Below are 72089 nucleotides of genomic sequence, written 5' to 3'. Positions count from 1 at the left end.
AATTATTTTAATGTCCTCTATCGCAACAATTAATGTCTAATTTAAGATTTGAGAAAACATGAGATAGAATGTATTTTTAAATGTTTTTGGAAAATTATTCCCTCTATAGTAATATGGAAAATATGGAAAGGAAAAAATTGTATAATTTTTCAAGACAAAGAGATGCCAAAATAGATTCTATGCCTGAAGATAAAGGAACAAATTGTGGAACTAACAAATGTAGCAGCAAAATATTGAATGGATAAGAAAAATATGTTCATCAAATGGGATAAGATAATATCTAAAAATTTCACTGGTCCAATAATTTTGACAACTTCACTAGGTGATAAGATTAACAAGTCATTTATTTCAAGGGATGAGGTCAAATGGAGGCCTTCTTATAAAGGTTCGACTAAAATTAGCTTTGATGGAGTGGACAAAGGGAACCAAGGCTTGGGTGTAAAGGGATGTCTTTCCTATGATTAAGATGACAAAATCATCATGGAGGAGTCAATAACATAAGGTGAAACAACTAGTAACATGGGAGAAATTATAGCAGCTCTACTTGGATTGCATATTGGAATTAAAATTGGAGCTAGAAAAATTTACCTTGCAGGTGATTCTATGATAATCATCAATGCCATTAGGAATAATAAGTTGCCTAATTGGAATCTTTCATGCTATCTTTATCTAATATAGGAATTGATTAATAATTTGGAAGACTTTTGAATTGGCCATAATTATCTAGAGAAGGGAATGACTTGGTAGATAGTTTAACAAATAATTCTACTAAATAGAAGATAACAAAATATCCATCAAAGGGGGTGCGTCTTTTCAAGTAGAACTAAATAGAATATCATTTAGAAGAGTCTGAAGTCAAGCTGGGCAATTTGTCAAGGAATTATTTTTGAGTTAGTGAAACCCATAATTTGAGGTGATAAAACTTCTAGTTTCAAATTTAGAAGTAAAATGATGAGTAGCATTAAAAAATATTTGACAAAAATGGTTGTTTTCAATAGGATTATATATCAAGATATAGCCAAGGTGGTCTTAATATTTTTAAAATAGTACTTTTTCAATCTCATTGATTGCATCTCCTCATGTCCTCGGGATGTAATTGGTAGAAATATTGATGGAGATAAACTATCCTAAAACTCAATAAATAAATGCAAGTATAGGAGGTAAAGGTGGCCGAGATATATTAAGTAAAGAAAGTGGCCACAATAAGTTTTCTAGTTAAGCATCTAAGGAATATGATTAGAGGGATTGCTAAATGTTGGATGAAAGGTTAGCATATAGGGATTTCAAATGAATTTACTTAGACCAAATGATCACATGACCTAGTCAATTCATCATGAGACAAATCTTGAGGTTTGCATTTTGATAAGAAAGAAGAAATGTCATTGTGTGGTTAATACTAATTTTACTCACCCTTAACCAACTCAAGACCCCTCTAAGAGTTGTTGGACATTAGCAGCTTCAAAATACGACTAAAATGGTGTCAAACTAAGCTCTAGAGACACTATAAACCATAAATAATTGAAATTAAGTACTAAGGCACCAAACTAGACACATGCACCTAGAAATGATACCTATATGCCTAGATGACACTAGAATGACATGCAAATTTTCTAGAATTGTACTAGCATCTAAAGACTACACTCTAGTACTAAGATTGTGCTTTTGTCCTCTGAAACTAGCAACCTCAAACTATCATCCTCTAAATACACATTTATCTAAATAGTGAGATTTTTCGTTAGATAAATTAGACCCAAGGACACCCAAAACAACATCCTTTAGTGAATATAAAATATCTCTAGAATGAGTCTAGAATGACGCCTTTTGGATTATCTTGAATGGGTTAAGAATGGCTCCAAACTCGACTAAATAACACTAAAAACAAAAAATTAATTCACATTGGGATTGGAGTAGATCACTCTAAAAGGATACTCAAGACACATATAGATTCATTTTAGAGAACCAATAGAATTTTCTCTACAATATATCCATAAAGAAATAATAATTGATAAGAATACAATATCACCACTTATGCTAGATTACAACATTAATGCAAGTAAATCTACTCTAATCAATTTCGATATATTTTAGCTACATAAATCTTTTCTTGGCATATTAAATATACATATAATCAATATTTGGAATTCTTATTTCAATATAAAAAATATTACAACTTGCAAGAAATGAAGGAATGAGAATGTACAAGTGTTGAGGAAGGTGGAACAACTCTTGAAGCTAATCATGAACCAAGTTCATTGGTCCCCAACAATGGTTTGTAATGCCACCCAACCATGTGGAACTCTTAGGTCAACCCCTTCATACTCATGCAAATAGTCACACAACCGAGATAGTCATATAAAACATACAAGAGAAATAGTACACTTACACACATGCTATACATAGTGCATATACAACATACAAAATACATAATATCATAGAGAAATATTAATGTTGAAGGTATTACCAAGTCATCACTCCATATCAGGTCAATAATTAGAACTACACAAGGCAATAGATGATAGAGTGATATTAAATGGAGTGTCATCGTGTGTGCTCAAGAGGACACACCACATGAAACCAACAATTCTCTCATATGATTAAGCATGATGATCATGCAAGTTAAAGTCCTACATGAGTGGGAATGTCTCTCTAGACAAGTTGTAATTCTTCATGTACACACATGTCCTTCCAAGATACTCTTGGCCTTTTGATAGTACTCAAGGTATGACTGAGAAACCAATTATCTTATTAGTGTTTTACCCCATTTCTTCATTATTTTTTCACTTTATTAGAATACTCCATATAACTTGATTGAAATAATATAAGACACTTTGGGTTGGGGACACATTGCGAGACACTCCCTAGACCCACTATAGTATCTAATCCTAGGATAATTCAATTCCCATTGAATCAAGTAATGAAATGCAAATAAATAATAATTCATAATTGATGCAAGACAACAATTTTGACACTACTCACATAATGCCCAATTGTACTCAATCTCATAGAATTAGATATAATTTAATATCACTTGAAAATTTTCATATATAAATATATTATTCCACATTCAAATATCATTTCAAATCATCAAAATCCACCTTAAACAAAAATCACAAATTTGGAAAAAAAATAGTCACATGGCTATTCATTAGTAGAGGACCTCCTAAAAACTCAAATAATCAAAATGCACAAACTAAAAATGTAAGAATACCCTTTTATCCCCATAATCCTAGCACCATAAAAACACACTCAAATTTACAATCCATTCATTTTACACAAAATTGGTAGCACAATATTTCATAAAAGCATGTTTTTAAATTTTGTTTAAAATTTATTGCGAAATCAATAAAATGAAAGGGAAATACCTAATAAAATTCTTTAAATCATCTTAAAAAAAATTTACAATTCAAATTTTAAAAATGATGATAAATCAAATCACTATCTTAAATTCAGATTGAAACTTGAATATGGATCTATTTTTCACATAGAATGAATGAGAACAATTCCTTTGGATAACCAAATGAATTTAATAACATATATCAAAGAATATTTGATGTAGAGAGGATGCTCAATCCTTCAGGGTTTGCTAGTTCTTGATGTCTCCTTAGGTTGTCTCTTGAACCATCCAATGGTTCCACTCTTTCCATCCTTCCAAAGGTTGAAGGGCCCACCCTTACTGACCTGCCTAAGGTCCTTACACTAAGGTGACCTCCTCTTGTTTAGTGAGTGTCAAACACTCTTTATTAGACACCTCCCCACTCAACACTTTAACCAAGAGCCAACCCTCTCTACGATAGGATCCTCATTACACATGACTAACACATTTAGAGATGATTTTCCTTAGTTTTCCAACCCTAACCCTTCATTTATGGACTTTGGTGTTTATCGATTTTAAGCTTTAGGACCAATTTGCTCTTTTAGGCCTACTAGGAGACCTAGTCCAATTAGCCCTACCGGTGAGGTATTTTGCACTTATTAGGCCGAAGTCCTGAACACCGGTATGAAATTTTTATCTTTTCAAATACCCTTTTGGAAGCTTCATACAATATCCCAAAATTGGACATGGTTTGGTCGCTAACCATCCTAACCCTTTTTTAGGCCTAATTCCTCCTTTTAGGCCTACAAAATAGGGTTTTACTCAAATGTCTTCAACAATCCAGAAGGCCAAGGATTTTGATGATTGTCTTAGGTCTGTACACCCATGATTATGTCCAATCCAACTTGGAATCAAATCCATCCAATCGATTTACCCATCTAGGGCCTATTGTCCATGATCCCCATTACTTGCCAACTCAACGTGCCAAGCCTAGGGTATGGTGGCAAATCTGGATTTTAGCCTCCCTTGTCTTAAAAATAAATTGAAAGAATACTTTACAAGGCCTCCTACAATTCCATGAGTTTTCAGTATGGATTTCCACCGTGAAATGCTAGGTATGAGCCGTAGGGTCTTCAAAACCCTTGTTTTAAGGTCTTTAGGACCTGCCTACAAAAATGACAAAACTTACAAAATATAACACTTCAAAACCTCAAATAGCCATGAAATGAAAGATATGTCTCTGATCTAACAATTCATTCCTTGTTCTCAGCTTAGAAGCCCATACAGATAGTACAATATCAATGAAACTCAACTCAACTTGCTGAAAACACACAATTTTGAAAGGCTAAACTTGCTTTTCTTCATTCAAATCTCCAACAAATATTCTCATTATTTTTCCCAAGCCTTATATCATCCTTGGGTTTGCTACAAATTTATTTAATTGAGAAAGACAACCAACTAGCCATTGGTGTTTGGAAAATGCAAAAAGTTGCAAAGTTGCTATGAGCAACTTTTTGCAACTTTTACATAGTTGAGCAACTTTTGCCCAAATCAGACCTAGATCACTTCTAAAGGTTAAAATGACTTTAAAAACTCCTAAAAATATCAATCAACCTATTCTAATATAAAATCAACTTATTCTACTAAGTACTCTTCCTGGCACCCTTAAGAGCCCATATGCCAACGTTGGCCAACCAGTGACTCCTAAGGTCCTTACAAACATCTGAGTACTTATTCACAAACCTAATGACCTTATTATAAACCAAGATCACATGATTCCAAAATCTTGGAACCTACACAACAAAATTGTTCAAGTGCGTCTGCACTAGTATTATACCCAAAAATATTCTCCAAGTACATCTCTCATAATTATCTACCCAAAATCGAAGAGTACTAGGGCTTGAGAGCACAAAAATAAGAAAATAAGACTAAGTGTTTTTATTGGTGGGAAAAATATGAGTGATAGATCAAGAAGACAACTAACCCTTTCCCTCAAAGAGAGATGAGAGCTTCACTATTGATTATCCTTCAAGCACTTTTCACCATTATATTAGGAAGATAATAGGTAATTCACTAGATCAAATCTCCACACAAAGATGATAGATTCAATTCTGAATGAATTAAGGATATTACATGATGATCCCCTTATTCCTTTGTTTGAAATAGAAAGGAAATTGATTTAATTATGTAGTGAAAAAATGACAAAGAAATGATTATAACTTGAGATCTGCATATGGGACAAAGCTATGCACCAGGATTTGGTAGTGAAATGTTGAGATGAAGTCGCTTTGCAAATCTTACAAAAATTTATCTAGACCGTGGCCGGAATGTACATAGTCCTCTGAAAAATCCATGAAATAAAAAAGAGTTTTCCAGTCTCTACAAATCAAGCCCGAATCTGAAAGTACAGTTGCCCACCTATAACCTACTCATAGAAAAGAGAGAGAAATGAGTTGGGATTGGGGGTTTGCCTTTAGGTCAAACCCTAGTTTTGGAATTAACCAAGTAATGAAAGAAAGTACTTGCAAGTAGATGTAAATGAAAGACTAAATTGTAAATCACCTCAAGGGAGCTTGTAGTAGCAATGTTGATAGAAATATTTCTATCAAATTGTATGTTAGAATCAATCTCCTCTTCAATGGTTGAATCAATGACTTGAATGCAACACCTAGCCTTGAAGGGAGACTTAAGAATGCTCAATGCTATAAAAAAATTCTTTAATACTCTTGAATAGTTGATCTCTTGTGAATTTCCCACTTATCCAACTTATCTAGCTTTTACTTATCTAACTTATGGAAATGAGAGGATGAATTCCCCTTAAATACATGTTTGAAGGATTTGAATTTCATCATAGACTCACATGAGGGAGATTTCCCACTCACTACACAACCCACAACCCAAAAATAGGGAAGGGATAGGGGCGCCACATCCTTTTCCAAGGGGGAAAAGGGCACCATGCCCCTATCAAAGGGGGGACAGGGGCACCACATCCCTATCCTACCCTTGTCTAATATCGCTAATCTATCATGACATCCACCTCTCGATCTTTCTGATCACTATTTTAGAAAGGCGAGCAACACACCAGAGGAGTGGTATCAATCACAACTAATGCAGCTATCACAAGATCCAAACAGGGACTATGTTCATGTGGTAAGTCACTTTGTTCAATTATAGGAGCTAGGATTAGGGTTTGTGAAAACTCATCCAATAAATGTTTGTCCACATCAACATACTCATACTCACTGTTAGAATGATTAGGAATTGTATTACCATTATGAATAACATTTTCACCCAACTCTTTGTCAAAGTTTAGAGAAAGAGGAGAAAGAATACGAATAGGAGTAAAACCATCACATGTTTTATGCACCTTATGATTTGGAGATGTGGGTTGAACATATTTCTTAGGAGAAAAGGGAATCATGTCAAGTATTGGAGTTTGAGGAGACTGAGTATTTTGAGGGATAACTTCACGAGCTCGAACACGACGTTTCCATCGATATTCTCTCGCACAACATTTTTGTCGATTTTTAGTGGAAGGATGAGAAGGAGGAAAATTTGAAGGAGGAATGGCTTTCTATTTTATAGTGGAAGGTTGAGGTTGAGGTCTTTTTGGTTGAACAATAGGAGGAACGGGCCTCTTCTCCCGATCAGAGGAAGGAGGTGGAATTGCACCATAGAAAGGGGGAATATTAGGTGTAGGAAGGAGACCAAGTACATCATGAGGAGGAGGTATAGGTCTAACCTTGGGAAGAATATTGGTGTTCTCCTTAAGAGAAGGTAAAGTCACATCCATAGGAGTAGGTGGACAATTTTCCTTAGGAGGAAGATTAGTTCTATCCAAGAGGGGAAATACCTCATCTTGAAGAATAATAGGAATGTCAAGTGTTGCCGATATAGATTGACTTAAGGATAAGATCACATAGTTCTTCAATTTTTGATAAGTTTGAAACAAAGCATCACTCCTCGATGGAAGAGATTGGAATTGTTTAGGCCAAAAGAGATCAATAGGAACATCGGGGCTTCTTCCGGATGGGCAAAATAAGCTATGGTTCATGGTTATGATTTCTCCATTGTGAGTAAATTTACGACACTTGTGGATTGGAGAGGAAATAGCCTTCATGGAAGATAGCCAAGGATAGTCCAACTTCACATAGAATTTCTCAGAGGAAGGTATGACAACAAAGTCAACATCCATGGATTTATCATTAAGCTCAATAGGAAGGGTGATAGAACTAATGGTAGGACAAGAGAAACCATGAAATAACTTCACCACTACATTATAAGCATCATATAATGGTTCATGCAATCATAAAGTGAAAAGATACTCTTTAGTTATGACATTAACCATGCAAGAGGGATCAATTAGGGCACCATGGCAAGGGATATCCTTAACCTTTGTAGCTATGCATAAAGGGCCATCAGGTGCTCTAATGGTCTCACTAGGGTCAAATGTAATACAAGGATCCTTAGGGAAACCTTGTGTTTCTACCATATTAAACAAATTTGAAGCCAAATAGATGAGTGTTTCAGAAGAGAGAGAACTAGGCACAATATCAATAACATTAGAGGTATGAGATGGGAAGGGATCAATAAAAATATTAAGATTTTAATTAAGAGGAGAAACTAATTTGTCCCCTTTATCATTCACACCTACAAGAGATATAACATTATTATCAATCAAGTCTTGGACCTTATATTTCAATGCAAAACATTTATTAGTATCATAAGTAGGTTGATGATGAAATTGGCAAAAGGAATTGTTATCAAAATGAGGAGATGCAAGTTTGGATGGATCGACTTTTTTTATAGGAGGAAGTTAGATAAATTTTATATGCAACAACTGAGACATAATACTATGAAAAGATTCATTCAACTGAGTAAACTTCCTTTCTCTTTGAAAAAAAATAGAAATAGGAGGCATACCTATTGTAGCATTAACATGGTTCTTGTTGATTGGATAATTGAACTTGATGAAGCTTTTTGTTGGTTTGAACTTTGCAAATGGTTGTTGAACACTCTCTCCCTTATCACTTGGATCCATAGGGGTGGATTGCTTCATTTGACTCATAGTCAGGTGATATTTGTGGAGTGTTGTGCACAATTGTGGAAAGGAAGTAAACTTAGACAAAAGAAATTTTTCTCTGATATCTTTTTCTAAATTAGAAATGAAAATTATTTGAATATAATTATCAAGCACATGAAAATAAATTTGAGCACATAGATGCCTATATATACCAATGAAATTAGTCACATTTTCTTTAACACTTTGTTTACAATGCATTAAATTAGTCAAAGTGATTTTAGGACCAATGTTGTTTTGAAATTATTGGATGAAAGCATTTGCTAGTTGGTGAAAGGAAGTGATAAAATAAGAATGCAGAGAGCAATACCATTGTAAGGCCTTATCTCTTAGTGTTCTTTTAAACAATTTTTCAAGCAATTGTTGATCATAAGAAAAATCAATACACAAGGTTTGAAATGTTTTTACATGCATAAGAGGATCACCTTTTCCATTATAGAGTTCCAATTGAGGTATCTCAACATGTTTAGGTGGCATGAATTTAACAATATCAAGAGAAAGTGGGCTCACAACATCAAAGGTGGGCACACTAAACTTGTATTAGCTCATGGAAACAATTTGTTGTTGTAACAAAGACATAGTTTGGGCAAGATTGTTGATTATTTTTTCGGTGGAATAATTCATGTTAGACATGGGTGATTCAGACAGTGGTGTGATGTTGTTGAAAGAAGGCATGGAGTGAGAATAACATGGTGGGATACTATGATAAGTAGGCATTGGTGATGACTGGGTAGAAAAAGTGACACTTAAAGGAGGAATAAAGTCGTTGAAGGAATTACCCTCTTGTGTCACACAGACTAGTTGAGGAATAGCTGGAATACTTATTGAGGACATAGGCAATGATGGAGGATTAAATGAAGAGGAAGGATTTCCCCCATGACCATGGTTGTGGGAATGACATTTTGAGGTGAAGTAGCTATGATGTTGGATGTGAAAGTAGGAATACTAGTCATAGGATTGGTCAAAGGAATAGAAGAATTGACTTGTGTTGAAGGTTGTGAGTGACCTATTATTTCAGAACAACTCTTGATAGGAATGACATTAGAATCAACAATATGTGGGTAAAACTACAAAGTTGTGTCACACTTTTATAAAGCAAATGGCCAATGCTGATTCAAATTTTTTAATTAAATCAATAGAAAGTAAAATATATGTTTTCAATCTTGAAATGATGTAAAGTAATCAAATTTATATTCTTATGTCTATTTTGAGTTTGTAATTTTAACAAAAATTTAAAAAATTATTTGAATATAACTTTTTATAAAGTAAACACTATAATTTAGTTGCTGAAAAAATGCTGAAATTGAAGTTATACAAGCCACCGCACTTTATTTAGTAAAATTTACTTTTTTTACTTGAATTTTTTTTTGTATATTGATAACTTGAAACTTTAGTGCATGGATATATTGTTTACTATTTTATATAAATATATATTTTTCATTAAATTTGAAAAGTTGTGTGTGCTAAAATATAACTGTTTCCAATTCCCACCACCTTTTTTCTTAATTATTTATCTAAATCATAAAATAATTATATCATCTTGACATAGATTCTTTTCTCCACTACATCATATTTTTTTCAATTTTTTGTAATAAATTTTAGTATTTTTCCTTGAGAAGATAATCAACCTTATATTTTAGTGCTGATGACCTACTTTTAATAAAAATAAAATATAAAACATAAAAATTAATTAAAATATTAAAAGATATATATTTTGGAAAATTCACTTATAGATCTATAAAATGGTATTTTTACATTTCAAAAAAAAAAAAATTTATAAGAGGAGTTGTTGAAACATTGAGTTATTATTTTTTTTGTAATTAGATGAAAAGTAGTATAAAATATACATTTAGTAGACACTTCCAATTGGAAAAGTTGTGGCCCATATATAACTTAGCTATAATGAATCTATATAGACCATATGTTTGACTAAAATTAATTTTTAGTTAGAATTACTTAAATTCACTTGTGTTGATAAGTTAGCCTAAAATGTGACACAACTTTGTGCTTTTACCCATGTGCAATGCAACACAATATATCAATTACATTCTTATCACTTTGAAGAATGCACTTAAGAAATTTAATTAATGGTTCAAGAGCTTCACTATTAGGGTATTCTTGGGACATCCATTGTTGAAAGCTATCATATTGATTGTCCAATGTAGAAAGTTGATCTAAAGAAATCCTAGCTAAAGCTTCTTCTTCATAATGAGATTGATCAAATTGGTCAATATGCACATGATTAGGATGGGAAGAATTAGCATGATCCTCATTAAAGAAGTCACTCAAATTAGGCTCCATCTCCTTGGTAATTAAACCTTGGGAAGCCTTAATTGTAATTCTTTGTCTAACGTGGATAGGATAGGTAGGACTTTAATAGTGGTAAAACTCATGCACTAGAGAGAAAAATTGAATTTTGAATTGTAGAACAAAGCTTACAAAATTGACTAATGCAAAATTTAAGAAGATATTGATTACACAAGTCAAACTTTGTTGGGGGAAAAGGATGACAAAATTTCCAAAAATGAAAGGAAATTGGAATTTCAAAATTAGGGCCAAGTGAGGACCACTTAATTTTAAAATTAGAATTTTTAAAATCAGACTAGATTATAATTAACCTCTTGAGTTTTAAAATTTTCTTGAAAGTTGCAATGTTGAATTTTGGAGGTACTTCTAATTCTAGAGGGTTCAAAAATTGATAAAATCAGCCAATATTATGGATTTAGGCTAATAAATATAGTCCTAATAGTCTCCCAAAATTTTGGGGAAAAAGCCGAGGACCGCGGTGAGAATGCACATGGTCCAACCAACTTTTTTTGAAATTTTCAGGGATGAATATTATGATGATTTTAAAGCTAACCCACCAAAATTAGCGAATTTTACAATTTCTAGATGGGCAAAATGAAGACACCAAGGTGAAAATAGGACCCTATTAGGGTTTTGAAGAAAAAAAGGAATTAAAGTGAAATTTTGAAAAGGGTCCAACCTAATGGATATGGACACCTTGGAAAATGTTTAGAAATCTGAATATAACTGAAATTGATTTGAAATCCACACAAAATCCAATGAATTTTAAAAATTAGGGCTTTATGTCCTAACTACTTAATTTTTAATTTTTAATTTTTAATTTTGGGAAATAGGGGGGAAATTGAAAATTTGAATTGTAGAACTGAACAAATCTGAGAACAATCAAAAATCTAAAAATTAAATGGAAATCAATTTTTTTGCACAAGTTCAATATGATTTTTTAAAATTAGGGTTTTAACAAGTAACCTCTCAATTTTGTAAATTTTAATTACAAATTGAACAAGACAATGAGGAAATTGAATATGATAAAGAAAGCAATTTTCAGATCTAAGACAACTACAAGAAATTTTTACAAATCACAAGTTTAATTTTAAATTTAAAAAGTAGGGTTTTTAATGATTTAACCACTAAGTTTGTAGAAATTTGAAACTTGTAAATGAAAAATATGTGATGTTGTCCAAATGATAACATGTAAGATGTCGGGTTCACCAAAATTTATTGGTGGAAAAATGATGAGGGATAGATGAAGAGGAAAACTAATCGTTTCCCTCAAAGATAGATGAGAGTTTCACTATTAATTATCCTTCAGGCAATTTCACCATTACATTAGGAAGATAAGGGGTAATTCACTAGATCCAATCTCCACACAAAGATGATAGATTGAATTCTGAATGAATTAAGGATGTTATGATGATCCCCTTATTCCTTTGTTTGAAATAGAAAGGAAATTGATTGAATTATGTTGTGCAAAAGTGACAAAAAAATGATTATAATTTGAGATCTGAATATGGGATGAAGCTATCAACCTATATTTGGTAGTGAAATGTTGAGACGAAGTTGCCCTACAAATTTGATAAAGAAATGTCTAGACGATGGCGAGAATGTACATGGTCCTCCGAAAAATCTAGAAAAAGAAAAGGGTTTTTCTGCCTCTAAAAATGAAGCCCGAATTGGAAAGTACAGTTGCGCACCTACAACCTACACACAGAAAAGAGAGGGAAATATGTTGGGACTGGGGGTTTTCCTTTAGGTCAAACTCTAGTTTTTTAATTAACCAAGTAATGAAATAAAGTACTTGCAAGTAGATGTAAATGAAAGACTGAACTGTAAATCACCTGAAGGGAGGTTGTAGTAGCAATGTTGATAGAAATGTTTGTATGGAATTATATGTTGGATTCAATCTCCTCTTCAATGGTTGAATCCTTTACTTTAATGCAACACCTAGCCTTGAAGGGAGACTTGAGAATGCACAATGCTGGAAAACAATTCTTGAATGCTTGAATGCTTGAATACTTGAATACTCTTGAATGCTTGATTGCTTGTGAATTTCCCACTTATCCAGCTTATCCAACTTATCTAGCTTATGCAAATGAGAGGAAAAATGCCTCTTAAATACATGTTTGAAGGATTTGAATTTCATCACGAGCCGACATTGGGGATATTTCCCACTCACTACACAACCCACAAGACATGCTCTAAAAATATCCCACCCCAAAATAGGGCAGGGCCATGGTCGCCATGCCCCTGTCCAAGGGGGACAAGGGTGCCATGCTCCTATCCAAGGGGGAACAAGGATGCCACAACCCTATCCTACCCTTGTCTCCAGGGCAGAGTGGATAGAGTGATGCAGAGGCTAAGGAAGAAGGTGTTTTCGCAAGTCGGGAATGCTCCAGCCTCTGATCAGGCTAGAGGATTCAAGTTCGCATGCATGAGGACCCTAATGCAGTAAAAAAATTGTAGGGTCACAATTTTACAACACTAAAGTGTTAAAATAATCTCCAATTCAACAATATAAACTCATTTTTCAAGTGAAAATAAAATAATATTAATTTAAAATGGAAATTAAACCGATAATAAAATCTCAAAAGTAACCCCACAAGCTAAATCATGAATTTCACAAACTTTAAAATATATATAAGATATATAATGCATTAAATATTAAATATTTATAAGAATATAAAAATATATTTAACACTATGATGATAAATTTTGAGTGACCTAATATGCATAGATAGGAAATTTAGATGTTTAAAAAATATATGAGAAAGTGTACTAGACTTTACTAAAGTGGTAACTAGATGTGTAAATATGCATACCAAGGAAATTATTCAATTTGGTAATAATGCATATTGTTGGGTCACAGTAATACCATGTGTGATATCTCCTATAACCACTATCAAGTAAATGTGCATGGTTAGAGATATAGAGCTAGGTGGAGTCGATGACCTATACTTGCATCACTCAATAAACCACAACAACTACTTGTACACATGTATAACATGTTCGAATCCCATATATAATAATTCCCCAATCAGGGTCGCATAATGATATGGTTAATAACATGATACATCATCAAATGCAAATTACATGGCCAATGCATTATAATGTGGACATATCATCATAAGGATAATCCAAATGTCATCATATAAACATCATATATATAGTCATCACTAAATATCCATCTATAACCATCTATCAATATCATCAATGATATCTACATAATCAAAATAATACCTGAATGTAATTAGACTGCACCACACAAAAGAATAATCATACGCACAATCAAAATATGTCATATAAAGTATTGATATTAGATAAAAATTAAGAAATGACAAAATTCAAACATGTCAAATATAACGTAGTGAGTCATCTTGGATATTTCAAAACATATAATAAAATTAGGGAGAGACTAAAATGTATGGAACACAAAAATGACATCGTTAGACATGTTAAGTGAATGTGGAATTTATCAACAAAATAGAGAAAGAATTCATAGCCAAAATTATATAGCCTTCACTAATTCTTAAGAAAGAATAGGATATCATCTTAATGAATTTTATTATGAGAATTCAAAAACACCAAGGTTAATAATGTATATATGTAGTGATAGGTATAGCCACAAAATAAGCACACTTCTTTGTTATATGTTCAAAGGTAAGGAAATTCAAGCTATTAATCTTTTCTTCAATCAAAGAAGTATACAAAGTTAAATAATTTTCTTAAATGACATAAAATTCTTGATTTGTTTTGAAAAGAAATATTTTAGTTAGTAGGGACTAAAGTTACACTAAACAATATGTAGCACTCTAAAATCAAAGGATAAATTGATGCCTAGTTTTAAAAATAGTATTAGTTTAAAATTTCACATTCTACATGGTAGCTACCTTAGTGAACCTTCTTCTTGATCTTTTTAAACCTATTTGCATCCTAATCTATCCTATAATTAAATTACTAAACCATTAACTTAATCATCATGAAATATTAATATTATTGATACTATGTCCTATGTTTTGGACCTCAACACATGATTATCCCTTTTCATACTTCTTTTTTAAGTCGTCTTGAGCACCCAAAACCCTACTACCTCCAAAAGGGGCCCAAATTTAAATATTTGTGAATGTTGCCCTTTCATCATTTATGATCCAATTCTGATCTTTGTATTTAGTTTTTTATTGTTGGGTGGCTGCAAGAAGTTGAGTCCCACTTTTGGGCAAAAAGGGGAAATGTTTTCCCTATTTTTCAAAATTTTTATCGACTGATATAAAAATTTGAGGGACTTAGAGATTAAATCTGAAAAAAAATCAGTAATAGAAAATGTAGTGCTCAAAGTCTAATATTCAAATATGTAATTTATTTCAATACCCATATGGTAGAAATTATTTTTTAGTAGGCATGTTTAAAAACCATTTTTTCAAAATGCTTGTTTTGGACCATACCACATGTGTACGACCACCATATTTTGACATAAATAAATGATTTTTTGCAAATCCTTCTGAGAAAAGATACCTAAGACACCAAATATTGATGAGAATTTTTTTATTTATTTTTTTGAATATATATTTTTTACTAATTTTTAATTGACTATAAACTACTTTTTAAAAACATCTAGTGTACGGCCACCATAATTTGATGAAAATTTCAAATTTTTTAATTTCTTTTTTTAATCTTCAAAATAATTGTGTGTATAATGATGTCATATAATTTACTTTTCAAAAAACCTAAAAATAAAAAAGTTATTAAATTTTTACTAAACCTCACTATTTTACATTTAGGTACCACTTTTGATTAATAAATAATTAAAAAATAGTAAAAAGTATCATATCACTATGAAATTTACATTTTTCAAATCAAGATATTGATAAATATAATGAGTTTTTGTTTCATCAAAAAATACGATTAGGAAGACCTTCAAAAAATTATGGCAAGGCAAAAATATGGTATTCTAGTGTCTTAGCCATTTTTTTGGAGGTCCAATCATAGGCTTGGTCCCACCAAGCCTAATCTAAATAAAAAACTGACGCATAGGTTTTTTTCCTACTCCATCTTTTATAAAACGAGCATCCACTATTTAAAATTCAAAAAATGGGTTCCCGTTTTGAAATTTGTAGCATTTTATGAAATCTGTGCCCATTTTTAGAAACATGTCCTTGTTTTTAGAAATGGGTACCTATTTTTAGAATAGTATGCCCATTTATAAATATCATTCATCCATTTCTCTATGGTGGTTGGATCCTAAATAGGTAGCCTTTTTTCAAAATGTGCACTCATTTTTTTTTATAGGTCGGGGTCTCGAAGATAAACGAGTGTTCGTTTCTTAAAAATTGGGTGCTCATTTCTAGTGACAAACGTTTTTGCTTGCAGACTTCTGTGGGATTGGGACTCAACTTCATACATCCACCCTCTTTTCCTACATTAAAAAATACCTCATGATCCCTATTTAAAGCATAAATTTTATCATCCATAAAGGATAACAAAGGATTCATTTGATCTAATATTATAAAGAAAGAAATACAAATTCTAAGTTGTTAATATTTTAAGTAGAAAACTACAAGAAATCAACATTCAAGTATGATTTCATGTTCCTCATATTTGTCATTATCCTTTTTTTGCATTAATGGTTATAGGATTTCCAAAAAAGAACATTGAAACACCATTTTCTATGTGAGACTCCATGAGATGGTCTCATATTGAAGGTAATATCATTTTAGTTAAGCACATAATTATTATTTACCCTCTCCTCCCTAGAAAATGTACTCTTTCACATTATGATATCTATTATAGAGGTGGGAACACTAACATGAAGGTTTGAATTAGGAAAGTCCTATATAGAAAAATCATTCTTGCCAATTTTTTGTGTGTAGGATTATTTATCCAACAAAAAACTTGTACAAGAGAATAGAGTGTACTACTATAGGTTGTGATAAATTTTCAACAATAAAATGCACTAAAGTATATTGTTTGGTGCCCCTATCCTATTGCGCTAGTTTAAACTTTTCATAAACAAATTTTTTGAACCTCTTGACTACAATAAATCTCACCTTTGTTATCTTTATATACCTTCAAACTAATATGTGTTGAACATGTGTCTAGCACTTTTGACTGTATTTTTCAAATTTTCAATTCCTCTCTATATCTCTTTTTGAGATCTATCTTATTGTGTCTATTCTAAATATATAAATTGGGAGACCGCATAAAACCTTACATAATATCCAAACAATAGAAAAAATTGGTCTTGCGAGATATTATAAATCATAGAATTAAGGATTACAAACCACGACAAAAACAAAAGCACAAAACAAAACCAGACTAGAACCCAAAAGAATAGAAAGACAACCCCTAGGAGACATAAATAGATGGTCTACAAATTGTGGGTTTTAACAACATGATACTATAGCTAAGTTCCTTTAGATTATCTCAAAAGGAGTGTCTCTTAATTTTTTCCTTTGTAGGAGTAATGGTAGGGGGATTATTTTTAACACTAATAGTTTTACTAGATAGCTCCAATGTATCACTAGCAATAGAAACCTTCCAAGACATATTTTGCTTGGAATCTCTACATTCAAGCTCTTTCTAAAGGACATGCATGAAGTGCAATATCTTATTCACCCTGTATTCTTGCTGAAATGCACAATGTATTCCAAAATTCTTTTCAGCATATCTTGATTTCCCTGTATTTTTTTTTCAAATAACTAGTTTTCATCATTTTCTATGTTTTTTTTAACTTCTCTTAGCTAACCATTAAACTATCTCCTCATTAGATCAGTTATCATATATTTGGAAATATGCTATCAAATTTGATCAAGTCTTGATAATTTTAAAAATAATAATAGAATATAATATAAAATATACACAAATATAACCATATTCGGATTTTTTTCAAACAAATCTTGTTTATGTTTATATGCATTGTTGTTGTCCTTATCATGGCAAAAGAGGGAGAAAAATGTCTCATTCCAACAATTTTCATAATGCACTTAGAACTGTCATAGAAATAATGGCAAATGTCCTTCCTTTGAGCTACTGGTTCAAGATTTCACAAATAGGTTGGTGAGTTTTATGCTTCTATTTTTGCAACCATCTTCACTTTAAAGAATGTGTTTTTGTAGTGTTGCTCCTAGACTCACATTTTGATTTATGCTTTGATAGACCTATTTAGGCTTATGGATGATGTTTTTATGGTTACTTATGATACTATTCCTATTCAGATGGTACTAATGATGCTAGATACCTTATACGGACTTATGCTATTTGATGATTCATGAGAGTGATGATACATTTTGGATTACTTGATGGATGGATTTACATTGGATGGACTATGTGCACTTGATATTCCTATTTGGACTATATGATTTATGATGCATGATGGTTCTAACCCCTATTTGGTAATTATGGTTTCATGCAATGTATTGATGTTCTTATTGTGTGACTTTTTCTTTGTGAAAGGGATGATTTCTTATCACTCATTGCGAGCATGATAAGTTGTTGCGATTCTCTTTTCACTTGCATGTTTGTCATGATGGATATATGTTCTATATGCATCATATTGTGGTTGTAGGATTATAGGTATTGGATATCAACTCCACCTGGTCTCATAGGTCTGAGCATGTCCAATACCAATGGAAATTTGTTGGAAGATGACATGGATTTCTTTCACTCACTCTAGGCTTAGTTATTCGCCTTGTCAAATTGTGCGACGATGCAAGTTAATAGTTACAGTCTTGTGTCGATGTTGATCTTTTTGTCAGGTTGCTTGAGGTGATGTGAGTGTGTGATGTTATTTAATTAATAATTGGATTAATTTAATTTATTATTGTTTAAACTAATTGATCCTTTAGTACGACTATCATTTATTTATTCTATTAATTAATTATTTATTGTTGAGGTTTGTATTTATTTAATTGAGATTAAAATAAATATTTATATGATCTATGGGATTTATTGATTAATGAAATATTTATTATTTATTTATTTATTATTTTGATTTACTTGGCAATTAATTTATTGTTGAGATTAATTTATTAATTTATTTGATTTAATGTTTAGTTGAATTGTGTTATTTATTTATTGTTTTATTAGGTATTGATTTATTAATTATTTAATGTTTATGTTTTATTATTGATATGATTTTTATGTTTAATCAGTAGTTTCTATCTATAAAATCCTTTTATTTATTATTATCCCATCTACATTTGTATTGTTATAGTAATATTATTTGCATAGCTAGATACAATATATAGTTTACCTACCCTCTTCTCTAGTTGGTTATTTCAAAAAGGTAAGTGAATAATATTCCTAAATAATGTTTAGCATGGTAGCTAGGATATATTGTTTCTCCAAATTTTCTTATTGGTTGATATTTTTCTATAGTTTCAAGTTTGATTTTCTATTTATTTGAGTTTCTAGAATGTTATCGAGTTACTGTCTGATAGAATTTTTATATGCATTTGGAAATTGTTTTGGAGCTTGGATTGAATATTAGAGATCTTGGTTGCTAGATTGTTTTTTCTCTTCTTAAAATATTCCATTGGGTTGGATTTCATTTTCCAGGTTAGAGCTCTTGTCTCTTTTTTTGCAAATTGAATTTTGGAAAATCTTGTATGCATAGTACTTGCTAAAAGATTGTTTTGGGATTATGATTGAAGTTTCAAGAATTAAATTTGTTTTGAAGGAGAGATCCCTCCAGACATAAATTAGAGACCACATCACACACTCCAGATATTGTTTGTTTGTATTGCATACTCTCTATACATGTATTTAGGTCACCCTTCAATAATTTCCTCATTTTTTCTCTAATCTCTCTCTTTTGGGCAGCTCATGAACTTGTTTCTACGTCATTCAAGATAATGCAAACCTGATTGCTTTCTTTTATGAAATTTACTTGCACCCCAAGTACGACCTATTAGGACCACATAAGACCAAATTAGGACCTATTAATTAATTTGTACATATGAAAAACTATGAATTAATTGTAAATTAATTTTACTTAATTATAAAATAGTTTTACTTAATTATAAATTAATTTGACTTAACTTGGGGCCTTAATTTGATTTAATTTGACTAATTTTTAAATTAATTATTGTATATGCAAATATATGTAATTGTAAATAAGACATATATTGAAATTTAAAATTAAATTTATAGTTGTTTACATTTCTTTTGTGCATAGATCTCTAGAAATTTATCTTAAATTTGCCATTATATCTAGAAAATTTTAACTCTTGAGGATGCATTTATGATGTTTAAATTTCTTTAAAATGTATATATCTAATTTCTTTAATTTACATGTTTTTAAATATGTTTAAAATAATTTAAATGTACATGTATATGTTTTTAATTATTGTTTATTGTGTACTACATACATCCACATGCACAGATATATATATATATATATATACATTATCCACTAAACATCATGTCTGACGTGCCTCGATCACATAACACAAGTACTTTTGAGCCTAGTGTTCATCCTCGTGGGAGTTAGCAGACGTCACATAGGTCTGCAACAACTCCACAAGAGAGATAGCAGCTCTACAATCAGACTGCTGAGGCACTCCAACGTGCCTTAGATCATTTAAATATCACTTTGGGAAACATGCGTGATCACACAAATAAAAAAAAGGGGTGAGACTATTAGACATGAGCTAGTTCATATGATTGACCTCCATTTCATCCATTTAGATCATTTGACTTTAAGTCCAATTTTTATAATTTAGAAAATGAAAAAATAAGGCTTAAGAAATTTAGGAGCATTGATAAAAAGTAAGAAGTAAAGTATACTTCAATTAGATACATTTGACTAAATACAATGTACATATGAATGTGATCTAATAACATTAATTGCTTGAAATCAGTTAGCCAATATATATAGAGAATTTGAGTCAAGTATTAGGAAATAAAATAAAATATAATATAATTCAATACTAAATAGTGTTGGATATATGGCCAAGAAATGGTTATCGTCCTATCGCAATGACTAAAGAATATGGTTAATCTAAAAAATATTTAATTTCCAAAAAAACATCTAATATTGTAAATTAAGCATGATTGAAAAATTAATTTCAAATAACATACTTGGAAAGGGTAGACGCCTTCCGAAAAAAAATTCAAAATATTCGCCCCTTTACAAAATTAGAAATATTCGCCCATTTATAATCTTCCTACTTGCTCCACAATGCCACTTTATTTGAAAAAAAAAAAAGGATGTTTGCAAAAATAACTCTTATTATTTTTGCACTTCATTGATTTGGTTTTTTTAATGGAAAAAATATTTCCTTTTTATATGTGGTTCAAGCGACCAGTCGCTTGTATGACCAGTCACGTCAGGCCGTCGACCCTCACAGTTCCAACCAGAAGGGTTCTGGTCAGAACTATTTTTGAATTGTTCCGGTCATAACAACTTATGTGGAATGCCAAGTGGTAGCCACATCAACAAAAATAATTATTTTCTCAAACTTGTCACTTGTGCAAAAAAATTCAATAGCTAAATTAAACTTATTGAAAAAAATAAAAATAGCCTTTTTTAGAGATCGAAGTCGGGATTTTACTCATATAATTTTTTTAATGTTTTGATTACATTTAATATATAAAAAATAAAAATTATTACAACTAGGTATTCTTTTATTCGATATGAGTCTTCTTTGAAAAATAAAAACAAATAATAAATCACTTCAAAAAAAATTGAAATAAATATGGTTCACTAGAAGAGAGAGTCTTCTCCAAAAGGGTATTTTTAGTTTTTGGATTATCATAAATTGAATAGAGAAATTGTGGTGGGTGACAAAAACGGTCAAATTCTGGTGTATTCGACTTCCAAATGCTATTACAAAGAAAATATACATCAATTTATTTTTTATTTTTTTCATGCACTATATAAATATGTGATGTATAATTGATATCAAAATAAGAAAAAAAAATTGATTTACATTTACTTTTGAGATGGGAACCAAACCCCCTATTTTTCAGCGTTTTTCAACAATAAAAAAATAGACTTTAAAGCTAAAAAAACATATAAATTATTGACAAAATAATTTCAAAAAATAGTAGACTTAAACTTCAAAAAAATTTACACATTTCATCAATTTACATCATCTTCAAATTCAAAATTCAAATGACACTTTTATGGTGACAAAATTGAATAGTTATTGTTGTGTTAGCCTTTTCCTTTGTAAAAGTGTGACATAGGTTTGTACTTTTACCCAAGTCCCATCATGTATTTGAAGCAATTGATAATGATCAAGCTGAGCACCACGCTACAGTTGTTAAGACTACAAGTGAGATAGGTGGTATCTCTTGCTCAGTACTATTTGATTAAGGCGGTTTTGATTATTTTATTCTCCTTCAATAGTAGAACAATGCAGGCTTGCTATTAAAAATCAAGGGGATGTGTGGCAGGTTCAGTTGGCCACGAGATCTTAGATGGAATTTAATTCCATTTTGCATTATTGTGTGTTAGATTTGGGAGTTTGTACCACCTTAGTGGATCTTCGTGTTCTCTCTTTGGGTTCTTACGATGTTCTGCTAGGCATGGATTGGCTTGAGTCTCACCAAGATAGTTTTGACCATCGTGAAAAGAGGATGTAGTTTATATATGATAGTGGGAAGAGTGTGGAGATAGTTGGGTTCAATGGCCTATCTCTCTTTGCATGATCTCTGCTGTGCAATTGAAGCACTATGCATGGTAGGGTTGTTAGTTGTTTGTAGTGAGAGTGGATGATTTGGATGAAGGAGGGAATCATAATAATCTGTTTCATTGTCATCCCATTCTCTAAGAGTTTTTTTATTTTTTCCCTAGTGATATTCTAGGTATGCCTCCAAAGTGCAACATTAATTTTCATATAGATTTGGTTCCTAGTGCAAAGCCTATATCTAAGGCTCCTTATCAAATAAACACTGAAGAGTTGAGTGAGTTGATATTGCAGTTCAAGGAGATATTAGCTAAGGGATTCATTCCCTCTAGTGTCTCTTCATTGAGTGCGTCAGTATTGTTTGTGAAGAAGAAGGATGGATCTTTTAGGTTGTGTATCGATTACAGACATCTCAATAAGGTGACAATGAAGAGATGATATCCTTAACCAATGATTGATCACTTGTTTGATCAGATTAAGGATGTGAAGGTCTTCTCTAAGATGGACCTTAAGTCGGGGTATTACCAATTATAGATTCATGAGGAAGATATTTAGCAAATTGTATTCCATACTAGATATGGACCCTATGAGTTCACAGTTGTATCTTTTGGTCTCACTAATGGTCCATTAGTTTTCATGAGCTTGATGAATGGTGTTTACAAGACATGTCTGGATAGGTTTGTGCTTGTGTTCTTGGATGATATATCAGTTTTGTTGAGGACAGTGGAGGAGCAAGTGCAACACATGAGCCAAGTTTTGTAGTATCTTTGAGACAGTTAATTGTAGCAAGTGCAACACATGAGCCAAGTTTTGCAATATCTTTGAGATAGTTAATTGTATGCCAATATGGTGAAGAGCGAGTTCTTCCAGATAGAGGTGAGATATCTTTGTTGTGTTATATCAAAAGAGGGTATCACCGTGGATCTCTCTAATATTTAGGCTATAGTGGATTGGCCAGCACACACTAATATGGGCAAGGTTCATACCTTCATGGCTCTTTCAGGTTATTATCATAAATTTATTAAGGATTTCTTGAGGATTTCTCATCCTATAACTTCTCTTCAATGGAAAGGGAAGAAGTTGATGTGGTCAAAATAGTGTGAGATGGCTTTCTGGATCCTTAAGGAGCATTTGACTAGTTTACTTATTCTAATAGTATTAGATCCTTTGTGAGATTTTGTGGTGTGCACAGATGCATCTTTGGAGGGTCTTGGAGAAGTTTTGATGCAAGGTGGTAGAGAGATAGCATATGAGTCATGTAAGCTTAAAGATCATGAGTTAAATTATCCAACTCATTATTTAGAGCGAGCAGTAGTGGTTCGTGCTTTGGTTACTTGGAGACATTTTCTTCTTGGGCATTGATTAGAGATGCACAGTTATTACTGTAGTTTGCAATACATCTTCATACAACTAAAATTGAATGGTAGGCAGTGGTCTTGGATGGAGTTCTTATGTGATTATGATTTTGAGGTGAGCTACATTCAAGGTAAGGAGAATGTGGTAGAAGATACCTTGAGTCTTAGGAGGCATGACACTTTAGTGATAACTATCACTGTAGATTTGAGGAGAAGGATTATTAGTGCCCTTCCTTTAGACAGTTAGTATTAGGAGGTCAATGCAAAGATTCCATTAGGGAGAGATTTGGATGGCACAAGTATAGGTTAACCTTTGGAGTTTGATGGTCTTCTTCAATATTTGAGACATATATATGTTCTACCTTTAAATGGTTTACGAGTAATGATCTTATCAGAGGCCCATCATGCACCTTACTCAACACATCTAGGTATCAAGAAGATGCACACATCTTTGCGACAACTATATCATTGTGCAGGCATGAGGAGAGATATAGAATATTATGTGTCAAGTTTCTTAGAGTGTCAGTGTTTGAAGGCAGAGCACCAACATCCAACAGGTTTTTTGTAGTCAAATGTGGTTCCAAAATGGAAATGAGACATTATATCTATGAATTTTATTATTGGTTTACAAATGTCTTCATGTAGTCACGATGTTATCATGGTCACCATTGATAGGTTGACAAACATGGCACACTTCTCTCCAATCATATCTTCATACACAACAGTGATGATGGCTCATATTTTCTTGGAGCAGATAGTGTGGTTGAATGGTATTCCTTGATGAATTATATCATATCATGATCTAGTGGTCACTTCAACATGGTTTAGGAGAAAAAATGAACATCATTTCAGCATATCATCATGAGATAGACTATTATATGAAGAGGGTTAATCAAGTGTTCGAGGATATGTTACATATGTACATGATAGATCAATAGTCTAGATGGTGAGATTATATTTATTTAATCAAGTTTTATTATAACAATGGCTATCATAGTTCGATTGGCATGTCTCCTTTGTAGGCATTATATGGTCAACCATGTCGTACACCCTTAATCTGGGATAGATTAGAGGATAGAGTGCTTCTTGGTTAAGAGATGATGTAGGACATGGAGTGGTAGGGCATATGTTAGAGAGAACTTGATAGGAGCACATTATAGATAGAAGAAATATATAGATTCTCATCATGTGGACAAGAAGCTTGCAATTGGAAATAAGGTATTTTTGAGAGTGTGTTTATGAAAGAGTCCTATCTATTATGGAAAAGGCTTTGAGTTAGTGCCTCGATTTGTTGGTCCATTTGATATATTGGAGTGGATTGGTCATATAGCATATCACATTGCCTTACTAGCCAACTTGTTTTGTATCCATGATGTGTGTCATGTTTATCTGTTGTGACGTTATCATCCTGACATATTGCATGTTTTAGATTGGTATTAGTTGTAGGTCGAGGACGAGTAGCTTTCTTTGGAGCCCATACACATTCTTTAGTGTAGAGTGTTGGCCCTCAAGAGTCACAAAATATGGTAGGTAAGGGTCCAAAGAGACCCCAATGATGATTCTTCAGCAAAATGGAATAATGTTGTGTGGATGAGAGATTTGTACCCCTATTTATCCTTAGGCTTCCAAGAGTAAGCCTAGGCAAAGGGGGTGAAGATGTAGTGTCCCTCCTAGAATCACATTTGGTTATTCTTTGATAGACCTATTTAGACAAATGGATGATGTTTTGATGGTTATTTATGATATTATTCCTATTTAGATGACACTAATAATGCTAGATACCTTATATGGACATGTTATTTGATGATTCATTAGAGTGATGATATATTTTGGATTACTTGATGGATGGATTTACATTGGATGGATAATATGCACTTGATATTTATATATGGACTATATGATTTATGGTGTTAGGGTAAGTGCAAGAGGTTGTGTCCACTTTTTGGCCAAAAAGTGGAAGTTTTTTCCGTTTTTTTTCGATTTCATCCCGTTTGACCTAAATATTTGAGGCACTTAAAGAATGAATCTTAAAAAAATTTAATAATAGAAAATGTAGTGCTCGAAGTGTACTTTCCAAATATGTAATTTATTTTAATACCCAAATCTTAAAAATGAAGTTTGAATAGGCATTACTAAAACCTATAGTTTAAAAGTCACTTTTCAGGACCATACCATGCCTGTGTACAGAAGCATAATTTGACCTAAATGAATTTTTTTTTATAAATCCTTTTGGGAAAAGATCTATAACTCACTCACCTTTGATGAGAATTTTTTTTGTAATTTTTTCTGCATATTTTTTTTTTGTTAATTTTTCATTGCGCATAATCATTGTTTTGAAAAACTCTTGTGTACGGCAAGCATAATTTGACCTAAACCTAACATTTTTGGGTTTTTTTTTTAAACTGTATAGAATTGTCTCTAGTTTGATGCCATATAATTTATTTTTCAAAAAACTTACAAACAAAAAAGTTATTAAAAAATAAAAAACCATGTTATTTCGAGTTTATAGACCTCTTTCATTAGTAATTATTTTAAAAATAAAAATATTGATCAATTTTTTTTAAAAATTACATATTTAGAATCTAGATAGTCTCTACTATAATGGGTTTTCATTATTTAAAAAAATTCTAAAAATTTGGTGTTTAGATATATTTTTGAAGTCATTATTTTATATGAAGATTGATTTGGCCTTCACATTGTAGGTCAAACTAGATCCAAGCCTAAGGCTCAGCTCTCCAAGCCATTTCCCAAGCAAAAACTGAAGCTACAACCGAACCAAAGTTGAAATTTTTAGAAACGGGATCCTGTTTACAAAACGGGATCCCGTTTCCTTTTTTAAAATAATTTAAAAAATGTTTAGCACACGGGATCTCATTTCAAAAACAAAACGGGATCCCGTTTTGTTTTAAAAAATATAATAATAATTTTTATTTTTTTAATTTTTTTAAAAAAATTTAAAAACAAAAAACCAATTATATATAAATGAAATATTAAATTTAAGTTTAATTCATATTTCCCTTTGTCTTTTTCCTTTCTTATACTTTAAGTTATATTTTATGTATATATTAGCAGGATGTTTGAGAATGGTTTCATATTTCTAAGAGTTATAATATACAGATCCTAGATTTTAGAAGATCTTATAAATTGTGACGTAATAGGACCTATAATGTCATAATACAACCTATTCTGTCATAATAAGTCTCATTGGTGCATAATAGGTCCTAATGTGTCATAATAAGTCATATTGTGTCATAATAGGTCCTATTGTGACATAATACGACCTATTACGTCATAATAGGTCCTGTTATGTCATAAGACCCCTCAAAAGGACCTATTATGACATTATACCTCTTAATAGGAACTATTATGACTTAAGACCCCTTAGTAAGACCTATTATGTCATAAGACCCCTTAAGAGGACATGTCATGTCATAATAGGTCCTATTATGTCATAAGACCCCTTAAGAGGATGTATTATTATATTATACCCCTTAGTAGGACCTATTGAAGGGTATTATGTCATAATAAGATTGATTATGACATAATAGGACCTATGGTTACATAATAGGTCCTATTATGACATCATAGGTCCTATTATGACATCATAGGTCATATTATGTCATAAAATCCCTTAAGAGGAACTATTATGACTTTATACCCCTTAGTAGGACTTGTTAAGAGGTATTATGTCATAACAAGACCTATTTTGACATAATAAGACCTATAATATCATAATACGACCTATTATGTCATAATAGGTCCTTTTCTGACATAATAGGTCCTTTTGTGTCATAATACCCCTTAAGAGGACCTATTATGACATTATACCTCTTACTATGACCTATTATGACATAAGACCCCTTAGTAGGACTTATTATGACATAATAGGATCAATTATCATATAATAGGACCTATTATGTCATAATAAGTCTCATTGGTGCATAATAGGTCCTAATGTGTCATAATAAGTCATATTGTGTCATAATAGGTCCTATTGTGACATAATACGACCTATTACATCATAATAGGTCCTATTATGTCATAAGACCCCTCAAAAGGACCTATTATGACATTATACCTCTTAATAGGAACTATTATGACTTAAGACCCCTTAGTAAGACCTATTATGTCATAAGACCCCTTAAGAGGACATGTCATGTCATAATAGGTCCTATTATGTCATAAGACCCCTTAAGAGGATGTATTATTATATTATACCCCTTAGTAGGACCTATTGAAGGGTATTATGTCATAATAAGACTGATTATGACATAATAGGACCTATGGTTACATAATAGGTCCTATTATGACATCATAGGTCCTATTATGACATCATAGGTCATATTATGTCATAAAATCCCTTAAGAGGAACTATTATGACTTTATACCCCTTAGTAGGACTTGTTAAGAGGTATTATGTCATAACAAGACCTATTTTGACATAATAAGACCTATAATATCATAATACGACCTATTATGTCATAATAGGTCCTTTTCTGACATAATAGGTCCTTTTGTGTCATAATACCCCTTAAGAGGACCTATTATGACATTATACCTCTTACTATGACCTATTATGACATAAGACCCCTTAGTAGGACTTATTATGACATAATAGGATCAATTATCATATAATAGGACCTATTATGTCATATAGATCCTATAATGTCATAAGACCCCTTAAGAGAACTTGTTATGTCATAATTGGTCCTATTATGTTATAAGACCCCTTAAGAGGACCTATTATAACATTATGCCCCTCAGTAGGACATGTTAAAGAGTATTATGTCATAAAAAGACCAATTATGACATAATATGATCTATGATGATGTAATAGGTCCTATTATGTTATCATAGGTCCTATTATGACATCATAGGTCATATTATGTCATAAAACCCCTTAAGAGGACCTATTATGACTTTATACCCCTTACTAGGACATGTTAAGGAGTATTATGTCATAATAGGACCTATTGCGATATAATAGGACCTATAATGTCATAATACAACCTATAATGTCATAATAGGTCTCATTGTGACATAATAGGTCCTATTATGACATAATACGACTTATTATGTCATAATACGACTTATTATGTCATAATACGACTTATTATGTCATAATACGACTTATTATGTCATAATACGACCTATTATATCATAAGACCCCTTAAGAGGACCTATTATGAAATAAGACCCTTTAGTAGGACCTATTATGACATATGTAGAGAATGATAAGTTGGTTGGAAGAGAGATATGGTATGTTTAGATTCTAGTTGAGGGTTATTATGTCACAACAGGACCTATTGTGACATAATAGGACCTATAATGTCATAATATGACCTATTGTAACATAATAGGTCCTATTGTGACATAATACGACCTATTATGTCGTAATAGGTCCTATTATGTCATAAGATCCTTTAAAAAGACCTATTATGACATTATACCTCTTAATAGGACCGATTATGACATAAGACCCCTTAATAGAACCTATTATGACATAATATGATAGATTATCACATAATAAGATCTATTATGTCATAATAGGTCCTATTATGTCATAAGACCTATTATGTCATAATAGGTCCTATTATATCATAAGACCCCTTAAGAGGACCTATTATGACATTATACCTCTACTAGGACCTATTATGACATAAGACAGACCTTAGTAGGACCTATTATGACATAAGACGGACCTTAGTAGGACCTATTATGACACAATAGGGTTTACTATCACATAATAGGACCTATTATGTCATAATAGGTCCTATAATGTCATAAGACCCCTTAAGAAGACCTGTAATGTCATAATAGGTCCTATTATGTCATAAGACCCCTTAAAGGGACCTATTATGACATTATGCCCCTTACTAGGACCTGTTAAAGGGTATTATGTCATAATAGGACTAATAATGACATGATAGGATCTATGATGATATAATAGGTCCTATTATGACATCATAGGTCATATTGTGTCATAAAACCCCTTAAGAGAACCTATTATGACTTTATACCCCTTACTAGGACTTGTTAATGGGTATTATGTCATAATAGGACCTATTGTGACATAATATGACCTATTATGTCATAATAGGTCCCATTGTGACATAATAGGTCCTATTATAACATAATATGACCTATTATGTCATAATACGACCTATTATATCACAAGACCCCTTAAGAGGACCTATTATGACATTATACCTCTTACTAGGACCTACTATGACATAAGACCCCTTAGTAGGACCAATTATGACATATGTACAGAAAGATAAGTTGGTTGAGAGAGAGAGATGGTACTTTTAGAGAGAGTTAAGGGGTATTATGTCATAATAGGACTTATTGTGACAAAATATGACCTATAATGTCATAATAGGTCACAGTGTGACATAATACGACATATTATGTCACAATATGACTTATTATGTCATAATAGGACCTATGATGTCATAATATGACTTATTATGTCATAATAGGTCATATTGTGACATAATAGGACCTATTGTGACATAATAGGTCATATTGTGACATAATACGATATATTATGTCATAAGACCCCTTAACAAGACCTATTATTCATAAGACCCCTTAGTAGGATCTATTATGACATAATAAGATCGATTATCACATATTAGAACCTATTATGTCATAATAGGTCCTCCCAATTTCATAAGACCCCTTAAGAGGACCTAACATTATACCCCTTTGTAGGACCCGTTAAAGGTTATTATGTCATAATAAGACTAATAATGACATCATAGGTCATATTATATCATAAAACCCCTTAAGAAGACCTATTATGACTTTATACCCCTTAGTAGGACTTGTTAAGGGTATTATGTCATAATAGGACTTATTGTGACATAATATGACCTATAATGTCATAATACGACATGCTATGTCATAATAGGTCATAGTGTGACATAAAACGACATATTATGTCACAATATGACTTAGTATGTCATAATAGGACCTATGATGTCATAATATGACTTATTATGTCATAATAGGTCATATTGTGACATAATAGGACCTATTGTGACATAATAGGTCATATTGTGACATAATAGGACCTATTGTGACATAATAGGTCATATTGTGACATAATATGATCTATTATGTCATAAGACCCCTTAACAAGACCGATTATTTCATAAGACCCCTTAGTAGGATCTATTATGACATAATAAGATCGATTATCACATATTAGAACCTATTATGTCATAATAGGTCCTATAATGTCATAAGACCCCTTAAGAGGACCTAACATTATACCCCTTTGTAGGACTCATTAAAGGTTATTATGTCATAATAAGACTAATAATGACATCATAGGTCATATTATATCATAAAACCCCTTAAGATGACCTATTATGACTTTATACCCCTTAGTAGGACTTGTTAAGGGTATTATGTCATAATAGGACTTATTGTGACATAATATGACCTATAATGTCATAATACAACATGTTATGTCATAATAGGTCACAGTGTGACATAATACGACATATTATGTCACAATACGACATATTATGTCATAATACGACATATTATGTCACAATATGACTTATTATGTCATAATAGGACCTATGATGTCATAATATGACTTATTATGTCATAATAGGTCATATTGTGACATAATAGGACCTGTTGTGACATAATAGGTCATATTGTGACATAATACAATCTATTATGTCATAAGACCCCTTAACAAGACCTATTATTTAAGACCCTTTAGTAGGATCTATTATGACATAATAAGATCGATTATCACATATTAGGACCTATTATGTCATAATAGGTCCTATAATGTCATAAGACCCCTTAAGAGGACCTAACATTATACCCTTTTGTAGGACCCGTTAAAGGTTATTATGTCATAATAAGACTAATAATGACGTCATAGGTCATATTATATCATAAAACCCCTTAAGAAGACCTATTATGACTTTATACCCCTTACTAGGACTTGTTAAGGGTATTATGTCATAATAGGACCTATTGTGACATAATAGGACCTATGTTATGTAGGTAGGGGGTAAGGGGAGGTGTATAGAGATAGCAAAGATAAAGAGTAAAGAGTTAAGGACGTGAGAGAGAGGTAGAGACATATTTTTAGATCTTGGGAGAGAGGGTAGAAAGTGAGATAGAAAGGAAATAAAAGACAAAGAGAAATGTGACTTATATATAAATTTTATATTTCATGTATATATAGCTTGCGTTTTTTATAAAATAAAATAATTTTTTTTTTAAAAACACATTTCTAGATGTAATGCCCCGCCAGGAAACCCCGAAGGGATAAGCCAAAATTACAAGAATAGAGTGCAAATTTTTTTTTTTTTTAAAGTTACAACACATAAGATGCAACAAGATAACAAGATTCAGATTACATAGCGGAAGACTTCAACTAACTCCTAAAGAGTTTCCCAACGAGATTACTTAAATTTTCACAATACACTTTACTCACACAATTAATCCAAAAGCTAAATATCTTAATAACGAGATAATTCACAATCAGGATAATTTCTTTCAAAGGATGGAAATATAAATCACAAGCAAGATTCATCATTTAAGATCCATTCATAAACTTCATTCAATCTTTTCATTTAAAATTACAACCCATACACCTAACATACTAATACACTAGGATTTTCACCATAACATAAGAGATCTTTCCAAGCATATTTAAATTCCTTAATGACAACTAAGCATAATTCTTTACTCTAAGTTACATTCATTCATAATCCAATTCATTGCATTAAAAGGACGATTTCACACATGCATTACGATAAATCGCATCCCAACCAATTATGCATTCGATCCACATGGCATTCAAGGAAGAAATGAATATAAGCATTAATAGTTAATCCCAATTATCCACTCAACCATTTTACATAAATTAATCATACATGATAAAGCTGCATAAAGGAAACATAAGAGAATACACCACATAACACCATAATGATCTCGGAGTTCACCCCTAAAGGGCTACATCTCCGGGTCTGCGCAACTGCAAGACCCCCTCGGATAAATAATAAGGTTAAGAGTACAAGAGGTTAACCATACAATCCAGCCATCAAGGCGATACATAAGCAATATACAACGACCACAACGGTCAATAATACATAAACGATCCTTACAAAGAACAGGATCCAGCTGAACATAATCAAAGCTAAAATAAGAGGTCCAAGAGAGCATCCATAAAACTGAACCATCACCACCCAAGGTCTAACATGAAACCGACACTCACAAGGGCAGCGACAAAGGACGACTCACAAAGGTACTCAAAACAGGACAAAACGACGACACACTAGCGAACGTAGGGACAAGTGTCATCACACAACGTAGTATGGATACCATGGCAAGTCTTCATAGGTCCCGGCCCATACACTGGTAACCCTGGCAACCTAATCCAAACTTTTGGCCCATCCAAGCCTCATGTGGACCCACACATCCTCTCGTGAAGACAAGGAAGGTAGTTTGCCATTTCAGGCCTTCTCACAGCATGCCGAATCTATGATAGCATTCGTCCCATGTGTGAGGCACATTATCTTATTTAGAGATTATTTTCTAATCTATTTAGGTTATCACTTATTAGACTCACTTTCGATGGGTTACCCAGTAGCCACTTTGGGCGCGGCCCCCAATCGAAAGCCACTTTCCCATACGACACTAGGCTAACTCAGACGAACTCGAACAAAGGAATACACATGGTCAGACGAACGGAGTTCAAGAAGGAGAAACAATCATCAGGTCAAATACGACTCACAGAAGAGGATATGACCAACTAAGACAACATCACAATACCATAGTCAACTCAAAATTCGAGGACTGAAACAGGTACACCAAGTCAATCCATACGACAGGGTCCTATTATACAAAGCAAAACATGCCATTTCATAATTAAAGCGAATACAGTAATTAAACTCGCAAGGCAATAATCAGAAAGGACAATATTTTTCCTCAATTTGATTTAATCATTAAACGACGATCAAGTTTTCTACAAGATCTAAAACAACTTACAGTCATCTACCTTATCAAGGGATAAGTCGTTCTTGGTTTTCTAACTCGTTAAAATTCAAACAACGAACAGGCAAACTAAGCCATAATGAGTTTTAACCAATTCACATTATTAAGATTCAGACAATCATTAAACAATTAAAATAAGATATTTAATCTCCCAATCAAAACGTCATTACATACTGGTCTAAAATCAGTCTCTACAGATTCATAATTTCAATTCCAGATGCATTATACGAATTACGGAAATAAAAATGTAGAAAGAGAAACTAAAGAAGCTAATCATTTCCAAAAGCACATCGTTTAATTTCAATACCCAACGATAAGCATTTCACTACTATACAGTTACTCAAATGATCTGTTCCACGATAAAATTTAACATCATCAACAATTTTCAATTGCGAAAATCAACAGTTTTAAAACTTAATCAGGAAAGGAGCATAGGTCGAGAAATGGGATTGAATAATTAATTCACTTATAAACCCATTATAAGATAAATCCATATCTAATTATCATTTACCACTATATGCCACCCTAATCCAGTTTAAAACTAATTAAACTCAACATTAAAATTACTCTCCTTTAAATGATATAAATGTCATATGTTTTTCTCCCCTTTTTTTTATTTTATACTAAACATTACATTGAATACGCATTTAAAACTTCGTTTAAAACAACTACATTTAAAAAAAGAAATGCATTTAATTAAAACTAAGCTCTTTAATAAAAAGGAAAAGCATTAAAAAAAAAAAAACACGCATTGAACGCGGCGAGGGCCGTGCCCTAACCCTAGCCGCAGGGCAAGGGCGTGGGCGGCGCTCGCGGTGGTGCCCGTAGGTGCCGCGGCGCCCTGCGGCCACCGCGGCCCCTGCGGCCACCACCGTGAGCCGCAACCGCCACGGCCGCACCCACCATCGGCGAACCAGGCTTCGCGGGGAGCAAGGGAAGCAAGGGCGAGCGGAAAACGGTGGACGTGCGGTAGAGGGGAGAGGGGAGGAGGAGCGGGGGGGGGAAACCCCAACTCACCGCTTGTCAAACACAAAACCTCCGCCCAGCTTAGTAAACAAATAACGCACAGTCCGAAACAAAGACAAAAAAAACGTCCAGCTCGGATTCGAACGAAAATGCACAGTTTGGTCCATTTTAATAAATTTGCTATTTAAAACACACACACAGTTCGTTTTCAAAAAGGGACGGAATAACCATGAACTGGTTCAAATTCTAATTTCCATAAAACCTTCAAGAATTCCATCTTTCTCTAAATAGGGATATGAGTTTAAACACTTCCTTTCAACACAGCAAACCCCATCATGATAAAACACAGTCCAATAAAGAGATTTACAATATGGTTTCCAGCATGGTAAGTTCTCCCAACCCCACCCAATCTTTCAACACAGACTCATATTGAGCCAATAGGATCCATTTAAACACAATAACTAAAATTGAGAGATAAATCCTACCTGATCTCGCGATCCTGGCATGGCTGAAGGAGAGCCCCAATCTTCAGCTCCCCAAAATCCTCCCATTTTGTCCAAAAATTTTTTCCAACCAAAATCCCCACCAAAAAATGTCCATCCTCTTCCAATTTTCCCAAATTTGGGTAATATGGAAGAGTTGACCCCAAAATTTCCATTTTTGGAATAAAAACTTTTATTTACAATTAATTCCTCAAAATTTATTTCTTTTTAACTATCAACAAAATAACTTGCTTAATCAATTAAAAATCGATTTCTTTCACAATCAATTCAATTTAACCTTTCAAATACTAGAATCCAACAGAAAGCAATTAAACCTCTTGCAATTAAATACAAATCCTTCTTTTTCATCAGCATATATAAATAATGCATTTAATAATCAAAATCAGCCATTAAATTCAAATTTACTCCAAATTTAAAACAGGCAATTCATAACCACGAAAATCGCATAACGAATACCTGATTAATTTAATCCATTAATCCTCAATGCATTAACGCATATTAATCAAGATAATTGCTAAAGACTAGATAATCAATTAACCAAACACACCAGGCACGCAAATCGAGAAAGCCAACCAAACAGACGACTCGCAAACCCAAACCAACAGGGATTACCGACGACGACTGGCGATGCTCACTAGAGCACGACGAAGGTCAACTAGGGTCTCACGACCACCTAATCCGACTCTAGGGATTAACAAGGGTACACTCAAACCTGCAAAACCAGGTGACGACGAACCTCGCACTCATGCGACTTCATACCTGAAATCTCCTGCAACAAAAGATCATACATGCATACATATATAATAACTTAATGAATGCGTTAGCTCGATGAATACCATGAAATAAGAACACTAAACAACTAGCATAAAACTAGTGAGAAAACCACATCAATAGCTATGCGTAAAATCAACATCTGATTATAATCATAATATCATGATAAACTGATCAAGATTAAACCAAGGTTAGAGATCGATTACGGTAGGGGTACTACATTCTCCCCCCCTAGGTTCCGACTTACTCCTGGAAGTCGTAAGGCTAGATGGAGAACATGTCGTACGCATCAGCCCTGAAACTCATTCAACAAAGATCAAATTGCACATAGAAAGCTTTTCATAAATAAATGAAATATTATTGCAAAATCCTTTACAAACGCCATTATCCATTGGCCAAATACATCTAAAACCATACATTCCTTAATATATTCCAGGAATTATCCACAAGCATAGCAGACAAACAAGAATTTTCTTCCTTTCGTAACATCAAATTAAAGCATTTTAAAGAGGTAAACCACAATTACCATAATCATCTATCAAACATGACAAGAAAATATGCCATAAGATCAATTTTCCTTTACCAATCCATCTTTATCATAAAATTTTATTGAATCGAACTAGCTCAAAATATCAATTTCTATAACCAAACCAACTTTCATGAAATAAGAGCAACATAATTAACTCAATTGTTTACACTTGCCAGGCATAAGAAAACCTTTCCAAAGACTATGTCCCATAACATAGCGACAAGCTAACACAATTTACTCCATGATACAAATAATAACCATCCACATAACTGAAATGCATAACACAAAAGGCCACATGTGAGCATGTCTAATGCTCGGTCAAAGATAACATGCACGATCAGCATCTCTATGCCTGATCTCAGAACAACAATATGATCATAAATATCCAATATCTCGCTCAAAGGCTCGATGGTGCTAGGCACACCATAGCGGTGCTACCTTCCATACAAGACCTTTGTGAATATCCCTTGTTGAACAAGGTGGTTAGCCTCCAAGAGATAGTCACCACACAAGGTAGGTAGTGGATCATAGCTGCAACACAGCCTCACATACCCCCATCCTCACGGTTCCCTACAACAACTTCCTCGCACACACTCTACCAATTCCGTATCATACGTCCTTGGAGAGGAATTTCACATTCCGACACAAGACCAGCATCCGAAAACAATAATGATAAACTAGTTTAGCCACCAAAGTACAGATGAATAAAGATAATAAATCATCAATTCCAACAGTAAGGCAAGAAAATAATCCGGAATTTCGACACCAAATCAAAGTGCAAAAGATCACAAGATCGTGGCCAAACCTTCAAAATCAAAGTAAAATAAATTGCTGATCCCCAAAGAAATATAAAGAATATCACAACTGCACGTAACATCACTGTGTGACTAGCATCTAGCCACCAACGAGGAAGGGAGGAACAACTGACTAGCTATTGCAGTAGCTCATCATGTGGTGCGACATAGTCACACTATCCACATGGCATGGCGGTATGCACCTCGACATCACCCCGCATCACGTCGTCACGTGGCATGGCAATACCCCAAGTGGAGAAAACACACAATGGACGTATCCCGCATGGTAGTGCACCTCGCGGAAAAAGCACGCGCAGGTCACATCCCGCATAGCGACGTATCTAGAAGGATACTCGCCGTAAGTCAGAGGTATACATGACTATGGTCTACCCACAAGTCTACCAACACAGGCCAGTTGGCAACTTATGTAAGAATAATAACACACCTCTCAAGAAGACAAGGCAACAGATAATCCAATAGAATCCAACAATATGCACAAAAGCTACCATCTACATGCTCAGATAAGGAAGAGAATAGGCTGACACACATAAACCTATAAATAGATTCATCAAAGGGAAAGTAGTGAGTACACCTTGATACAGTTTAGTAGAACAACTATATCATTCCTTGAAGTAGAGAAGCTAATGTCGCTTCGCGTCGATATTACTCGTACGCCAATCCATACTATTCAAGGAACGGTCGCTTTGAATACTACCCCTTAACATACTGAGTTATCCACAACCCAAGGTTTGGTACTCAGCAAGGAAACAAATAAGCAACATTACATAAACAGTATGGTTTCCCATACTCATAAGCAACATATCCTCCATGGTTGATTACTTCACCAATCCATGGGCACATAATATAAGCACTGGTTTCTTACAATACACACAAATACACCAGTACTGGTTTAGTCACATTTACGGGGAGTACTTTTCAGTACGCTAACATCTATACAAGGAAGATTCCAATTACGCTTTTTACATAATTAACTGGATCAAGTTTACTCTAGATTCAAGTACTGAAATTATTACAATTCACAATTACATAAGGAAGTAACATCATTCCTATAGCTTTCTCAAATCTCACTAAACATTCATAATTAAATCACTAGCTAAGCAAATTCACTTCTAAAGCTTAAGACTTTCATCTATCAATATGAAACCAAAAGCAACATACAATTTCACATGTTTAATAAGCATTCTATTTAAATCAATGCACTCTTTAATACCATTTCTAAAAATCTCATGATTAGGCAAAGAGAAGGGAAAAAGAGTTTGATAACCAACCATTTCCTACAAAAACGCAAGATCAACAGATCACGCTACATCATGCATTTTCTCACTATAAGCCTATCATTTAATTACATGGTTTTCATTTCGCTACCGTTTTGAAGGATGACAATCAGCCTAACAAAACATTTCCAATATTTACGGTTGCAACAGGAGGTTCTAGTTTACAAACAAAGCAGAGATCAAGAGAGACAATATTTTCGATAATGCAAGACCTCATAAGAACACTCGCTTAATAATAATACAATATAGACACATGTCATAATTTGCAACCTATTAGAGAAGATCACATTACGATCAAAGATAAGCAAGAAGCTATTACCCAAATAACACATATTAATGCACGCACATCAAACAAGCTTTCTGTACGCACTTTCTAAACACATTAAGGTAATTCCACATACCCAACAGCGAGTTCAATGGAGCATTTGCTAAAATACATCTTCAGTCAAACTGGTTTAATGAAACACATAAAACAATCTTTCGGAAAACACATAATACTTTCTCGAAGCTACAATAACATGCTCCTTTAATACTTCTACAAACCAAGCAGTTTCACATAATTCAACTATTCGCATAAAAACGCACCTTACTAATGTAGAATTTAATCATGCTACTCCTACAACATACACATGGAGAATTCTTTAAACATACACATACAGTTTTCTCCCATCACCCAATATAAATTTTTAAACCCATAGCCCTCTTTAATGATCTAAAGGCATAGATGACATAAGGCTCACACAAGGGTACGAGAAATCACAACCTTTTCTCTTTCGCAATCAAGAAAACTCGAATCAAAGATAATTACACATATCCTAAATTATTTCAATTTCCAGAAAGAGAGAGAGGAATGGTGAACATCATTCAATTTTCTACAAAATAAGCATTCAATAATTTGCCATACAAGTCCTTCAAGTGGACATCACTAAGCTATATCATAGACTTTAAACAAACACAATACGCACTTTCAGATTCAAGACAAGCACGGACCGATCCAATTGGGTTAGTCTAAAGAGTACAACACTCAATAAGGGAAGTACGTAAAAGCACTCAAACACCAACATCAAGAAGGCGAAAACAAGGTGTGAACACACACGTTACACACCCGACAAGGTCTGCTCAATCACTCACATGCAAAAGGAGGACAAGCATACACATAGGGTCGATACACCTCACACAAATAGAGGGCACACGCGACACCAGAGATCCCAATGTTTGCAACATGTGCTCTGATACCAAATGTAATGCCCCGCCAGGAAACCCCAAAGGGATAAGCCAAAATTACAAGAATAGAGTGCAAATTTTTTTTTTTTTTAAAGTTACAACACATAAGATGCAACAAGATAACAAGATTCAGATTACATAGCGGAAGACTTCAACTAACTCCTAAAGAGTTTCCCAACGAGATTACTTAAATTTTCACAATACACTTTACTCACACAATTAATCCAAAAGCTGAATATCTTAATAACGAGATAATTCACAATCAGGATAATTTCTTTCAAAGGATGGAAATATAAATCACAAGCAAGATTCATCATTTAAGATCCATTCATAAACTTCATTCAATCTTTTCATTTAAAATTACAACCCATACACCTAACATACTAATACACTAGGATTTTCACCATAACATAAGAGATCTTTCCAAGCATATTTAAATTCCTTAATGACAACTGAGTATAATTCTTTACTCTAAGTTACATTCATTCATAATCCAATTCATTGCATTAAAAGGACGATTTCACACATGCATTACGATAAATCGCATCCCAACCAATTATGCATTCGATCCACATGGCATTCAAGGAAGAAATGAATATAAGCATTAATAGTTAATCCCAATTATCCACTCAACCATTTTACATAAATTAATCATACATGATAAAGCTGCATAAAGGAAACATAAGAGAATACACCACATAACACCATAATGATCTCGGAGTTCACCCCTAAAGGGCTACATCTCCGGGTCTACGCAACTGCAAGACCCCCTCGGATAAATAATAAGGTTAAGAGTACAAGAGGTTACACCATACAATCCAGCCATCAAGGCGATACATAAGCAATATACAACGACCACAACGGTCAATAATACATAAACGATCCTTACAAAGAACAGGATCCAGCTGAACATAATCAAAGCTAAAATAAGAGGTCCAAGAGAGCATCCATAAAACTGAACCATCAACACCCAAGGTCTAACATGAAACCGACACTCACAAGGGCAGCGACAAAGGACGACTCACAATGGTACTCAAAACAGGACAAAACGACGACACACTAGCGAACGTAGGGACAAGTGTCATCACACAACCTGGTATGGATACCATGGCAAGTCTTCATAGGTCCCGACCCATACACTGGTAACCCTGGCAACCTAATCCAAACTTTCGGCCCATCCAAGCCTCATGTGGACCCACACATCCTCTCGTGAAGACAAGGAAGGTAGTTTGCCATTTCAGGCCTTCTCACAGCATGCCGAATCTATGATAGCATTTGTCCCATGTGTGAGGCACATTATCTTATTTAGATATTATTTTCTAATCTATTTAGGTTATCACTTATTAGACTCACTTTCGATGGGTTACCCAGCAGCCACTTTGGGCGCGGCCCCCAATCGAAAGCCACTTTCCCATACGACACTAGGCTAACTCAGACGAACTCGAACAAAGGAATACACATGGTCAGACGAACGGAGTTCAAGAAGGAGAAACAATCATCAGGTCAAATATGACTCACAGAAGAGGATATGACCAACTAAGACAACATCACAATACCATAGTCAACTCAAAATTCGAGGATTGAAACAGGTACACCAAGTCAATCCATACGACAGGATCCTATTATACAAAGCAAAACATGCCATTTCATAATTAAAGCGAATACAGTAATTAAACTCGCAAGGCAATAATCAGAAAGGACAATATTTTTCCTCAATTTGATTTAATCATTAAACGACGATCAAGTTTTCTACAAGATCTAAAACAACTTACAGTCATCTACCTTATCAAGGGATAAGTCGTTCTTGGTTTTCCAACTCGTTAAAATTCAAACAACGAACAGGCAAACTAAGCCATAATGAGTTTTAACCAATTCACATTATTAAGATTCAGACAATCATTAAACAATTAAAATAAGATATTTAATCTCCCAATCAAAACGTCATTACATACTGGTCTAAAATCAGTCTACACAGATTCATAATTTCAATTCCAGATGCATTATACGAATTACGGAAATAAAAATGTAGAAAGAGAAACTAAAGAAGCTAATCATTTCCAAAAGCACATCGTTTAATTTCAATACCCAACGATAAGCATTTCACTACTATACAGTTACTCAAATGATCTGTTCCACGATAAAATTTAACATCATCAACAATTTTCAATTGCGAAAATCAACAGTTTTAAAACTTAATCAGGAAAGGAGCATAGGTCGAGAAATGGGATTGAATAATTAATTCACTTATAAACCCATTATAAGATAAATCCATATCTAATTATCATTTACCACTATATGCCACCCTAATCCAGTTTAAAACTAATTAAACTCAACATTAAAATTACTCTCCTTTAAATGATATAAATGTCATATGTTTTTCTCCCTTTTTTTTTTTTTTATACTAAACATTACATTGAATACGCATTTAAAACTTCGTTTAAAACAACTACATTTAAACAAAGAAATGCATTTAATTAAAACTAAGCTCTTTAATAAAAAGGAAAAGCATTAAAAAAAAAAAACACGCATTGAACGCGGCGAGGGCCGTGCCCTAACCCTAGCCGCAGGGCAAGGGCGTGGGCGGCGCTCGTGGTGGTGCCCGCAGGTGCCGCGGCGCCCTGCGGCCACCGCGGCCCCTGCGGCCACCGCCATGAGCCGCAACCGCCACGGCCGCACCCACCATCGGCGAACCAGGCTTCGCGGGGAGCAAGGGAAGCAAGGGCGAGCGGAAAACGGTGGACGTGCGGTAGAGGGGAGAGGGGAGGAGGAGCGGGGGGGGGGAAACCCCAACTCACCGCTTGTCAAACGCAAAACCTCCGCCCAGCTTAGTAAACAAATAACGCACAGTCCGAAACAAAGACAAAAAAAACGTCTAGCTCGGATTCGAACGAAAATGCACAGTTTGGTCCATTTTAATAAATTTGCTATTTAAAACACACACACAGTTCGTTTTCAAAAAGGGACGGAATAACCATGAACTGGTTCAAATTCTAATTTCCATAAAACCTTCAAGAATTCCATCTTTCTCTAAATAGGGATATGAGTTTAAACACTTCCTTTCAACACAACAAACCCCATCATGATAAAACACAGTCCAATAAAGAGATTTACAATATGGTTTCCAGCATGGTAAGTTCTCCCAACCCCACCCAATCTTTCAACACAGACTCATATTGAGCCAACAGGATCCATTTAAACACAATAACTAAAATTGAGAGATAAATCCTACCTGATCTCGCGATCCTGGCATGGCTGAAGGAGAGCCCCAATCTTCAGCTCCCCAAAATCCTCCCATTTTGTCCAAAAATTTTTTCCAACCAAAATCCTCACCAAAAAATGTCCATCCTCTTCCAATTTTCCCAAATTTGGGTAATATGGAAGAGTTGACCCCAAAATTTCCATTTTTGGAATAAAAACTTTTATTTACAATTAATTCCTCAAAATTTATTTCTTTTTAACTATCAACAAAATAACTTGCTTAATCAATTAAAAATCGATTTCTTTCACAATCAATTCAATTTAACCTTTCAAATACCAGAATCCAACAGAAAGCAATTAAACCTCTTGCAATTAAATACAAATCCTTCTTTTTCATCAGCATATATAAATAATGCATTTAATAATCAAAATCAGCCATTAAATTCAAATTTACTCCAAATTTAAAACAGGCAATTCATAACCATGAAAATCGCATAACGAATACCTGATTAATTTAATCCATTAATCCTCAATGCATTAACGCATATTAATCAAGATAATTGCTAAAGACTAGATAATCAATTAACCAAACACACCAGGCACGCAAATCGAGAAAGCCAACCAAACAGACGATTCGCAAACCCAAACCAACAGGGATTACCGACGACGACTGGCGATGCTCACTAGAGCACGACGAAGGTCAACTAGGGTCTCACGACCACCTAATCCGACTCTAGGGATTAACAAGGGTACACTCAAACCTGCAAAACCAGGTGACGACGAACCTCGCACTCATGCGACTTCGTACCTGAAATCTCCTGCAACAAAAGATCATACATGCATACATATATAATAACTTAATGAATGCGTTAGCTCGATGAATACCATGAAATAAGAACACTAAACAACTAGCATAAAACTAGTGAGAAAACCACATCAATAGCTATGCGTAAAATCAACATCTGATTATAATCATAATATCATGATAAACTGATCAAGATTAAACCAAGGTTAGAGATCGATTACGGTAGGGGTACTACATTCTCCCCCCCTAGGTTCCGACTTACTCCTGGAAGTCGTAAGGCTAGATGGAGAACATGTCGTACGCATCAGCCCTGAAACTCATTCAACAAAGATCAAATTGCACATAGAAAGCTTTTCATAAATAAATGAAATATTATTGCAAAATCCTTTACAAACGCCATTATCCATTGGCCAAATACATCTAAAACCATACATTCCTTAATATATTCCAGGAATTATCCACAAGCATAGCAGACAAACAAGAATTTTCTTCCTTTCGTAACATCAAATTAAAGCATTTTAAAGAGGTAAACCACAATTACCATAATCATCTATCAAACATGACAAGAAAATATGCCATAAGATCAATTTTCCTTTACCAATCCATCTTTATCATAAAATTTTATTGAATCGAACTAGCTCAAAATATCAATTTCTATAACCAAACCAACTTTCATGAAATAAGAGCAACATAATTAACTCAATTGTTTACACTTGCCAGGCATAAGAAAACCTTTCCAAAGACTATGTCCCATAACATAGCGACAAGCTAACACAATTTACTCCATGATACAAATAATAACCATCCACATAACTGAAATGCATAACACAAAAGGCCACATGTGAGCATGTCTAATGCTCGGTCAAAGATAACATGCACGATCAGCATCTCTATGCCTGATCTCAGAACAACAATATGATCATAAATATCCAATATCTCGCTCAAAGGCTCGATGGTGCTAGGCACACCATAGCGGTGCTACCTTCCATACAAGACCTTTGTGAATATCCCTTGTTGAACAAGGTGGTTAGCCTCCAAGAGATAGTCACCACACAAGGTAGGTAGTGGATCATAGCTGCAACACAGCCTCACATACCCCCATCCTCACGGTTCCCTACAACAACTTCCTCGCACACACTCTACCAATTCCGTATCATACGTCCTTGGAGAGGAATTTCACATTCCGACACAAGACCAGCATCCGAAAACAATAATGATAAACCAGTTTAGCCACCAAAGTACAGATGAATAAAGATAATAAATCATCAATTCCAACAGTAAGGCAAGAAAATAATCCGGAATTTCGACACCAAATCAAAGTGCAAAAGATCACAAGATCGTGGCCAAACCTTCAAAATCAAAGTAAAATAAATTGCTGATCCCCAAAGAAATATAAAGAATATCACAACTGCACATAACATCACTGTGTGACTAGCATCTAGCCACCAACGAGGAAGGGAGGAACAACTGACTAGCTATTGCAGTAGCTCATCATGTGGTGCGACATAGTCACACTATCCACATGGCATGGCGGTATGCACCTCGACATCACCCCGCATCACATCGTCACGTGGCATGGCAATACCCCAAGTGGAGAAAACACACAATGGACGTATCCCGCATGGTAGTGCACCTCGCGGAAAAAGCACGCGCAGGTCACATCCCGCATAGCGACGTATCTAGAAGGATACTCGCCGTAATTCAGAGGTATACATGACTATGGTCTACCCACAAGTCTACCAACACAGGCCAGTTGGAAACTTATGTAAGAATAATAACACACCTCTCAAGAAGACAAGGCAACAGATACTCCAATAGAATCCAACAATATGCACAAAAACTACCATCTACATGCTCAGATAAGGAAGAGAATAGGCTGACACACATAAACCTATAAATAGATTCATCAAAGGGAAAGTAGTGAGTACACCTTGATACAGTTTAGTAGAACAACTATATCATTCCTCGAAGTAGAGAAGCTAATGTCGCTTCGCGTCGATATTACTCGTACGCCAATCCATACTATTCAAGGAACGGTCGCTTCGAATACTACCCCTTAACATACTGAGTTATCCACAACCCAAGGTTTGGTACTCAGCAAGGAAACAAATAAGCAACATTACATAAACAGTATGGTTTCCCATACTCATAAGCAACATATCCTCCATGGTTGATTACTTCACCAATCCATGGGCACATAATATAAGCACTGGTTTCTTACAATACACACAAATACACCAGTACTGGTTTAGTCACATTTACGGGGAGTACTTTTCAGTACGCTAACATCTATACAAGGAAGATTCCAATTACGCTTTTTACATAATTAACTGGATCAAGTTTACTCTAGATTCAAGTACTGAAATTATTACAATTCACAATTACATAAGGAAGTAACATCATTCCTATAGCTTTCTCAAATCTCACTAAACATTCATAATTAAATCACTAGCTAAGCAAATTCACTTCTAAAGCTTAAGACTTTCATCTATCAATATGAAACCAAAAGCAACATACAATTTCACATGTTTAATAAGCATTCTATTTAAATCAATGCACTCTTTAATACCATTTCTAAAAATCTCATGATTAGGCAAAGAGAAGGGAAAAGGAGTTTGATAACCAACCATTTCCTACAAAAACGCAAGATCAACAGATCACGCTACATCATGCATTTTCTCACTATAAGCCTATCATTTAATTACATGGTTTTCATTTCGCTACCGTTTTGAAGGATGACAATCAGCCTAACAAAACATTTCCAATATTTACGGTTGCAACAGGAGGTTCTAGTTTACAAACAAAGCAGAGATCAAGAGAGACAATATTTTCGATAATGCAAGACCTCATAAGAACACTCGCTTAATAATAATACAATATAGACACATGTCATAATTTGCAACCTATTAGAGAAGATCACATTACGATCAAAGATAAGCAAGAAGCTATTACCCAAATAACACATATTAATGCACGCACATCAAACAAGCTTTCTGTACGCACTTTCTAAACACATTAAGGTAATTCCACATACCCAACAGCGAGTTCAATGGAGCATTTGCTAAAATACATCTTCAGTCAAACTGGTTTAATGAAACACATAAAACAATCTTTCGGAAAACACATAATACTTTCTCGAAGCTACAATAACATGCTCCTTTAATACTTCTACAAACCAAGCAGTTTCACATAATTCAACTATTCGCATAAAAACGCACCTTACTAATGTAGAATTTAATCATGCTACTCCTACAACATACACATGGAGAATTCTTTAAACATACACATACAGTTTTCTCCCATCACCCAATATAAATTTTTAAACCCATAGCCCTCTTTAATGATCTAAAGGCATAGACGACATAAGGCTCACACAAGGGTACGAGAAATCACAACCTTTTCTCTTTCGCAATCAAGAAAACTCGAATCAAAGATAATTACACATATCCTAAATTATTTCAATTTCCAGAAAGAGAGAGAGGAATGGTGAACATCATTCAATTTTCTACAAAATAAGCATTCAATAATTTGCCATACAAGTCCTTCAAGTGGACATCATTAAGCTATATCATAGACTTTAAACAAACACAATACGCACTTTCAGATTCAAGACAAGCACGGACCGATCCAATTGGGTTAGTCTAAAGAGTACAACACTCAATAAGGGAAGTACATAAAAGCACTCAAACACCAACATCAAGAAGGCGAAAACAAGGTGTGAACACACACGTTACACACCCGACAAGGTCTGCTCAATCACTCACATGCAAAAGGAGGACAAGCATACACATAGGGTCGATACACCTCACACAAATAGAGGGCACACGCGACACCAGAGATCCCAATGTTTGCAACATGTGCTCTGATACCAAATGTAATGCCCCGCCAGGAAACCCCGAAGGGATAAGCCAAAATTACAAGAATAGAGTGCAAATTTTATTTTTTTTTAAAGTTACAACACATAAGATGCAACAAGATAACAAGATTCAGATTACATAGCGGAAGACTTCAACTAACTCCTAAAGAGTTTCCCAACGAGATTACTTAAATTTTCACAATACACTTTACTCACACAATTAATCCAAAAGCTGAATATCTTAATAACGAGATAATTCACAATCAGGATAATTTATTTCAAAGGATGGAAATATAAATCACAAGCAAGATTCATCATTTAAGATCCATTCATAAACTTCATTCAATCTTTTCATTTAAAATTACAACCCATACACCTAACATACTAATACACTAGGATTTTCACCATAACATAAGAGATCTTTCCAAGCATATTTAAATTCCTTAATGACAACTGAGTATAATTCTTTACTCTAAGTTACATTCATTCATAATCCAATTCATTGCATTAAAAGGACGATTTCACACATGCATTACGATAAATCGCATCCCAACCAATTATGCATTCGATCCACGTGGCATTCAAGGAAGAAATGAATATAAGCATTAATAGTTAATCCCAATTATCCACTCAACCATTTTACATAAATTAATCATACATGATAAAGCTGCATAAAGGAAACATAAGAGAATACACCACATAACACCATAATGATCTCGGAGTTCACCCCTAAAGGGCTACATCTCCGGGTCTGCGCAACTGCAAGACCCCCTCGGATAAATAATAAGGTTAAGAGTACAAGAGGTTACACCATACAATCCAGCCATCAAGGCGATACATAAGCAATATACAACGACCACAACGGTCAATAATACATAAACGATCCTTACAAAGAACAGGATCCAGCTGAACATAATCAAAGCTAAAATAAGAGGTCCAAGAGAGCATCCATAAAACTGAACCATCACCACCCAAGGTCTAACATGAAACCGACACTCACAAGGGCAGCGACAAAGGACGACTCACAAAGGTACTCAAAATAGGACAAAACGACGACACACTAGCGAACGTAGGGACAAGTGTCATCACACAACCTGGTATGGATACCATGGCAAGTCTTCATAGGTCCCGGCCCATACACTGGTAACCCTGGCAACCTAATCCAAACTTTCAGCCCATCCAAGCCTCATGTGGACCCACACATCCTCTCGTGAAGACAAGGAAGGTAGTTTGCCATTTCAGGCCTTCTCACAGCATGCCGAATCTATGATAGCATTCATCCCATGTGTGAGGCACATTATCTTATTTAGAGATTATTTTCTAATCTATTTAGGTTATCACTTATTAGACTCACTTTCGATGGGTTACCCAGCAGCCACTTTGGGCGCAGCCCCCAATCGAAAGCCACTTTCCCATACGACACTAGGCTAACTCAGACGAACTCGAACCAAGGAATACACATGGTCAGACGAACGGAGTTCAAGAAGGAGAAACAATCATCAGGTCAAATACGACTCATAGAAGAGGATATGACCAACTAAGACAACTTCACAATACCATAGTCAACTCAAAATTCGAGGACTGAAACAGGTACACCAAGTCAATCCATACGACAGGGTCCTATTATACAAAGCAAAACATGCCATTTCATAATTAAAGCGAATACAGTAATTAAACTCGCAAGGCAATAATCAGAAAGGACAATATTTTTCCTCAATTTGATTTAATCATTAAACGACGATCAAGTTTTCTACAAGATCTAAAACAACTTACAGTCATCTACCTTATCAAGGGATAAGTCGTTCTTGGTTTTCTAACTCGTTAAAATTCAAACAACGAACAGGCAAACTAAGCCATAATGAGTTTTAACCAATTCACATTATTAAGATTCAGACAATCATTAAACAATTAAAATAAGATATTTAATCTCCCAATCAAAACGTCATTACATACTGGTCTAAAATCAGTCTCTACAGATTCATAATTTCAATTCCAGATGCATTATACGAATTACGGAAATAAAAATGTAGAAAGAGAAACTAAAGAAGCTAATCATTTCCAAAAGCACATCGTTTAATTTCAATACCCAACGATAAGCATTTCACTACTATACAGTTACTCAAATGATCTGTTCCACGATAAAATTTAACATCATCAACAATTTTCAATTGCGAAAATCAACAGTTTTAAAACTTAATCAGGAAAGGAGCATAGGTCGAGAAATGGGATTGAATAATTAATTCACTTATAAACCCATTATAAGATAAATCCATATCTAATTATCATTTACCACTATATGCCACCCTAATGCAGTTTAAAACTAATTTAACTCAACATTAAAATTACTCTCCTTTAAATGATATAAATGTCATATGTTTTTCTCCCTTTTTTTTTTTTTTATACTAAACATTACATTGAATACGCATTTAAAACTTCGTTTAAAACAACTACATTTAAACAAAGAAATGCATTTAATTAAAACTAAGCTCTTTAATAAAAAGGAAAAGCATTAAAAAAAAAAAACACGCATTGAACGCGGCGAGGGCCGTGCCCTAACCCTAGCCGCAGGGCAAGGGCGTGGGCGGCGCTCGCGGTGGTGCCCGCAGGTGCCGTGACGCCCTGCGGCCACCGCGGCCCCTGTGGCCACCGCCATGAGCCGCAACTGCCATGGCCGCACCCACCATCGGCGAACCAGGCTTCGCGGGGAGCAAGGGAAGCAAGGGCGAGCGGAAAACGGTGGACGTGCGGTAGAGGGGAGAGGGGAGGAGGAGCGGGGGGGGGGAAACCCCAACTCACCGCTTGTCAAACACAAAACCTCCGCCCAGCTTAGTAAACAAATAACGCACAGTCCGAAACAAAGACAAAAAAAACGTCCAGCTCGGATTCGAACGAAAATGCACAGTTTGGTCCATTTTAATAAATTTGCTATTTAAAACACACACACAGTTCGTTTTCAAAAAGGGACGGAATAACCATGAACTGGTTCAAATTCTAATTTCCATAAAACCTTCAAGAATTCCATCTTTCTCTAAATAGGGATATGAGTTTAAACACTTCCTTTCAACACAGCAAACCCCATCATGATAAAACACAGTCCAATAAAGAGATTTACAATATGGTTTCCAGCATGGTAAGTTCTCCCAACCCCACCCAATCTTTCAACACAGACTCATATTGAGCCAACAGGATCCATTTAAACACAATAACTAAAATTGAGAGATAAATCCTACCTGATCTCGCGATCCTGGCATGGCTGAAGGAGAGCCCCAATCTTCAGCTCCCCAAAATCCTCCCATTTTGTCCAAAAATTTTTTCCAACCAAAATCCCCACCAAAAAATGTCCATCCTCTTCCAATTTTCCCAAATTTGGGTAATATGGAAGAGTTGACCCCAAAATTTCCATTTTTGGAATAAAAACTTTTATTTACAATTAATTCCTCAAAATTTATTTCTTTTTAACTATCAACAAAATAACTTGCTTAATCAATTAAAAATCGATTTCTTTCACAATCAATTCAATTTAACCTTTCAAATACCAGAATCCAACAGAAAGCAATTAAACCTCTTGCAATTAAATACAAATCCTTCTTTTTCATCAGCATATATAAATAATGCATTTAATAATCAAAATCAGCCATTAAATTCAAATTTACTCCAAATTTAAAACAAGCAATTCATAACCACGAAAATCGCATAACGAATACCTGATTAATTTAATCCATTAATCCTCAATGCATTAACGAATATTAATCAAGATAATTGCTAAAGACTAGATAATCAATTAACCAAACACACCAGGCACACAAATCGAGAAAGCCAACCAAACAGACGACTCGCAAACCCAAACCAACAGGGATTACCGACGACGACTGGCGATGCTCACTAGAGCACGACGAAGGTCAACTAGGGTCTCACGACCACCTAATCCGACTCTAGGGATTAACAAGGGTACACTCAAACCTGCAAAACCAGGTGACGACGAACCTCGCACTCATGCGACTTCGTACCTGAAATCTCCTGCAACAAAAGATCATACATGCATACATATATAATAACTTAATGAATGCGTTAGCTCGATGAATACCATGAAATAAGAACACTAAACAACTAGCATAAAACTAGTGAGAAAACCTCATCAATAGCTATGCGTAAAATCAACATCTGATTATAATCATAATATCACGATAAACTGATCAAGATTAAACCAAGGTTAGAGATCGATTACGGTAGGGGTACTACACTAGATCTAGGCATTGGATCCCGAAGCTAAACGGGATCCCATTTCAAATTTTGGCTCGGGATCCCATTTTGTTTGTCATGCGTTCTATGAGATTTTCCTTTTTTTTCTAAGTGTAAAACTTCCACACTAAGTGAGCACAACTTTGTGCACTTACCCGTTATGATGGCTCTAAACCCTATTTGGTAATTATGGTTTCATGTGATGCATTGATGTTGTTATCCTATGAATATCTTTGTGAAATGGATGATGCCTTATCACTCATTGCAATCATTATAATGTGTTGTGATTCTCTTTTCACTTGCATGTTTGTCATGATGGATATATGTTATATATGTATCATATTGTGGTTGTAGGATTGCATGTACTGAACATCGACTCCACTTGGTCTCATAGGTTTGAGTATGTCATATCCTAATGGAAAGTTGTTAGAGATGGCATGGGTTTCTTTCACCCACTTTAGGCTTAGTTGTTCACCTTGTTAGATTGCACCACAACACAAATCGATGGTTAGAGTCTTGCATTGATGTTGACCTTTTCATTAGGTTGGTTGAGGTGATGTGAGTGTATATTATTATTTAATTAATAATTGGAGTAATATAACTTATTAATGTTTAATCTAATTGGTCTTATAGTATGACTATCATTTTTTTTTTGGTTAATTAATTATTTGATAATTATTTATTGTTGATTTTTATATTTATTTAATTGATTAATTCAATTTATCTATTTGATTTATTGATTAATGATCTATTTATTATTTATTTATTATTTTGATTAATGATCTATTTTTTATGCATTTATTTATTATTTCGATTAATTTGTATTAATTTATTGTTGAAATTAATTTATTAATTTATTTGATTTAATATTTAATTGATTTGTGTTAATTATTTTTTATTTTATTACCTATTGATTTATTAATTATTTAATGTTTATGTTCAATCATTGATTGGATTTTTATGCTTAATTATTAATTCTATCATTGATCGGATTTTTATACAAGCCTTTTACTTATTATTTTATTATTGTGATTTGATAATTATTAACCCATCTACATTTCTATTTTTATAGTAATATAATTTGCATAGTTGGATACAATATACAGTTTTCCTACCCTCTTCTCTGATTGGTTATTTTTGAATGGGTAAGTAAATAATATTCCTAAATAATATTTACCTAAAATATTGGATGGTAAGTAGGACATACTGTTTCTCAAAATTTTCTAATTGGACAAAAAAAATTTATAGTTTGAAGTTTGATTTTCTATTTATTTGAGTTTCTGGAATGTTGTTGGGTTACCATCTAGCAGAATTTTGATTAGCATTTGGAAATTGTTTTGGAGCTTGGATTGAATATTGGATGGCTTGGTTGTTGGATTGATTTTTCTCTTTGTCAAATTTTCCATTGGATTTGATTGCATTTTCCAGGTTGGAGCTCTTGTCTCTTTTTCTGCAAATTTCATTTTGGAAAAGCTTGTATGCATAGTGTGGCCCATTAAAAGATTATTTTGGGATTAGGATTCAAGTTTAGAGAATTTAGTTTGTGTTGAGGAAGAGATTTAGGAATTTTGCGAATTGTATTTTTTTGTTTGATTGCAAGATTATGGAAATGTGATTGTTGGAAATGTTTTCTTTTAATGTGTCTTTTCTCTGTGTGTTTCATACTTCAATCTCCCTATGATTAAGATTATTTAATTGACTTCAAATGGTGATATATTTCCCTCTTTGATATGCTTTCTACATATCCTTTGTTATAGTGTTGAATTTTTTAGTTTTGGGACTCTTGAAGTTTGTTGAGAGTTGTTTTGTTGTCACTATGACTTGTAGCTTTTGAAAAAGACCATTTGTGAATGTTTAGAAGTGTGTATGGGATTGGGATAGTCTTAGTGATTCTTCTTTGTATCTTTTGTATTTTTTTTAAGTCCCCCCTTTTTGATGTGCAAACTGAGTGTCAATCTAAGCACTTTTAGAGAGTGTTTTTGATCTTTTTTTTTTCTGTGAGTATATAATTCCATATTATTGTGTTTCCTTTATGATTTTTTAATCTTGCAATCCTTCTGGTATTTCTCTTTGTTCATTGGTGAGCTCATATGTAGACTTGGGCAAGTGCCCCTTCCTCATTTGTCAGTTTTAGTTGATTTTATGGACTTTAACAAAAAAAAAATCTTTATCAACCAAAAACGCTATTGCTTAGACCTAGAACATTGGGGAAACTACAAAAAACACCAATTTAGGTACCAAGGGCACTCAAATAGGAACCATGAGTGCTAAATAACTTCGAAGGTGTAGGGATTGCCAGTTTGACTTGTATGAATAATTTTTTCAGATGTTGTGCATTTTCCCTAGGTAATTTTGGAATGTATTGAGATTCTCTGAGTTATCTATGGTGTTATATGATGTTGCATAATCATTTTTGTGCTCCGGTAAGACGTTTTGTGTCTTTCCATTGAGGAGGTTGCATATATGTTATATTGCTCCAGCAAGAGGGAGAATTTCCTTGCTATTGAGGATTGATTATCAAAGCTCAAGTGGGATGTCTATTACCTCATTTTTGAGCATTAGATAAGGTTTTGGATTGGGCTTTGAATCATGTTTATTCTTTAGGTCATTTATTTCTATACTTTGGTGAAGGTTCTTGTCTTGTATGTGTCCATATGTATCTTATGATGTTCAGTATTTTCTCAATGACGTTGTGAGTATTTTTATGTCATTTGTAATCCTTCATTATGTAGTTGTGATATTATTTTGATACATGTACTACCCTAAGGTCTTGGCATATGGATAGTGGGAGTAGACTTTCATGTGATGACTAGAGTCAAGTGAGAAAGGTTGCCTGCAACCTAGACCGTTAGGGTACAATGGAAGTTTCCTTGATATAAATAAGTGATAATAATAACAATTAATTGATTGGGTTGTGATTCACTTAATAAGATGATAATAATTAGTGTGTGGCCATCGGGAGGGAAAGACATTCTACCTTGTTCTCACATAGGTTGAGATGGCTCCACATGTCTATTAGGGATTAGTTTTACCCATCTATGTGAGATTAGCTTTTATGTATATCAAGAGTATGTTCTACTTTTATATGTGACAAAAGCATGCATGACTTCTATGGGTGTGGATTTACTTTCTTTGTGACAATAAAACATAGTGATGTGTGTATCATGGTTTGGCATTGTTTCCTTCTATGTGAGGATCATTTGATAAAACTCCACTCTTACATATGACCATGGTCCTTATACCTTGATTTGTTGTTATAGCTCTAGGAGAGTTTTATTGATTTATATTTAGCCTTGTGAATTGATTGGTTATCTTACTCTTCTTGTTTACCCTCATTATGTCATGTTAAGTCCCTTGGTTGTTAGGTGTTAGCCTAGGTCTTGAGTGAGAGTTGGAACATCATGTCATCTCCTAGAACAATGGCTGGTTCCAATTTGGTTTCACATGGTCAAGTGGTTTGATTTTTTCTTCTATTGGGATATTCTTTATTGGTGTTAGTGTGTGTGGCTATGGATTCTATTGTTCTTCATTATGCAGATGATCTATGGGGATGATTTCCATATATTTGGGATAACATTGTATGCATGATGGAATTGTAAATGTGAAGGAAGATTATGTACTCTTATATTTGTAATACCATTTAATATGATGTTGTAAATACTATGGTCTTGGAATGTAATAAGATGATGTGATATCAAATGGTTTATATTGAGGAAATCTTAATTATGTTTAAGATTGAGAAAGGCTTATTATATGTAAACCTATATAGAAAATCATGTTTAGAAAAGGTTAATACTTGTTGTTATGTTTCATGTACATGTGCATATGGATAGAAATCTTGATCATATGTAATGTAAATCTTAAGGAAAGGATGTAGTCCAAGAATAGAGATGAATACATAGATTAATGATGTGCTAGATGAATGATGTAATAATGGTAATTAGGAACAATTGGTTTGGTGTTATAAAATGAACTTAGAGATTGAGAATGAATGTAAAGTATAATAGTGTAGAGATATTATTTAATAAGTATTGATGTTGCGATACCCTAGGGAATGGGTGTTATGTTATCTTTGTTTTCGCTTGCATTATATGATAGTATGATCATGTTTATGATGTTCTATGAATTATTATAACTAGTAAATGATGCACACGATATGTATAGGGTATTTTTTCATAGTTCCATATGTTGATTAGTAGATGTTTTAAAAAAAATTATCTCTATTTGTGGTTAGATTATGTTTATTTATTTAGGGTATTTTGGCAAGCATTACTATTTTAAATTGCTTACTATTTCCTTGAATCTAATGGGTAATGTTTGATATGCAATTGATCCCTGCTTTATTTTCTTCTCACTTATCATATGAAAAAGGTAATTATATGGTATTTCATGACCCAACCTGTTGATAATAGAAATTTGAATTAGTGACTACATATAACAAATTGGAATTCCAACATGGCTAGAATGAGTTTTGTGAATTACCACAACCTTGAACTTAGAGATTTTATTGTCTTTAACTATATAAGGAGATTTTTCTTTGGCATTCATGGGTACAAGAAATCTAACTACAATAAAATTGTCATTGATGATGGCATTGAAGTAGTAGCAAGAAACCACCCATCAGTATGCACATCCCCTTCCCTTTGTAAAACAAAAATTTAACCAAAACTATAAATCTATGATAATTTCTAGCCTAGGTACCTTACTTGAACTTATTTAGGTACACAATTCACTTTTTATTGAGTTTTGATATAGGTCATCCATACACGACCCTTGCACCCTCTTCATTTCAAAAACACATGGTTGTGGACCCTACTATTGTATTTAGATCAGAAATCCTTTCTGTAAAGTGACTATGAAATCATGGAATGTGAATCAACCATTGATATTGCTAAGATTGAATCCTTTAATTTTTTCTTTCACTTCTATTTGGATGAACTCTAAAATTTCTTTATATTGTCTTATTCTTAATATTGTCCATGGTTATGCTAGAGATTTCCTAAGTATTTTGTATATCCGATTTAACTTCCTCAAAAACAAACTGAAGTAGTCCTTTTTGTTGGGGAGCAAAGGTGATGGAGAAGAAAATGCATCATGGATAAAAATACACCTACCTTCTCTATGGGTCGGAGATTCTTTGTAGGTGACAATGTTCTAAAAGAGGGTGGCATCTTCATTTTTTAGCAGCTGAATGACAGTGACAACACATATATATTCATAGTGCATATCTATCCTCTTGCAAATCAAAGTACAAAATAATTCTTTCATTTAAATAGATTTAACTCTTATATTTCTTGTTGGATTTATTTGAGTAAGGTTATGATTTACACCAATTTTGTGTCTTGTTTTCATCTTCACAATACAAGTATAGTCCCCTTACCTTAAATATATACTACATAATAAATTTTAATACTATATGTTTGAACTTTGAAGTTACAAGATTGCCAAAAGATATGTGCATTTTAAAATTAAATTGGATTTTAATTTGAGTTTTGTTATAAATAAAATCTGATTTCAATATTAATTTCAATTTTTCTTTTGATCACAGATGGAAATTGAATGATTCCAATTGTAGTCTTCCACATCAATGCATGGAAGTGAGACAACAATCATAGTCGAATAAAAAACATTTCACCAAAAAAAACATTAGAAAAATAAATTGTGCATTTTACACATGTTTTCTCCAAACTATATTATTCTTCTCGTGAGAGCATATTTGATTTAATAATATTGCATTTCTTAAATTTGACTTGGATATTTTTCTATAAATTCTTGAATATTACTATGATATATGTAGATTATATAAATTTTCTTTGTTACTCTAGCATATTCCAATATACACTTATATATGTTCAATTCCTTTTGTATCTCACTTATATATACTGTTATGAATAATATATTATGAAATTTAATGTTTTATGATGTTTAATTTATATTTGTAGTTAAACATAATAACATTTCCTTTCCTAGTCATGTGTACTGAAAATATCTCTGAACTCCAATTATATGTTTCTTATTGCAATTGAACTTGTTCAAATGCACTTTTCCAACATATCTTAATACTAAAATTTTACTTTGACTACACATTGGACGGCAATACCCGTGGAGCTGCTAGTTTATAAAATTCACATTTCTGCTATTATTAAATACACATGTTCAAAGATTAATTACTGTTATATCTGACTAAATTAGATAGGAGTTACTACAAACGTAGTGCAGGCACCATCAAGTCTTGACCAATGAAAGCAATAAGAAAGCCAAAGACTAAGAGAAGTTTCACAGAATCTTTGCGGCCGACCGTAGTTGATTCTGAGCACATGAAAATGCCATGCATCTATGTTGCCGAATGACTATGTTTGATGCTACGTCCCATTTATTTCTGTTTTAGCAGATCTAGTGACATTTTACTTCTAGGCAGAATCTGCCGACTAATAAAATATTGCGCTTAGTTCTGATCGTTATGCATTTGAATTTACAAACACAATCTTGGCGAGAGTGATATATTTTAATTACGTTGCATTTTGTTTATTAATTAGGTCTATCGTTATCATAGAAGTTTTCATCAGTCGCTGCTTCCTCTAGGCACGTTTACAAAGTTAATTTCATAGACAATCTATAATATATCATAGATTAGGGATATTAGAGCAAGTTTAGCCTGTTATCCATGCCCTTTTTTCCACCTAATGTGTTAAAAATATGCTATATATCTTTTCTATATGTTGTTTGAATTTTAGTTTTAATAAAATATAAATATAGGATTTAAATTTATTTTTTATAGTGACAAAAATTGCAGGTAAGAATGAAAATAAATTGTCAAAAATAGTGAGAGCCAAATTATACAGTTAGTGTATGACAGGGTAGTATAATTAACTATTTGAACTCGGTAAGAATAATTGCATATTCGATTACAAAATCATAAAAAGAAATGCAAAACTGAAAAATGAAGGAATAGACAATTATATTAAAGGCCATTGTAATACATTTTCGCTGTTCTGCTTTTTCTGACGCTTAGTATTATGGCGGAGAATTAAAATGACTAAAAGAAAACCCTAAATGTTGGTCAATGGAACTGTTATTCATGCAAATGGAGCGACAAACACTTTCTATTTTATATATCATATTTATGATATACAGACATTTGTTTCACAAACCAGCATGAACATTCAGTTGATACCACCCCATGCTTGTAGAATTTTGAACCTGACCTATCCCCTCTGAACCAACTGATTAGCAAACAATAACAACAAAAAGAAGAAAACACCAATATCTTTATTGAAGCTTAATTAAAAAATTACATAGAGGCTGTATATATAAAGAATTTGTAGTCTAGAAGAATAAATAATAACTGCAGTTCTAAATATATTCCTAGCTTTGCATGGAAAGCTACTAAGGCTCTCAAACTAAAAAAACTAAACTACTCCCTAAATTAAGAATACAATAAGTGCATGCACAACATGCTTTATTTACTAAAAACAAACTCATGCAAAAAGCAAAACTAAAAATAGTCCTAAGGATTCATGCATGCTGGAGTACATGCTTTATTTGCATGAATAAACAAAAAAAAACTATTAACTAAAAATAGCTTATGCATGGTGATGAATGGATAGCTTCATGTCCAAACTGGAGTTGCATGGAGCTGCATGCTAGACCAGCATCACTTATCAACATACTCCCCCTTGATGCTGAGAGGGCTGACAATCTTATCTCGTAGTGCTATAAACTGAGCTTTCGCAACCACTTTGGTGAATATATCTGCTAGTTGATCCTGGGTGTTGATGTGCTTCAATTCGACATCCTTCTTTTGCACCAAATCTCGTACGAAGTGATATTTCAAATCAAAATGCTTAGTTCTGCTGTGATGAACCGGATTCTTAGCTAACTTGATGGCACTCACATTGTCACAATAAATTACTGTAGGCTGAATTTGTTTTTCTCCAATTTCTTCCGAAATTTTTCTGAGCCAAAGAGCTTGTGTACCTGCTGAGGTAATTGCAACATACTCCACTTCTGTAGATGAGAGGGCAACAATACCTTTCTTTTTTGAGCTCCAACTAATTAAACTAGAACCAAAAGAAAAAAAATTTCCAGATGTAGATTTATGGTCATCTATACTACCTCCCCAATCTGAATCACTAAAGCCTACAAGATTGAACTTTTCAGAAGAGTAATAATGAATACCAAAACTTAAATTCCCTTTCACATACCTCAAAATCCTCTTGGCTGCCTTCATATGTATTTCAGATGGATTTGTCATATACCTTGAAACAAGTGAAACTAAATAGGCAATATCAGGCCTCGTGTGGATTAGAAACATCAAGCTCCCCACAATACTTCTGTAAGCTGTCTCATCAACTAAATCAACACCATCATCTCTACATAAAAAATCTCCATGAGCACTTGGAGTGGAGGTAGGGTTACAATCAGTCATATTAAATTTCTTTAGCATATCCTGTGCATACTTTGTTTGACAAATGAAAATCTCATCCTTACTTTGATAAACCTCCATTCCTAGAAAATATTTCATTAGACCAAGATCTTTCATCTCAAATTCTTTCATCATAGCAGCTTTGAATTCATCTTTCATCTTAGAACTACTACCCATATACAAAAGATCATCAACATACAAACCTATGGTGAGAATATCAGTACCTTCTTGTTTGTAGTATAGGGTAGGATCACTCTTACTTCTCTGGAAGCCATTCTCTTGAAAGTATCCATCAATCCTGGCATACCATGCTCTTGGTGCTTGCTTGAGGCTATACAAAGCCTTCTTCAAGTTGTAGACATAATTATCTTTTCCTTCCACTTCAAAACCTTGTGGCTGCTCCACATATACTTCCTCTTCTAAGTACCCATTCAAGAAGGCACTTTTCACGTCCATATGATGTATGCTCCACTTCTTTTGAGCTGCTAATGAAATCAACATCCTTATGGTCTCTTGTCTTGCTATTGGTGCAAATGTCTCTTCATAATCAATTCCATACTTTTGTGTGAAGCCTTTAGCAACTAATCTCACTTTGTGTCTTTCAACACTCCCATCACTGTTAAATTTGGTCTTGTAGACCCATTTGGTGCCAATCCTTTTTTTGTCATGTGGAAGTTCTGTTAACTCCCAAGTATCATTCTTGTGAATGGAATCCATCTCTTCTTCCATGGCTTTCACCCAAACCTCATTAGTACATGCATCTTCAAAACATGATGGTTCAAAATCAGCCTTGGCTAATAAAGCAAAATTCACTGTTTCACCTACTGGGTTTTCTTCATGTACTTGATTTCCACTCCTCTGGTAGATATCACTCAATCTCCTTACTTTCCTTTTAGAACTTGGAGAAGAAGTTGGACTTGAACTTGGTACTAAAGAACTTGATGAAGGGTTGCTTGGTGGAGTTAAACCACTGGATATAGAAACATTAGTTGGCTGCTCATGATCAATATCAACAATTATATCATCATTCAAAATAGATTTTGGCTTCTCAACATGGCCTTTTTTATGACCATAAACTCCCCCTTCATAAAAAATCACATCTCTTGAGACAATAAGCTTGTTAGTGAGGGGATTATACAATCTATAAGCCTTGCTTCTCTCACTATACCCAATAAAAATACATGACTCACTCTTTGCATCTAACTTCTATCTATTATGATCTAGTACATGCACATAAGCCAAACAACCAAAAACTTTGAAATGATTAACATTAGGCCTTTTACCATACCAAGCTTCATAAGGAGTCATCTTTTCTAGTGTACTGGTGGGGCTACAGTTGAGGATGTACACCACTGTAGTAACTCCATCTCCCCAATAAGAATTGCTCAATCCCTTGGTTTGTAACATGCACCTTGCCATTTCAACCACAGTACGATTCTTCCTTTCAGCTACTCCATTCTGTTGAGGTGTGTATGTAGTAGTAAGTTGCCTCTTGATGCCATTAAAATCACAATAATTTTGGAAAGCCTTTGAGCAAAATTCTCCTCCACGATCAGTCCTTAAACATTTGATCTTGCACCCTTTCTCATTTTCCACAAGGGCTTTAAACTTCTTGAATGTATCCAAGGCTTCATCTTTGGCCTTCAAAAAATATACCCAACAATTTCGTGAGTAATCATCAATAAAAGTGATGAAATATGATGACTTACCCAAACTCTTAGTCTGCATAGGACCACATATATCTAAATGAACAAGCTGAAGTGGGTGATGAGCCCTCCATGCATTTCCCTTTGGAAATTTTTCTCTTGCATGCTTTCCTTTAGCACAACCTTCACAAACCTCCTTGTGTTCCTCAACCTTGGGCAAACCAGAAACTAATGCATGTGAGGTTAGAAACTTCAAACTATGAAAATTTAAATGCCCATACCTGAGATGCCATAACCAACTTGAATCCTCATAAGCCATATTTGCCAAACTGTTGTTATGTTCACCAAACCTCAAGGGGAACATCCTATTTCTTGTCATAGGAACAACAATGATCACTCTATTATCCTTATTCTTATCATAGATAGTACAAGTCTTATTCTCAAAGACTACTTTATAATTTTTCTCACATAGCTGCCCAACACTTAACAAATTGTGCTTCAATTGTGGAGTATAATAAATATCATGAATACTCTTTATACCTTATTTTGTTTGGACCTCCATAGCTCCTTTGGCAGCAACCTCCAATGATTTATCATCACCAAGCTGGATCTTGGATTTGAAACTTCCATCCTTTGTTGAGAACAACTTCTCATTCCCTGTCATATGGTTAGAGCATCCAGAATGTAAGTACCAAACATCTTTACTAGTATTTTCACCCTTGGCATAAGATAAAAATAAGTGATCAGGAGGATTGTCACTACTTTCTTGAGCATAGTTAGTACTTTTACCTTCTTTCAATCTGCATTCTCTTTCAAAGTGGCCATACCTATTACAATGGTAACATTGAACATTTCTCTTATCAAATCTGCCTCTACCTCTTCCTCTGAAACCACCACTTCGTCTTGAGCCACCTCTTCCTCTACCTCTTGAAGAATTTTGGCTTTGCCCTTTACCTTGGCCTTGATTGATTTTGGCACTACTACTACTTTCATCTTCATTTTTTGTGATTAGCAATTTAGAGGAAAATGCTTTCTCTACACCTTCAAAAGAATCTTTCAATCTTTCTTCATGAGACATCAGGGATCCAACCAGTTGATTAAACTGTAGTTTTGTCAAATCCTTGCTTTCTTCTATGATTATTGCTACATGATTCCATCTGGGTGTCAAAGATATCAACACCTTTTTTATCAAAACTTCATTGCTTACAATTTCTCCAAGTGTAGCCATTTTATTGACCACATCTTTGACTCTGACACAATAATCACTTATACTTTCAGCTTCTTGCATCTTCAAATTCTCGAACTCTCGCTTCAATGTCTGAAGCTTGACCACTTTAACTTGATCACTACCCTGGTAAGCTTCTTGTAGAGTCTTCTAGGCATCTTTGGCAGTTGTTGCTCCTGATATTCTTGGAAATAAGCTCTTATCAAGAGCTATCTGAATGTGAAACAAAGCTTGAGCATTCTTTTTCCTTGCTTCCTTTCTTGTTGTTCTTTCATTGGCTATAAGGGCATTCAAATCAGTTGGCTCTTCATAACCTGATTCAATAATCTCCCACAAATCTTTTCCAATCAAAAAAGTCAGCATCTTAATGCACCAATAATCATAATCATTCCCATCAAATTCTGGAACGAGCATATGGTTAGAATTCGACATGATTAACTTTGGCGAAATTCCAACAATAAAACTTTAACCCAAAACAATTTTACCTGCTCTGATACCACTTATAGAATTTTGAACCTGACCTATCCTCTCTGAACCAATTGATTAGCAAACAATAACAACAAAAAGAAGAAAACACCAATATCTTTATTGAAGCTTAATTAAAAAATTACAGAGGCTGTATATATAAAGAATTTGCAGTCTAGAAGAATAAATAATAACTGCAGTTCTAAATATATTCCTAGCTTTGCATGGAAAGCTACTAAGGCTTTCAAACTAAAAAAAGCAAACTACTCCCTAAATTAAGAATACAATAAGTGCATGCACAACATGCTTTATTTACTAAAAACAAACTCATGCAAAAAGTAAAACTAAAAATAGTCCTAAGGATTCATGCATGCTGGAGTACATGCTTTATTTGCATGAATAAACAAAAAAAAACTATTAACTAAAAATAGCTTATGCATGGTGATGAATGGATAGCTTCATGTCCAAACTGGAGTTGCATGGAGCTGCATGCTAGAGCAGCATCACTTATCAACAATGCTGACAGTGCAATTAATGGTGATCCTTTCCACTTTACAATTATGGCATGTCCATGGGCTTCTAGAGTATAATATTCTTCGGAAGCATTTTCTCCTAGTAATGATCTAGCCTGATACATAGCTTGAAAGATGAAGCTCTTTTCTGTGAACCCTTTTTGTTTGAAGAAACACCTCCACACATCATTTCTAACATGCCTAATAGTCCTCTCCTTCCCCCCATAGACTATCATATTCCTTATCTGACTTCCAGTAATTAATTCTTCATGCTTCATCCTATTCATATCATTTCTATCTTTTATGGTAACATCCAACAGATCAAAATATGGCATGTAATAGAAAAGCGCCTCTCTCAATCTATTGACAAAATATGGAGAATTATGCTGGGCTTCTATTTCAACATTCACCCTTATCCATGGCCTTAGTCTCTTGATAACAATTAAGAGATTGTCCAGAAGGACTGGATCGTATAACAAACTTCTCAAAAAAATTGGAGCATAAACTGCAAACACCTTGCCAGTCCTTAATCTCCTCTATGTTAGGGATCTTGATAATACTGTACGAAAATGGTGTTATGGAAGTGAAGCCCATTCAGCAGCCTCATGGTTGGACTATTTACCTTCCATGTGAAGGGTTATTTTGTTATATATAATCTCATTCGTAGCTACTCAGGTGTAATGAAATTGTACAGACTTTGGCAATAAAATTCCCCTACTCTTAATGTGGATGTAGGCATTTAAGCCGAATCACTATTAACAATTGTGTCAATCTTATCTACTGTGTGTTTTCTGTTTTAATACTCTTTATCTATATTTGTCTTAAATTTTTTGGTTTGTTTAACTTCACAATTGGTATCAGAATGAGGTTAGATCGCTATTGAGATTTTGGTGGTTGAATTTCCAGAATCATGGAAGAAGCGAAGGTGGAAAAATTCTCCAGGCAGAATTACAGGTTGTGGAAAATATAGATGGAATCTTTTCTGATAAAGCAAGATGTCTCACTTGCACTTGAGGGGAAATCGAAGAAGTTGACTACAATGTCAGATGAAGATTGAGAAACTCTTGACCAAAAGGCAAGAGCAATGGTATTTCTCTCGCTATCCAACATTGTACTCTTCAACATCACGGGTGAATCAACAACCAAAGAAGTAGGGGATAAACTAAAAACCCTTTATTCTATGACATCGGCTGCAAATAAGGAGTTTATCATGAAGAAGCTTTATAGGCTCAAGATGAAGGAAGGTTGTGCAATGGCAAACCATATCAATGAGTTTAATACATTGATTAGCCAAGCAACTTCGGTACGAATGACACAAGATGATGAGATTAAGGCTATTCTTTTGTTATTTTCTTTACCGAGCAGCTGGGATGGTGTTGTAACAACACTTAGTACTTTAGTATCTAGTGAAAACAATTTGGTTTTTGATGATGTAGCATCTACTCTTCTCACCAAAGATATGAGAAGAAAAAATCAAGATTCCTCAACTGGTGGAGCTTGAACAGTTGTGAGTACCAAAAATAGAGCAAGGAGCCATAATAGAGGTAGGACTAATACCATAGAAAATCAAAATCTGCAAGGAGATTGAAGTCAAGAGGTAGAACTAGTGACTGCTGGTTTTGTGGTGAATCGAGACATATGAAAAAGGATTGTAGAAATTATAAAAAGGGACAAGAGAAGGTGCGGGAAAGTGAAGCCAATACCACCTATGAAAAAGATGATAGTATTCTAGTTCTTTCAACCGCCGACACCATTTCCCACTTATGGATGATTGATTTTGGTGCATCCTATCATGCCACTTCTTGCTTGGAAGCATTTATGAACTACCAAGAAGGGCAATTTGGAAATTTTTCCTTGGTGACAATAAATCCTGTGAAACTATTGGGAAGGGTGACATTATATTACTGCTAGAAGGAGGAAAACAATGGTTGCTTAAAGACGTAAGGCATGTTCCAAAATTGAAGAGGAACTTAACTTCTGTTGGTCAACTTTTTGCACAATGACTTCATTTTCATTTCTTCCGGATACTTGAAAGGTCACTCAGCGAAACATAATAATTGCCAAGGGTGTTAAAGTTGACAGCCTATATATTTGAAAGTTGCGGTGAACTGGGATCTATGATGACGATTGAGGACAACAAAGCTGGCCTTTGGCATCAAAGGCTTGGACACATGAGCAAGAAAGGACCTAATGTAATGCTCACACGTAATCAAATCCCTGGTCTCAAAGCTATGGATTTGGGCTTTTGTGAATATTGTCTTTATGGCAAACAAAAGTGGGTCAGCTTCTTGAAGACCGGAAATGAGAAGAAGGGTACACCATTGGAGTTGGTTCATTTGGATGTCTTCAGGCCTACTGAGGTAACTTCCACTGGAGGAGATAACTATTTTGTTACTTTTTTAGATGATTGTACATGTAAAGTTTGGATTTATATGCTTACAAAGAAATCTAAATTTTTCTCAAGATTTAAAGCATTCAAAGCCCTTGTTGAAAATCAGATTGGACATAAGAGAAAATGTCTAAAAATGGATAATGGAGGAGAGTTTTGCTCCTCAAAATTTGATTCTTTTTGTGTTATAATGGTATTTGTATAATTAAAGTCGTTCCATTTACACCTTAAGAGAATGGAGCAATGAAGACGTTAAATAGAACGATTTTGGAGAAGGCACGATGCATGCTTAGCAAAGAATTTTGGGTGGAAGCGTGCAATACAGCAGTTTATTTGATTAATCGAAGACCTTCATCTCGGTTGGATTTTGGTATTCCGAAAGAAGAATGGCTGGGAAAGAGGATTTCGTATTCTCAAATCCGGGTATTTGAATGTGAAGCCTACGTGCATGTTCCAAAAGAAACACAAACAAAATTGGATCCCAAATCTCAGAAGTGTATTTTTTTGGGCTATGGCGAAGATCAGATTGGTTTTCGACTATGGGATCCTATTCATCAGAAGGTTATCCATAGTCGATATTTAGTCTTTTGTGAAAAGATGTTCCCTGCCATGCAACCACAAACAAAAGATGAAAAGGATTGTATTCCCATCATGGTGTTTAAGTAGTCATCTAGAGCTACCTACCAACAGGGCAATACAGTCAGATTAACAGATCTCATTCAAAGCTCTTCTCCCACCTCTATTTTATCCCCTCTCCCTATGAGCATATCATCGTTTGTTTCAAGTAGCATGGCTACGAATTCTAATGACGACTTGACCATTGATTCTTATGATGTTCGTCATAATCATAGTCTGCAGGGTGAAATACCCGAGAACAATGCACATGAAGAGGGGCATTTTACTACCCTGAGCACGTAGAAGGATGGAGGTTACACTCCCTACCTTTCTACGCACTCCCCCCATGACTCTCATCCTCATGTCTCACCTGCATAGCCCGTTTCCCCTGCCCCTTTCGATGCAAATTTCCCCCTCGTGCCAGACCAAGGGATATCCTCCCTCGCGTCTCATACTCCCCTCCCATTAAAACAGGGGATAACGTGCCTTGATTTAGACACTGTCCGAGCAATACATACAACTCCTCCCATCACGACGACAGAGGCTATCCATGGGTCTGTTGATGTACATGATACCTTTACATTCTCATCACCGACAGTCAATTGCGATGGCAAACAAAAGTATCCAAACATCGCTCCAACACACATAGTGATGATTTTCTATGTGATGTTGTCCCACAAAACACTCATGGTGAGCAAACAAGCTACCAGCATCCTCATGGCGGAGGCTCTGGTTGTCATACCAATACTGCTGGCCAAAATAGAAAGGGAGACTCCTCTAATAGTCAGAGTCATGGTAGTGAGTTACGTAGATCCGAAAGACAGCGAAGAATTCCATCTAAATAATCTGATTATGATCTCCTCTTTGCTGAAGAGGTAGAACCCACTTTATTACTCTCAGAATATACAAATACTACAACGTTCCAAGCGGCTATGAAAGATGTCAATTGTAACAAATGGCAGGGTGCTATGTGTGAAGAAATGGACGCATTACTCAGAAATCAGACATGGGATTTGGTCCCTCTTCCGTCTAATAGGAAGGCATTATAGAATAAGTTGGTCTATAAATCGAAGGACGAAGATGGTAGTCGGCAACGCTTTTGTGGCAGACTAGTTGTAAAGGGGTATGCTCAGAAGTAAGGTATTGATTTTGAAGAAATATTTTCGCTAGTAATAAAAATGACTACCATTCGAGTTGTTTTGGGTTTGGTTGCAGCATAGGATCTTGAGCTTGAACAACTGGATGTCAAGACGACATTTCTACATGGCGACATTAATGAAGAACCGTTTATGCATCAACATGAAGGATTCTTAAAAAAGGGTCAAGAACATCTTTATTGCAGATTAAAGCAGAGATTTTATGGGCTTAAGCATGCCCCACAATAGTGGTATCTCACGTTTGATCAGTTTATGATTGAGCACAAATTTACTCATTGTGAATCTTATTCATGTGTATATTTCAAAAAGCTTCCCAATGGCTAATTTGTTATACTTCTCCTTTATATGGAGGATATGCTAGTGGCTAGCACAAGCATAAAGATCGTTTGTGAACTTAAGACTCATTTAGCTACTGAGTTTCCTATGAAAGATTTAGGGGCAGCAGAAAAAATCCTTGGGATGACCATTCTTTGGGATAGGAAGAAGCGGGAACTCAAGTTATCTCAACAAAACTACATTAAAAAGGTAGTGGACAGGTTTGGTATGGCGGATGCTAAGTCTATATGCATTCCCTTAGCCTCTCATTTTCAGCTATCTTTAGCATTGTATCCAAAAACACAAGAGGACAAGGAATTTTTGTAACATATTGCATATAAATCTGTTGTTGGAAGTCTTATGTATGCTATGGTATCCACTTGACTGGTTATTGCTTATGTAGTGGGAGTGGTGAGTAGATCTATGGCTAATCTGGGTAAATCACATTGGGAGGCAGTCAAGTATATTCTCTGATATATTAAAGCGGTAGCGATCAATTGGGGTTGAAAATTGCAAGATACAGTTGCTCAATCATCTATAGAGGTTGAGTATATCACTCTTTCTGAGGGAGCCAAGGAGATGGTATGGTTACAACTCTTGTTCAGTGAATTGGGTTTGAAACAATCAGATTTTTCTTTGTTTTGTGATAACAGTAGTGCCATTTTTATGACTAATAATCAAACATCTCAGCCTCTATCTAAACACATTGATGTTCATAGCCATTATGTTCATCACATGGTTGAAGAAGGCAAGTTTCATGTAGACAAAATTGCCACCGAGGATAACCCAGCTGATGTGCTCACCAAAGTTGTTATGCGGAAGAAGTTTGAATTTTTCCAAGCTTCTCTCAGTCCTTTTAAAATGTGATAATAGGATTGAGTAGGGGGGTTTAAATTGAGTAGCATTACGGTTCTGTTCAAGTGGTAGATTGTTAAGAAAGTGAAGCCCAATCGGCAGCCTCACGGTTGGACTGTTGACCTTCCATGTAAAGGGTTATTTTGTTATATATAATCTCATTCATAGCTACTCAGGTGTAATGAAATTGTACAGACTTTGGCAATAAAATTCCCCTAGTCTTAATGTGAATGTAGGCATTTAAGTTGAACCACTATAAACAATTCTGGCAATCTTTATCTGTTGTGTGTTTGTTTTTTGTTATAATATTCTTTATTTGTATTTGTCTACAACTTTTTGGTTCGTTTAACTTCCAAAGATATTGGTCAAGCTCAGTACCATCTGACTCGTAGGGCAATGACATGAGCGACTAATCTGACATTGAAACATTTATCTTTTGTTTATTCGTTGCGAATTGGCTCTCAATATTCATCTCTTTACCGGAAGGAAACTTGTCACGGTCTGACAAACCAAAGGTGTCCTCAATGGGTATGGGTAGATATTGAATAAGCTCACTACATTTTGTCTCATTGAGTGAATAATCCAATATGGAAAGAGGAATTCCTTTATCAATAGTCATCTCTTTATTTGCTGGAAATTGGCTTTCAATATTCAATCCAGGAATTGGAAGAGTAATTTACAACAAAGTGCAAAAGAAGGCTAGATTTCATATATAGCCTACTCGACGCAAACCACAATGTTTATGTCGTCATCACACCAAATAAAATGAGATACATACAAATTCGACATATGGTTAATGTTGTCATCACACCAAACACAAGCAAATAAATACAAACTTGGCATAAATCGTTAGTCGGTAGAAATAATTTTCAGATAGAAATCTTAAAAGTGCAATTTTATTTTTTATTTTTATTTTTATTTTTTGTTAAAACTGATATAAAAAGGTATTCTTATTTAATTTTATTTTAAAAGTAAAATTTGAAATTTTGAGTCAATGGTTGAAATCGATAGGTTTATTTCTTTTGTTTTTGTGAATTATATAAATAGACATTCATAAATATTGCAGGCATAAAGTACATATATTGTTTTTCTTTTTTACAATAGTAAATAATTGAGTGGCAAATTCACATATTATAATATATCTAAAAACAATACGATCGGAATTTGTAAATGGAAAAAAATATTTCAATTTAACATTGATATCTAAAGATATGGAGAAATTGGATATTTTCATTATTTTACATCACTAGAGAATGGAATGAGAAATTGAGAAATCCATCGTAGCCATTTAGAGTTCAAAGAGCAATAAAGAGTAAAAACCTTTTATAACTTTTAAAATTATATGAAAAATAATTTTATAACATAGCTTAATGTTAATGTTGATACTCTCTTCATTTGCAGATGTAAAGTTTGTAGCATTTCAAAAGGTGATAAATTTGTTAACACTTTTTCAGTAATTATAAAAAAGGCAATGCATATATATTTACGTGAGAGTCTATGTATAATTTTCTTACATTAAATTTGTATTAACATAGACATATATATGCATAGATAAATGTGTACACGTAAATATCATATATATACATATAACAAACAAATGTAAAGTGAAAATCAGCTAATCTCCTCCAATGCTTCCTGCAATAACCCAATAATATGTACATACTACCATTTAGTTGTGTAAGTAACATATACAAGCATATACAAACGTGTATATCAGCACTAAAAAACATATTACTAAACCTTTGTGTGTGTGTGTGTGTGTGTCATCAACATGTACATGCATATATACATGTATATATCACTACAAAGATTTTTATGTATACGATTTGCATTTTTGTAATGTGCAATGTGAACATCCAATTCTATTTATGTGCAACAAAAGAAATAAAATTATTAAAATATGTTTACAGTGGGTAAAGAAAAGCTAAAACCAGCTAATTTGCAAGTGGCTAGTTTATATATGTATGGATGTATAAATGTGAAAACCAACAAATGGAAAGTGAAAATAAGCTCATCTCCCCTCATGTTTGCAACAATAACTTGACAATATATACATATTGCCATGTATTTGTAGAAGCAAAAAATACATGCATCTACAAATGTCTAAATTAAATATCATGGAAAATCAAATTGAATGTCTAAATCAAGTTCTAAATATATTCAAAGATCAAGTTGAATTTAAAATAAATTCAATAATTGAAATTAAACTCTCATGTAAAGATTAAATGGAAAATCTAAATCAAGTTCAATAACATACCAATGGAATTGAATTTCAAATAAAATATCCTACAACACATGGTAAATTAATAATTAATCAAACAATTCAATTATTTGATTAATTAAATCAATTTCTCAAGTATCCCACAATCATTCTTTTTCTATCTTCTAATTAGTTTTTTCTCTAAAAAGCATTCAATCAGTTAACTCAATCATTTCTATTTCTATCTTTCAATCAACTTTTTTCCAACATGTCATCAATTAGGTAACTCTATTTTCTATTCAATCAATTCAATTAACAATTCAATCAATTAAGTTCCACCTCTGAATCAATAGTTCAACTATAAAACAATTTTTTAGCTCATTTGAGTTTC

This window comes from Cryptomeria japonica, unplaced genomic scaffold (assembly GCF_030272615.1).
Source record: "Cryptomeria japonica unplaced genomic scaffold, Sugi_1.0 HiC_scaffold_143, whole genome shotgun sequence".
Taxonomy (NCBI): domain Eukaryota; kingdom Viridiplantae; phylum Streptophyta; class Pinopsida; order Cupressales; family Cupressaceae; genus Cryptomeria; species Cryptomeria japonica.
This window is presented reverse-complemented; position numbering follows the sequence as displayed.